Source organism: Arachis ipaensis, chromosome B10 (genome assembly GCF_059453495.1).
Source record: "Arachis ipaensis isolate K30076 ecotype BB chromosome B10, ASM5945349v1, whole genome shotgun sequence".
Lineage (NCBI taxonomy): Eukaryota > Viridiplantae > Streptophyta > Magnoliopsida > Fabales > Fabaceae > Arachis > Arachis ipaensis.
Genome location: NC_142435.1, coordinates 45,606,312 through 45,678,400, shown reverse-complemented (window position 1 = coordinate 45,678,400; position 72,089 = coordinate 45,606,312). Strand labels below are relative to the sequence as shown.

Here is a 72,089-nt window from a genome sequence, read left to right as displayed (position 1 = left end):
AGATGTGTCGGGTTGGCAGTTGAACCGACAATGTGATATCACAGCCAGTAGGGCAGGCATTCATCATATGCATTTTCTACTTGTTTGTTTGCTTTGTCGACTTGTAATTGTATGCCTAATTGAATAACATGTCTATTTGCTTACTTGATATACTTGCCTTGTATGCTTTTACTTGTGAATTACTTGCATTGTTATTAATTGTGCTTTCTACTGGGATTGAGGAGGTTCGGAAGGCGGAGGCGATGGAATCGCATGGAGGATAGGTTGGTGAAGGCTGTGGGACAGCAGTGTATGGTTAGAGTAGAAATCCCTTAAGATAGATTACTCGGTTTATTTTATGATGAGGTTACTATTATGCTTATCTGTTTTTAGAATGCTTTAAGCTTGAATCTTGTGATGGATATGGAGCTTAGGATTGTCTTTTGCGTCCTGAGGTCTTATATCCTACATCACTGGGCACTATTACCATACTAAGAACCTCCAGTTCTCATACCATATCTTTGTTGTGTTTTCAGATGCAGGTCGCAACCCACCTCGGTGAATTGTTTTGGGATGGTGACAGAAGCGGAGGATCCTAGATTATTTGGAGTCTTTTTGGTTTATTTTGTTTTTATGTCTCTCAATTTTGTATCTTGTTTAGCCTAGAGGCTTGTATTATGAGAGAAAAACTTGTATAAGCTATTTTTAAACTGTCAGGTTTCCATATGGTTCTGTATACTTGTATATGGCTAGCCGGCTTAAACTCCGTGAGTCGTGGCTAGTTTCCTTTGATATTATATACTTATCTGTTGATATATCTTATCTGTTTCTTGTGCCTCAAGATAGTAGCTTCGTTAGTACGTTTTGCGCTTTTCAAATTCGAGAATTGAGCTATATCTTTCATCGGGCTTCTAGATATTATATTATTCTTCTATATAGTATACGTATGAGCTTAGAACTGTGGTAACCTCTGATTAACCTTTGCTTTATGACGTGAGGTAAGGCTTAGGCTAATTAGGGTATTACATTTAGTGGTATCAGAGTGGTTCGTCCTTGTGAGCCTGAGAGATGGACTGATTGTGCTTCATTGCATACTCTGTGTGTCTTTTTTTATGCTATTAGGTTATCTGTTTGATATATGCATAGCATGCTTGTTTGTGAGTGCCTGTTTGGGATAATTGAAGCACGAGACTTTTGATATTGAGACTGATCACCTTGATATCGATTGTTTGGTGTAGACAGGAACCCTACATGGCTACTCGCGGGCGAGGTCGAACACGTACATGAGAAAGTAGGAATGAGCAACCAGCTGATAACCATGCCGAATTCATGGCGGCAATGGCGAACCTTGCTAACACCATGGAAGCTAATGCTGCTGCAACTCTGTAAGCTGTGCAGAGATTGGGCCAACCGGCCGGGAATGGGAATGTCGAAGGGAACGCCAATGATAATGCTGAGGGTAACGGCGATAACACGAGAGGAGTTCCGATGACCTTGGCAACGTTCCTCAAGGTTCATCCGCCAACTTTCCGAGGATCCACAAATCCTACTGAAGCGGACCACTGGTTCCAGGCTATGGAGCGTGCTTTACAGGCGCAGCATGTTCCTCTCAATCAATATGTAGAGTTTGCCACTTATCAGCTAGCGGGAGAGGCCCAGCCCTGGTGGCAAGCTGAGTGTCGTTTGCTACAGCTTCAAAATGCCGACATTCCATGGGAGGTGTTCTAAACGGCTTTCTACAAGAAGTATTTCCCTGAGTCTGCAAGGAAAGCGAAGGAGATAGAGCTAATGCAGCTAAAGCAAAGTTCCATGTCTGTGGCTGAGTACACCAACAAGTTCAAAGAGCTTTGTAGGTTTTTTCGGGTGTGTCAGGGTGACCCGGAGACTTTCGAGAGCTAGAGGTGCAATAAGTACCAAAGGAGTTTGAAGGATAACATTATGATTGCTGTGGCTCCTATGGAGATCCGTGTCTTCTCTGACTTGGTGAATAAGGCTAAAGTAGTGGAGGAGTATGCCAAGACCGTGGCGGTATCTAAGGATACTCATGGAGGGAGCTCTAGTCGTGGGCATGGCAAGTACCTTCATCCGAGAGGACAAAGCTTCAAGAGAGGAGGATATGTGCCTCAAGGTCAAGGAGGCTTCAGAAAGAACACGCATGACCAGATTCAGCGTGGCAAAGAGAGAGGAAATCAGAGTAAGGGTTCTTCGGATTTAGCTTGTGATCGTTATGGACGTTTTCGTCCATATGAATCTTGCAAGATTGGGATAGGTAGGTGTTTCAACTGTGGCCTGCCTGGTCATTTTGCGAGGGATTACACTCGTGGAAGGAATCAGAATGCGGACCAGAGTTAGCATCAAGGTCGAGTCTTTGCTGTGAATGCCAAGGATGCTTCTAAGGCGGATCCATTGATGAGAGGTATATGTCTAATTGGTGATAAGTCCTTAGTTGTATTATATGATACTGGAGCTTCACATTCGTTTATTTCATTTGATAAAGTTGAGGAATTAGGTTTGAAAGTGTCAGAGTTGCCTTTTGATCTGCATGTACATACTCCACATCAGACAGTTATGACTAGGTCAGGTTGTAGACAAGTAGGTTTCAAGCTTGAGAGTAGAGATTTTGTGGATGATTTGATCTATTTACCAATGGTGGGGCTTGAAATGATTTTGGGGTTTGATTGGTTGTCAAAAAATCGGTTTTTGTTGGATTGCTTTGAACGGACAATTCGGTTTATGCCGAAAGGAGAAAATGGAGCAGTGGTAGCTACGGGGTATTACTTGAACTCTGTAATGATGCATTGTAGTGGGGAGGAGTGTCAGGGTTATATTCTGTTTGCTGCTAATGCGTCGGGTGATGCCCAGAACTTAGATCAAATACCGGTGGTTAGAGATTTTTCAGAAGTATTCCCGGAAGATATTCCTGAGTTCCCACCTCAAAGGGAAATTGAATTTGCGATCGAATTGGTGCCGGGAGCCGGACCAGTGTCGATTGCGCCGTATAGAATGGCTCCGATAGAGCTGGCAGAGTTAAAGACTCAGTTAGAAGAGCATCTGAACAAAAGGTTCATTTGACCAAGTGTATCACCGTGGGAGCGCCAGTTTTATTGGTGAAGAAGAAAGATGGAGGAATGCGTTTGTGCGTGGATTACCGACAGTTGAACAAGGTGACCGTGAAGAACAAGTACCCGCTGCCAAGAATAGATGACTTGATGGATCAATTGCAAGGAGCTGGATTGTTTTCCAATATTGATTTGAGATCTGGTTACCATCAGATAAGGGTGAAGGAGGATGATATTCCTAAGACTGCGTTTAGGACACGCTATGGACACTACGAGTTTGCGGTAATGTCCTTTGGATTAACGAATGCACCTGCTGTTTCATGGATTACATGAACAGAGTCTTTCGTCCCCTTTTTGGACAAATTCGTGGTGGTTTTCATAGATGACATCTTGGTTTACTCTAAGACGGCAAGAGAGCATGAGGAACACTTGAGGATTGTGTTGCAAATCTTGAAGGAGTGGAAGTTGTACGCTAAGTTGTCAAAGTGCGAGTTTCTGAAAGGATGAAGTAAAGTTCTTAGGCCACGTGGTGAGTAAAGGAGGAATAGCTGTAGATCCTTCTAAGGTAGAAGCGGTGATGGAATGGGAAAGACCGACGACTGTGACGGAAGTCAGGAGCTTTTTGGGTTTAGCCGGATATTACCAGAGATTTATCGAAGGATTTTCCCGGATTGCGCTACCAATGACAAAGTTGACAAAGAAAGAAGTGCCATTCGTGTGGACGTCGGAGTGTGAAGAGGGTTTTCAAACGTTAAAGCAGAGATTAACTTCAGCACCTGTTTTGATCTTGTCAGAACCGCATGAACCGTTTGAAGTGTACTGTAACGATTCCTTGAAAGGTTTGGGTTGCGTGTTGATGCAACACCAGAGCGTAGTGGCTTACGCATCACGTCAGCTAAGACCGCATGAGGCGAATTACCCCACTCATGACTTGGAATTAGCGGCGATTGTGTTTGCATTGAAGATTTGAAGAAACCACTTATACGGAGTAAGGTTTAGCGTCTTTTCTGATAATAAGAGTCTCAAGTATATGTTTGATCAGAAAGAGCTAAATATGCGCCAGAGAAGGTGGATGGAATTGCTTAAAGATTATGATTTCGAGTTGAGTTATCACCCTGGAAAGGCGAACGTGGTAGCAGACGCTTTGAGTCAGAAATCTCTAACAGTAGCTTGGATGAGGATTAAGGAAGAGGAGCTAGTAGATAAGTTCGTGGATCTTAAGCTGGATATTGGCGAAGTTGCCGAAAGAGCTTGTTTGAACCAGCTAATAATCTCAAGCACGTTTAAAATAGAAATACAAAGGGCTTAGCAAGATGAGCAGAGGCTTCAGCAATTGTTTCAACCAGTTGGGAGTAAGAGGTGCGAAGAATTCACTAAGGATGATGAAGGGTTATGGAGGTACAAGGGAAGAATTTGCATATCGGATGTTGGGAGTTTGAGGCGAGACTTGTTGTCAGAAGCTCACAACAGTGAGTTTTCTATTCATCCCGGAAGCATGAAGATGTATTATGACTTGAAGAAGATGTTCTGGTGGCCGGGGATGAAAGGTGATGTAGCAACTGTGGTATCCAAGTGTTTTACTTGTCAAAAAGTGAAGATAGGGCATCAAAAACTGTTAAGAATGCTACAACCACTTGAGATTCCTCAGTGGAAGTGGGAAGGAGTTGCTATGGATTTTGTGACCGGTTTACCGAGGACTAGGTCGGGACTTGATGCGATTTGGGTGATCGTGGATCGCCTAACCAAATCCGCTCATTTTTTGCCTATCCGAATGAACTGTTCTATGGAGGAGTTAGCAGGATTGTATATCAAAGAGATAGTAAGGTTGCATGGTATACCGTCAAGCATAGTATCGGACCGTGATCCCCCAATTCACTTCAAGGTTTTGGGGAGCCTTCCAAAGGGCTTTCGGTACGAAGCTATGTCTCAGTACCGCATACCATCCACAAACTGATGGACAATCGAAAAGGACTATTCAGACATTGGAAGATATGCTAAGAGCATGTGTGTTGGATCAACCTGGAAGTTGGGATCGTTATATGCCGTTGGTGGAGTTTGCATATAATAACAGTTTTCATGCGAGCATTGGGATGGCTCCGTATAAGGCTTTGTATGGACGGAAGTGTCAATCTCCACTTTGTTGGTATGAATCTAGTGAAGCAAGTGTATTGAGTCCAGATGTGGTAGCAGAGACTACTGAGAAGATTAAGAGAATACGAGAGAGGATTTTGACTGCTCAGAGTCAACAAAAGAATTACGCAGATCAGAGAAGGAAACTGTTAGAGTTTGAAGTAGGAGAGCACATATTTCTTAGGGTTACACCGACAACTGGGATTGGAAGAGCAATCAAGACCAAGAAGTTGAACCCAAGATATATAGGACCGTTTGAGATTCTAAAGAGATTCGGGCCGGTGGCGTATCAAGTCGCTTTGTCACCTCATCTGTCTAACTTGTATGACGTATTCCACGTGTCACAACTCGGTAAGTACACGCCAGATGCGGCTCATGTGTTGGAGCCTGAATCGGTCTAGTTGGAAGAGAACTTGACTTTCCAAGTAACACCAGTAAGGATCGATGACACTAGTGTGAAGAAGCTGCGAGGAAAGGATGTTCCATTGGTTAAAGTTGCTTGGGAGCGAGCAGGAGTAGAAGAGCACCCTTGGGAATTGGAGTCTAAGATGCGAAAGGATTATCCCGAGTTTTTCTCAGGTAATTCAAATTTTGAGGGCAAAATTTCTTATTTGGTGGGGAGAATGTAAGAAACGCAACTAATCAACTGGTTAATTAAGTGATTAATTGCCCAAATTAAATTCCAAAAAGTTAGAGAGATAATTTAAAGATTTAAAGGTGATTTTCGAACTCAGTAGGTCTTTCTAAGTCAGAAATGTGCCTTCTGTGAAAAATCGTGAACCGACAGTTGAACCGGTTGAACCGGTTCAAGTCTGCCCGGTACCGCAAGAGAAAAGTGAAAACTGGCAAAAACCTTAGAAAAATGTTAGGAATGGAAACCGGGCGTTAATTTTAAAGGTTTGGCCCGAAGTTGGACCAAACGGGCTAAAATGGCTAACGGGTTGGATCGGGCCCAACTTGGGCCCAAGCCCAACATATATAAGCACTTAAGTGAACCCATTTTCAGCACAACACATAAACAAATACACTCATACATGCTGAAAATAGAAGAAGAGAGAAACCCTTGAACACTATTCATTGTCATCTTCTAAAGCTCATATCTTGAGCTAGAGAGCTCCGATCGCCACACCATTTGCGGCTACGTGTTCCTTGTGAAGAGCTTTATAAAACCCACCCAAGAAACACTCAAGGTAATCACGAAATCTTTTCAGTTTCTCTCTTGAATATTTCAGGTACTTAGGGTTTGTGCCTAAGTGAGTTTTTGTGATTCTTGGTGTATAGGTTTGCTCTAATCCTTACTTAGCCTTAGATTCTTGCTAGTAAATCTGTGGGAGAAGGTAAGAGCCACTAAACCTTTGTGAATTTATGTATAATTGGAATCTTAGGTTCATTTGAGGTGATTTATATGTATATGGTTTGATTATTGTGGCTTTGGGAGCTCTTGGAACTTATTTGTGCTTAGTGGAGTGGATGTGAAAGCTTAGAATTTGGTTGAAAGCTATTTGGTGATCAATTTGAGTTTTGGTGCATAAAGGAGAATCGGCCAAGGTATGGTTTCGGTTTCCTCTATGTAGTATATAATATTCATGGACACTTAGGCTAGTGACCTATAGGATAGGTTTGGAAATTGTATGTTGTTGATGATTGTTTGTGTTGATGAGGTATAATGTATTGATGTGTTGTTGTGATTACATGATGAATTTGAAATATGATGGATTAGATGCATGAGTATTGTTGATTATGAATATGAATCTTGATTGAGTTGGTGATGAGAATCGGTAATGAGATGATGATGATGATTGGTGGATATGTTATGTATATGTGATAAATGAAGTTGAGAATAATGAAAGGTGAAAAAATTGTGGTATGATTGGTGTGATATGATACAAAAGGTAAATTCTGATGAGAGAAGGGGTTTGGAATGGTATGGTATGGTAAGGTTTGGAATGTGTATGGTAAGAAATTGTGTAAATTGTGAAGTTTGGAAAAAAATCGGATTTTTGATGAATTTTGTACGATCATAACTTTTTCCTCAGTCTTCGAAATTGATTAAAATTTGTTTATAATTAAAGATCTTTGAAAACCCTTTAAATCGATATAAAGTTTGTGAAAATTGGAATTTCGTAGAGGAAGTTATGATCCTTCAAAGTTGGTGTTAAAAATCTGAAATTCTGCAAAGTTGAAGAATTTCATGATTTCTGATGTGTGCGGGCGCACACCCTCGTGCGGACGCACACCCTGCAAATATTTTGACCTTTGCGAGGACGCACACATCTGTGCGCACGCACAGGCAGGGAAGTGCGTTCTGTTCGCAGCGCCAGCACAGCTTGTGCGCACACACATCTAAGGAAATACTTCAACCTGCGCGGACGCACACGTCAGGAAGGTCAGTCTGTTAGGGGCGCTGGCACAGGTTGTGCGAGTGCACAGACCCTTGTAAAAATTGACACCTGTGCGTACGCATACCCCTGTGCATACGCACGCATTTTAAAACTCTCAGGAGTGTAAGCACGCACAGACCCTTGTGCGGCCGCACACGTCCTGTTTCTCAAAAATTTTTTTTTTCAACTATTCTACCTTCCCAACATGGTTGTAAGCTTCTAAAACACCATTTTAAAACTTATGGGCTTAATTTTGAGTATTGGAACATGGGATGTAACTTAAGATTTCTAGAACACGGTTTTATGATAAATTAGAAAACAGAGGCCTAGGTTTCTGGCGTGCTGAGAATGATTTGACGTTGGGTGGAGGATGAGTGATATACGAGATAATGAATGATGAACTTTTGACATTGAAAACTTAGTTATGAATGGACAGTGGTTGAGATGAGTCGAGGACTCAGATTGAGACGATGGATCTCTGTATACTGAAAATGTTTTCTGAAAACCACTAAAATATTGTTTTTACTGAGAATCTGAGATGCTATGTGCCCGGCAGGGACGGCGGTTGGATCCCGCCTGTCGAGGTAGCGGCGGCAGCGTAGGGGCGGTGGTTCATCCCACTTGTGTTGAGATGTGAGGTCTGTGGCAAGAGTATCCCGCTCGCATCCCTTCGGACCTATAGAGCATGCAGGCGCCGGTACCTAGACAATGATCTGGGCACTATATCTCGGGACTTCCCATATGAGAAATCCGAAGGGCGACGTCTCCATGGAGATGTGTCGAGTTGGCAGTTGAACCGACAATGTGATATCACGGCCAGTAGGGCAGGCATTCATCATATGCATTTTCTACTTGTTTGTTTGCTTTGCCGACTTGTAATTGTATGCCTAATTGAATAACATGTCTATTTGCTTACTTGATCTTCTTGCCTTGTATGCTTTTACTTGTGAATTACTTGCATTGTTATTAATTATGCTTTCTACTGGGATTAAGGAGGTTCGGAAGGCGGAGGCGATGGGATCGCATGGACGATAGGTTGGTGAAGACTGTGGGACAGCGGTGTATGGTTAGAGTAGAAATTTCTTAAGATAGATTACCCGGTTTATTTTATGATGAGGTTACTATTATGCTTATCTGTTTTTAGAATGCTTTAAGCTTGAATCTTGTGATGGATATGGAGCTTAGGATTGCCTTTGGCATCCCGGGGTCTTATATCCTACATCACTGGGCACTGTTACCATATTGAGAACCTCCAGTTCTCATACCATATCTTTGTTGTGTTTTTCAGATGCAGGTCGCAACCCACCTCGGTGAGTTGTTTTGGGATGGTGACAGAAGCGGAGGATCCTGGATTATTTTGGAGTCTTTTTGGTTTATTTTGTTTTTATGTCTCTCACTTTTGTATCTTGTTTAGCCTAGAGGCTTGTATTATGAGAGAAAATCTTGTATAAGCTGTTTTTAAACTGTCAGGTTTCCATATGGTTCTGTATACTTGTATATGGCCAGCCGGCTTAAACTCCGCGAGTCGTGGCTAGTTTCCTATGATATTATATACTTATCTTTTGATATATCTTATCTGTTTCTTGTGCCTGCTAGTAGCTTCATTAGTATGTTTTGCGCTTTTCAAATCCGAGAATTGAGCTATATCTTTCATCGGGCTTCTAGATATTATATTATTCTTCTATATAGTATACGTATGAGCTTAGAACTGTCGTAACCTCTAATTAACCTTTACTTTACGACGCGAGGTAAGGCTTAGGCTAATTAGGGTGTTACATTAGGTTTCTTCTACACTTCTTATCTGTAAATTTCTTGTGAGGTGATAACTTTAATAGCACTGTATGTCTCTTATGTAGCAGATAATTTCCAGTATTTTTAGGGTGGTCAAGTGCGATAATCCATCTCCATGTTTACAGGGAGTGTCACAAATCTTAATTTAGCATAAAAGTTGCATCATTCAATCACCTAGAATATTATTATTGAGATAACCCATCCACATGTTTACAGGAGGTGACAGATCTGAATTTAGAACACAAGTTGCATCGCTCAATCACCTGGAATATTATCAGTAAGCTGATGTGTCATTCTTTTTATGTTAAAATTATGTCCAATCTAAAAGCGAGTGTTTTATATTTTACCACATTGCTCTAACAGGTCAGAAAACTTTTATCCCAAACATAGAATCCTATTATAGATTGTAATTAGGCACCAGAGTCAGCAATTGAAAATTATGAGACTTGTTCAAAAATGTATAAAGGATTAGAATAGTAATGCTAATCAATAACATATCAACCATCATGAGCAACATAAAATTCATATAATAATATCCAACGCCTTAAAAATATGGGAATTAAGACAAACAAGTTGATCTGCTTATCTAGCAATGACATGTTATGAAACACTCCATTCTTGGCAATGGGATCACAATTTAACAAATATTTCTCATAAAACCCGAGGGATAAACATTAAAATTCAATAATGCATACCTTATTACAAGCTGATACGCATCCTCAGTATTGCCATGCATAAGACAGAATAAGATGAACTCCACATGAACTCTATATCTGCTCTGCAGCACAAGTGAAATTGTATAACACACTGAAGCCTTAATGTTATGATGACAACATGAATTCATAAACAATCTTCGAAATTGAAAAATATAGTTTATTTACAAACCAGAATGGAAGTGGACTCTTTATTTACTTAAGTGGAGCATTTTGATGAGGCAGTTTGCACTAGATAAAGTAGTTTTACCCACCAAAGAGTTGCAACATAACAAAAATGTGAATAAGAACACAATTAGAACCCTGGTTGCTTTCACCTAGCTTGCATGTGCAATAAATTAAAAAGGGAAAAAATCACTGCCACAATCAGAAAGAAACTTTAAGAGTGGTTGAAAATGCAGCATTAGCACTAAACTAAAAGAACTCTGCTTGAGAAAAATAAGTATTTCTGAGACTCAGATGGTTAGGCTAAAGGTGATAAAAGATTAGGTACTTGGTGATCTAAATCTCTATAACCTTTTACAGGACAGACACACCTCAGTTCAAATTATTCATACACTCTCACAAGTCATGGCAGTTTCAGTTATTCTTTGTCTGGGTGTGTGAGCATGCACATGCTTTAACATGTTATTGCCATGAGTAATAACTGTTATAAAGCCCGGGGGAAATTTCTAAAACTTACTCCTATTGGCCAATTCTTCATTGATCCAATATTCTTTGACCAAATATCAAAGAGGTTCTTCATCCTTGGATTGATATGAAGGTTTTCCACATGCTTAAGAAGCTCCAATAAAGCCTACATATTAACCAGAATACACTCTGGTGTTAACAAGGGCAGAGTTGGATAAAATATTAGAGGGGGGCCAAAAATATTTACACAATAAAATAAGACTAAAATAAAGTTTTAAGAGAGGCTAAATAGAAATTTACATATAAATTACATGTAAAAAATTAAACTTAGGGGGGTCATTGCCCTCCTTTCCTTCAATGTAGCTCCGCCCTTGGGTGTTAAGACACTGACTTAGGACGTTAGTGATAGAAGATATTAAAGCAGAAAAGTTTTGAAGTCTTAGAAAAGGGTACCTGATAAACCACTATTTTATGGTTTATCTTGTGCTCAATTGAGTGGATTTTATCAATCTTTCATACACTTATTCATTTGATTTGCATGAGTTTACATTTTTCTTCCTGATTTTGTACTATGATTGAAAACATGCTTCTTTGGTCTTAATTTTGATATGTTTGATCCTCTCTTATTACCATTCAATGCCTTGATATGTGTGTTAAGTGATTTCAGGATTTACAGGGCAGGAATGGCTTGGAGGATGGAAAGGAAGCATACAAAAGTGGAAGGAATACAAGAAGTTGAAGGAACTGCAAAGCTGTCAGCCTGACCCTCCCGCACTAAAACTGTCATAACTTGAGTTACATAGGTTAAAACGACACGGTTTCAGTTGCGATAAAAAGCTAACGTTTGGGGCTTTAATTTGATATATAATATGCCATAGTTTTCCTGAGGCTAGGCGACGCGAATGCGTGCTCCATGCAGACGCGTCGCAGTGACAAAAATCAGTGTGGCATATTTCTTCTCCAGCGATTTCTGGGCTGTTTTCGACCCAGTTTGCAGTCCAGAAAATACAGATTAGAGGCTATAAAGTGGGGGAATCCATTCATTCATGATCATGCTATCATACATTCAATTTTTATATTTTAGATATAGTTTTTAGAGGGAGAGGTTCTCTCCTCTCTCTTAGGTTTTATGATTAGGATTCCTCTTAAAGGATTTAGGATTTCAGCTCTTTCTCAGATTCAATATTCCTTTTACTTTATATTTCTCTTTTACTTTCAGATAATTTATCGCTTTTATTTGTTAATTACTTATGATTGCCAAATTGGCTTATGAACTATTCATGTTAGGATTTTCTTTATTTAATATAAATTGAGATATTTCAGATTTATGATTCTTATTTAGCTTTTTATATTCTTGGCTTTAATTGATTAACTGGAGATTCTTGAGTTATCAAACTTATCGTGGTTGTTAATTGTTATTTTTACTAATTGAATTGAATTCTACTATCTCTAGTCTTTCCTTAGGAGTTGGCTAGGGATTGGGGATCTAACTAATTAGTCCACTTGACTTTCCTTCGCTTTAGAAAAGGTTAACTAAGTGGGATTAAAACTCAATTCTCATCACCATCGATAAGGATAACTAGGATAGGACTTCCGAATTTTCATACCTTGCCAAGAGTTTATTTAGATATTAATTTATTAATTCCTGCAATTTATTTTCCTTGTTCAAACCTTTCAAAACCCAAAATTTTACCTTTTCCATAGCTAATAGTAAGTCATACCTCCCTGCAATTCCTTGAGAAGACGACCCGAGGTTTGAATACTTCGGTTTATAAATTTTATTGGGTTTGCTTAAGTGACAAACAAAACTTTTGTAAGAAAGGAATTCTTGTCGGTCTAGAAGCTATACTTACAACAAAAATTTATTTGCAAAAATTATAGATCGCGCGAGAGTTTCGTTTTTCAATACCATTTTGTCACTGAAAAGTTTTTAGTTTCAACAAATTAGCCCATAAATGAAAAAAGACATTCCTGGCACCCCAAAGACATTGGTGAAGTTTGTGAAATATTTGTGATCTTTTAGGTTACATGTTAGTTATGTTTGTCAACTTTTGTGATCTTTAAGGTCCAAGAGTGTCTTTTCTTTCGTTCAGGTACTATTTTGTTAAAATTAAAATCTTTCTAATACCAAAATGGTGTTATTCATCTTGACAAAATTTTTTTTTTTCTAAATTGTTAAATATTAATTAATATGTATAATTTAATAATTATTTCAATAAATTTATAATTTCTAAAGACATAAAAAAATTAGAATTTTTAAATTCACAAACATTAAGTCTTTATAATTATAAATATGTAATAAACATAATTATAAACCAAATTTTTTGAAACAAAATAATAAAACTAACATTGTCCAAAGCAAAACAAACATTGTCCAAAACATATAATTAAACATCTTCATATTTATAATCAATCAGATATAAAACATAATCCAAAATATAACTTAGAACATCTTCAATTATCATCTTCATCCTCTTGTAGATCAATAACATCATAGAAATTTGAATGGCCATGACAAAAAAAAAACACCTGACCCGGTGGGGAAGCCCGCCTTGTCCGCCAAAGCCCGCCAACGGTGCGAGTTAGACGGACTTTTTAAGTTTGACGTTTTCAAATTTTCAGCCCAGCTTGCCTTTTTTGGCGGGTTACGCAGGTCGGCTCAGCGGGTTTCGGCCCATTTGCCACTTCTAGTTATAGACCTTTTAGTACTTGTTTAAGTGCTATTAAGTTAATAAAAAAATATTTTTTCAATAAAGAGATTTTTTATTTTTTAACATGTTTGGTAATTTTTTACTAGTAAAAGTAAGTGTTAGTTTGGATTGGCTTATTTGAGTAAGAAAAGTACTTTTTATCATAAATAAAATATGTTTATTAAATTTAAAATAGGTTAAGTAAGATTTTGGTCATGTATAGGCCAAAAATATTTTTTGTCTCTAGCTATTTTTGCATACAAAATCGGTCCTAAGATTCAACTTATTTTTAAAATCGTCATTCAGACCAAAATACCCTTCTCTTATTCTTTTTCTTCTTCTTCATCACAACATCTCTTTTTCTTCTTCATCACAACATTTTTTTGAAATAAATAAAGAAAGAAATCTGAGAGATTGAGAAGAGAAGGGGAGAGAGAGAGAGAGAGTGTGCACGAGCTCACTAGAACTGCCGTGCTACTGCCATTGCCTTTGTACTCCGAAATCGCCGCCAAAGAAGGGAAGAAGAGGAGATCTAAAACCGTTCGCAGAGAAAAAACATGTCCATGAGCGAGCGTGATGGAGACGACTTCGTGGAGAAGACAGAGTCGCTGTCGCTGCTACTTCTTGTTGTTGCCACTGCTCCTCGTATGCTCGCCATCGTTTCACTTCGTCGTCGCTATTCTACGCTCGCCACTATTTCATTTCTGTTTCTTCTGTTTTTACTTCTGATTTCATTGTTGTTGTTGCTGATGCTGTGATGAAGAAGAAAAAAAAGAAGAAGAAGAGATGTTGTTCATGAATTTGAATACTTTGTTGTTACTGAATATTTTGTGATGTTGTTGGTGGTTGTGCTCTATTAATGGCTTATTTGTGGTTCCTTTTTCCTCCATTAATGGTTTTTCTATTTTTTTTTAAATTTTATATTTTTTTTGTTAGAGGTAATTTAGCCCAAAATTATAAGATTTAGATTAAAAGAACGATTTGAAAACTACGTTAAACTTTAGGGACGATTTTGTATGCAAAAAAGAAGTTGTGAACGAAAAAAATTTCAACCTATATCTTAGGGACCAAAATCGTACCTAACCCTTTTAAATACATTTGGATACATCTTTGAAGAAAATTATTTTTATTAAAAAAAAAAGCAAATTATTTGCATTTTTTTAAAACCAACCATACCTTGCTTTTGAAAAAAGCATAAGCAAAAAATGTTTTTAATACTTTAAAATTCTTTTAAAAAGTCTATTCAAATGTGAAATAACTTTTATCTATTAAAAAAAATATCTTTTTAAAAATTAATATATTTTATGAGAAATTATTGTTTACATCTTTTTTTTAAATATTTTTTACATAATAAATAAGAAAAATATTTTTATATTATTATACTCAAACATAATTGATAAATAAAAAAAATTTTTATATGAAATATCCAAACATAAAATTACTTTTGTTTTTTTTAATATCTTTTAAAAAAAGACAACTCTAAAAAATATATTTTTTTAAAAACTCACCCAAACAAATTCTTAATAAGGGATGAATGAATTTTTTTTTTTAGTCTTTCTACCTATTAGCCCTATCTATGATCCAATTTTTAAAGATATTTATTTCGAATTATGTTCAAAATATATTTTTGGCCACTTTCACTTTTTTACTGTTTTTTTTTTTCATAAACAGTACCAGACTGACACACTCCACTCCCATTTATGCTAAAAATTTTTATTATGGAAGATAAATATGTGCAATTCAATTCTGTTAGTGGTGCATGTGATTTTATTTTGATATGGGAATAAGTAATCGCAGGTCCGATTACTTTGTAAGTTAGATTTTCAAAATTTTTTTAATATCAAATCAGAGGGTCCGATTTGTTTGTTGTGATGTTTAAAAAAAAATTCATAAATTGGAGGGTCCAATTTTTGTTCTTAATAAATTGCATGGTCCGATTTTTATTCCCAAAAAAATCAGAGAATCCGATTTCCATATTTTAAATAAAAAAGTTCCACATTTGAGAATAACATATTTATCATCCATAATACTAAAAAATACCATTTCCACCCTAATATCAAAAATAATTTGTGTCCCATTTACATTTCGCAGATAACAAAAAAAATTTTTTTTTTGGTGTCTTGAAAAAAAAAAGATTAATATGCCATATTTTGAAGAGTTAATTTGACATAATAGACCTTTTAGGCCCACTTTTATAATAATAATAATGTATCTTCTTTTTTACCTGTACATACATACTACATACATTACCTGTTTATTTACACGATAATAAAAGAATAGCTCAGGATTGCAAAACATGATACAAATATTAAATAGTGTTAGCTAACACTACTTGCTATCGATCAAAACTGGAAAGGAAAGGAGCTTGGGATGATGTCCTTGGTGGAGTTGTTGCATGATTCTCATCAGGTCTTGAATTCAACGGAGAAACATGTGGCATTAGCTCAGATAATCGCACCTTTTCTTTTATGATTTTATTCTGGGCAAGAGTTACCGTGCATTTCTGTTAGCTATTTTGAAAGTTGATCAAAAAGCATCATTCTCTACTACTTTATCCTGCGCTTTACCTTAAACTTCAAATCTTCCTGTTGCATTTCCAGATTAGCTATCCTGTTCTTGAGCTCCTCTAGTGCCTCCTCAGCTAGAGAGGGGTTTATTTCTGACATTCGCTTTGTAAATCCTGCAGCCTGAAGTGAGCATAATAATTTGAGAGTTAAAAACCAACCAAAATCATTTTTTGAAGTTCAAATAAATGTGTCCTAAATCTTGTCCCTATATGAAGTGAGTCATGGATCAATCATCCATATTATCATATACCAATTACCAAGGTCACTGTCACATCATAAAATATGACATTCAGTTAAACTATTAAAAGGGGAGAGCAATAACCAAAAATCATTGTCACTAACCTTCAGAACATTGGTTGACAATCTCAGTAATTGTTGTGCTAATTGTACTTTCTCTTCTTCAATCTCCTGTAGTATTTAATACATTCGAAATTTTAGACATTAATCGTCATTAGAGACTTGTGTTTAGGTGACTGCCTAACCTTCAGTTTTGTCATCAGACGTTGCTCCTCATTGAAATCAAAACATGGTTTCGCACCAGCAGAAGCACGAAGACGTCCAAAATCTTCCTTGACCCGTGAAACAAAGATGTTTGCCTTTCGTAGATTTGCGCTGAGTTCTTCATTCTGTATTTTTAATCTGTTGTTTTCCTCCTGTTCCATTATTCCAATAACAGCCTCAAAATTGATTTCAAGGAAAATATGATTTCAAGAATACTTATCCATGTAGTTCATAATCCGTTTTTATATTATATGAAATCAGTTTGTTGAAATTTAGTGGTGCAAAATCTAGATAACTATCCTGCATGGTAATAATTACATGAAACCATCGTCAAATGATTCTCTAAAGATTTGAAACCTTAACAGTGCAAATAAAATCGAATCATCCACCATCCATTAATTTCAACTAAAATGGTTAAATACTACCTTAATTTTAGCATGATGATGAATACGCTGCTGAAGGTTTTGCTGACCAGACAGCTTCTTGATTTCTTCCTCCAGTTCCATTACTTTGTTTTTCTTACTTAAATTTTCCATCTGCACAGAAAAGTGAACAATTTTGATGTAAACCGGAGAAAATAGATGTAATAAAAAAGGATATAAAGCATAAAAGAAATTTACCTTCAACATTTCATTCTCAGTTTTTAGTAACTGGTCTCGTTGTCGAAGGTTTTCCAATGCAATCTGTGCAGCTACTATTTCAGCTTGTTTCTTTTCCATTTCTCGCAGCCATCTGGCAGATCGTGTTTGAAAATCATAAGGATTATGTGTGAAAGAGAAGCTAACAATGGTTCAAAATCTGAAACTTCAATATGAACCGCCCAAAATGAGTGAATGTTACTTACCCTTGTCTCTCTTCAATAAATTCATTCAGCTGCTTCTTTAATTTGGTAACCTCCTGTTCCTGAATTGAGCCAGAAGTTCAGATTAACTAAGTTTCAGCATAACGCATAACAAACATATATTATTATAAATTATAAATTTACCTTCTCTTGTGGCTCTAGAGTTTGAAATTGAGCTTTCTCTGCAATCTTCTGCACTTGCCCATTATCCAACAGTGACTACATTGACATGAAAATTAAAGATTAGCAGCAATGAGCAAATAGAACTATGTCCTGTTTATTAAGGAAGTACTTTTATTTGCACCATGTGTTCACCACCATAAAAATGCAGGTGCATTACGTCCTTTAAAAATTATTAATACATAATGATAGCTTAATAGCTATTTGGTTTTATACTAATAAAGTATAAATTTCATAAAGTCTAGCCAATGGCTTTGAAATATTTGAGCTTACCACATAAGAGGTCATATCTAACTTGACTCCAAGTAAATCACGTATTACATCATGGGTCATGCTCTCAGCAGCAGCAAGTCTAGCGTTCAGTGCAAATATCTGGACAAAGAAAATGATGAAATATATTTAACCAGTAACAAAGCCGAAGTCCAACAACTGTAGAATAGGAACTTCAGGTAAAAGCTACCTCTTTCTGTCGACATGCTGCCTGGGCCTCTAGTTCTTCAATGCGAAGTCTTGCAGCAGACAGCTCCTCAACTTTCTCATATTTAATCTGTTGTGCCAGGCCCAGACCAATGCACTTGAAAGGGGAACTGGAACCTCGAGACTTGGAAGCATTCTTCTCGGACTTGTTTGGCAAAGCACTGCTGGATTGTGTAGAAAGCTCCTCAGGTTTGACTTGCTCGACCATGGCTTCCAATGCTTTGAACTGGTTTAAGATAATGATACAATTATATTATATAGCTAAAAGAAATAACTAGGAATAACCTCAGAAAGAATGCAAGATTGAACTCATGAACTGTATGTGCTGAGCTGGTACTGCCAAGTCATAAATTAAACTAAGATGGCATCCAAGAATATTTTACTGAATATAATTACTATATTTACTTTCTGTTTGTACTCCTTTGCCTGCGCTTCAGCATGCAAATTTAGCTCTGAAATATGAGCCTTCATTTGTACAATCTGTTGAAGACAAGTCAAGAGGGGGGAATGGAATTTGTATGTTATATCATAAACTTCAATTAAAAAAAATATAAGAATAAAACATATATATAAAGCACCAGATGCAGTTAGTCATGGTCTAGAAACCTTGCCTCTTCATTCTTTCCTGCTAAATCCCTTTTGAGAACAAGTATCTGATTTAAAGCTTCTTCAAGGCTTTTCTCCCTTTCATCCAAGAATCTAAAGGAATGGAAAGAGAAATAAAATATTTTACTTCTAATTAGCATGTTGTATCCAGTTGTGTACAGTATAAAAGGTGTATATACATCCAAGGCAAACAATTGGAATAAATGCCCTCGACCTTTTCATGTCAGTATCAGCATTTCTAACATTTTGCATCTGGTCTTTCAATGCATGTAGCTCCAATTCTAGATCTTCTCTTTGCAGGCGTTGTCGTTGTGCTTCTCCTTTGATGATGTCAACCTGAATAATAATTCTTAATTTATGAGGTGAAATGGCTCTGAACTAAAAGAAGCTTCCTGTGACATTAACAAAATCATTGACAACATACTTTGTTTTCCAGTACATTTACAATACTTTCCAGCTCTTCAACAGATCTCTCTAGGAGTTTCACCTCTGCTTCCTTTTCTTCAGCATAAACTTTTCGTGTTTCAGCCACCTGCGATTGTTGTCACTAATATCAGATGGGAACATGGAAGAAAACCATAACCCAAGTAGTCAACCGTATGTCACATTCACTGATGAGTTTATAAATATACCTAGTAGCTAATACAGAAAAGAAAATCAATGTATAAAAGATTCAACCAGTTCTTGTAGGTTATCAGTATCACTATTGCACTATTGCTTTGTTCCGTTCCTGCATCAAACTATGGAAGTTTGAATCAAAATATTTCCTGATTATTAATCTAAACTGCACATAAAGTTATAACTTATGCAGGTGCTAGATTTAAAATTGTGCACCATACACACCTAAAGCTAATACGGCTCTGTATATCATTTTACATATCTAAATGATTAGCGCATTCAACTTGATCAATAAAAAGTTAAAAACATTACCTTCTGAGCTTCTTGAGCAACTGCTGCATTAGCTTCAACTTCAGCTTCTGCTTTTTCAAGACTTTGTTTGAGGCAAATTATCTGACCCTGAAGTTGATCCCTCTCGGCAGCAACTTCATCAAGATCATCACTCAGGTTTTTAATTGTATCATTCATTTCGCCAAGAACACTGCTCATTTCCAAGATTTCATCTTCTAAGCTCTCTGTGGTCTTCCTTTTTTCCTTAAGCTCATCATCAACCAATTTTCTCGCTGCCAAGCTATCCTCAATATGAGTTCTAAGATCTTGATTTTCTCTGGATTGCAACTTTAGAGCCTCACGCTCTTTAGAGAGATCCAACTCAAGAGCTGTAATGATGTCTGATTTTTCTTGCAACTTAGCTTCAAACAGTTGACAATTGGAAACAGCATCAGCAAGCTCACCTGATTTAAGAGCAAGCTCCGCTTCTAATGATTCCATTCTAGCCATCATGTCATCGATTTCATCTTTTTGGTCTTTACTGTTAGATGCTGACTCCTGCAGCAAGCTCAGGTCATAGAGCAACCCTTTAATTACATCATCCTTTCTGGACACCTCAACTTGCAGTAAGCTTTGCATTCTAGTTATCTCCAAATCTCTTAGGCTCAGCTCATTCTGAAAGTTGCAAGATGAATCTTCCAACGTGCTGTTTACTTTCATCAACTCTTTCTTCTGATGTTCAAGAACAGAAATGTGATGGAATGAACATGTTGATGCCACATCCTTCTCTATGAGATCTGCAATAACTTTATCATAATCAGCTTCAAGATCCAGAATCTTAACCTGGAGTCTTTGCTTTGCTTCCTTAACTTCAACAACTTCTCTCTTCAATGCATTATTTGAACGAGCAGCATCCTTTAGAAACTCTATGTTTTGTTCAAGGGCCTTGTTTATTTCACCCATCTCTGCAATCCTTGAGACATTCAGATTTAATTCCATTAAAAAGCCCTCCCTTTCCACTCGTGCATGCTGAACTTCCCCTTTTAGAAAGGAAACTTCAACTTCCTTCCCTACAAGATCCACAATAACTCTGTCATAATCAGCTTCAAGATCTTGAACCTTATCCCAAAGTCTTTTATTTTCTTCCTTAACTTCAGAAAGTTCACCCTTCAGTGCAATATTTGAACTAGTAGCATTCTTTAGACTCTCTATGTTTTGTGCAAGGGCTTTGTCAATTTCACCCAACTCTGCAATTTTTAATATATTCTGGTTCAATTCAACTAATAGGTCCTGCCTTTCTACTTTGCGCTGCTGAATTTCTCCTTCTAGAACAGTAAGCTTGACCTCCTTATCCATCAAAATTTGGTCTGCTAACTCAGTTCCTACCTGGGAAAATATTGTTTCTTTCTTCAAATGCTCAATCAGTGTAGAGTACTTGGTGAAGTTCTCCTCCACATGAGCCAAGTGATGGGATATATCTTTTAATTCAGAAGCATGGATGAGTGATTCGAAGTCTTTCGCATACCAGTCTTCCATAAAATATTCAGCTTCAGACTCAACAGCCTCTACTTTCTGCTTCAGTTCTTTCTCTTGATCTAAAAGGGATATCACTGCATCGTTATTGCTCATGTCCAAATCCCTCATCAATATAGCAAGTTGAGATCCCATTTCATTAGACCTCTGCAACATCATCTCCTCCTGCAGCTGCAAGTCTGATATGTTTTTGGCAAACGTGTTTAGCTTCAGGGTGATCTCACCGGCTTCCTCTTCCTTCCTTGAAATACGGTCAAAACTGTGTTTGATGTCAGCCAGCAGCTTCCCTTTTAAGACTCTGCACATATCAAGCTCTTGCTTTGTCCGAAAGTTGTGTTCCTTCAAATCACTTATAATAGAGTTTGATTCAGATAAGCCGTGTGATAGCAAACCATTTTCTGCGTGCATCCCAGTTACTGTTTCAAGTAGAATACCCATGTGACATAGATGTAAGACGGAAATAGCGGAGTCTTTCAAAACTATCTCAGACCAGATCTTCTCAAGCCATGGCTGCACAAATTTAGTAGAATACAAAAACTGGGACTTGATGCAGTGTAAGTCACTAGCTAAAGACATAAAAATTTCCTTGATGGTCAACTGTACCTCTTTGACAGCATCATCAAGCTCCACAATCAAGTTCTTTGTTTCAAGAAGATTTGACTCAACAAGGTTCTCAATCTCTTGATGCTTCGTATCAACAACAGCTTGCAGGCACTCAACCTTGATTATTAAGCTACCCTTCTCATCAAGTAATGTGACTTCTCTACCTTTAAGTCTTTCAATATCAAGCTTCATCGACTCATTAGTTATCATTAATTCATTAATTCTACCATTTGCTTCTCTCATTGCATCTTGAGCTTCTTCAAATTTAGCAAGAATACAGGACGCCTCTGAAGCTTTCTGCACTCTAATAGTGTTTGCCTCTCCAACCTCATGTTCAAGCCACTGCACCAAGAAGCAAGAAGGAAGGTTAGTGCTAACTGCTAAGAGACCAGCGCTACATGGAGCCATTGTGTCTGCATGTTGGACATGCTGCCCTGACAGAAACTCTTTGACACACGTGTGCTACATGTCTATTTGTCTATTGACCAAAATATTTTAAAAAACAAATAAATAAATAAAACAAAATCTCTTGACATGCCCAAACATGAATACATGTATTACGAAGTTACGATGTCTTAACCAAAAAAAGAAAAAAAAAAAAGGAAAAATAAGAATCCTCCCAAAATATCTAATACCACAACCTTGAAACAGTACAAACACAACTAAACTTCATTTTTAAAACAAAGTAAAATAAAATGTTTCAAACAAGAATTTCGATGGAAATTCAAAAGTCCCCTTCTTTTTTAAAGTATTTAAAATTGGCAGTCTGTAGTTTGACATCACTTACGATACCAAGATACTTTTAGAATCTTTTTAAAAGGTAATTTATATAGTATATGTCTAGCAAATAAATGAAGTCGGCATCTATGTTTCCCCAGGACAGTGCTGGTGCTTCATAGGATTCATTGTTAATAGAGAAACGTCCATGAGAAAAACAAGCACACAAGCAAATGAAATGAAATCAAGAAAAGCAAGTGCACATAATGCTAAGAAATCTCCTTACATAGAAGAGCAGCAGCGACAGAGGTGTCACACAGAACATTTTGTTAAATTTTCAAAACAAATACCTCTTTGGTCCGGTTCCAATGGGATCCAGCTTCTTTCATACTATTTTCTAAGTCTCTGAGTTTATGGTTGAGGATATCAAGCTTGGCTTTGGAGTGCTCTTCAAAGTTGATCATAGTTGCCTGCAGGGAAAGTATCTGAGTTTTGAGGCACTCAACACTTTGTCTACTCTGCTTTTCAGAGATTGACATCTCTTTTTTCTCTGCATGTAGTCTTGCCATCTCATCTTGCACTTGTTTTAAGCTTTCAAGAGCACATTCTATCTCTTTTCTCAAAAGTGTAATGGTAACATCTCTTTCACATGCATCCTTGCAGACTCTTCTGGATTTCTGGTTATCATGTCCACTTTTTGTTACCAATTCAGAGGGTAAGTCAGCCAAGTGACCTACACGTTCTTTAGCATATGATTGACCTGAATTATTGTATTGATGTGTTTCAGAACTTGCCTGCAAGAATGCAAAATAGCAAATACTAAATAAAAAAATTCACTAAGCACAGCCATGAGTGAAAAAAAAATGTGACAACCTAAAGGTAACAAACAAAAAAGCAGCATTAGCTTACCCCTATTTCATCATTATCGTCACAAGAAGATGTGCACACATCCATTGAATTTCTGTTATCAAGATTTCCTGAAGGCTTTGCTATTGAGGCCATACATGACCTCATTGAAGAGACTCCATCTCGTAATGTTGCTAGCTGCTCCCTTGTCTTTGAAATGGCACTTTTTTCAATATCTTCAAGCTTTTGTTCCAAAGCAAAAGAATGCTCTTGCTCCTCAGACAGCTTCTGCAATAATCGATTGCATCTTTCTTGCAAATGTGTTGCCTGTGTCTCGGCTTGAACAAGTGAAGCGGAGTGCTGAGCAAGTAGGGCATCCTTCCTACTGTTGGCCTCAGCTAATTCACTAAGCAGTGTATCCTTGTGCTTGAGATCTTTAAGGTAACCAAGATTCACGTCTGACATTCTATCCACAACAACAAAGGCTGCAGTTGCACAGTTAGCAGCATTTCTGAAGTGGTTTTCTGCCGTTATCAACTGCTCCTCCAGCTGTGTCACAATAAATGTTTTTTCACTCAGATCTGATGTTAACTGGATAACTTCTTTCTCTTTTTCCATGCTGTCCTTCTGGTGGGCTTCAGTAATCAGCATTGCTGCACTTCGTAGGGACTTCAACATGCACTCCATATCACTTCTTTTATTGCTTGCATCCTCCAAGCATCTTCTCAGTTCATCAATTAATAATTCCTTTTCAGAGATTTTTCTAACAATCATGCCAACTTGTTCAGAAATCCAGATCCTTTTATTAGGAAATGAATTGCTTATGTGGACAAGTTCATCAGAAGCATCAAGAAGTGACTCAAATCCATCAGAAAGAATCTCTTCAATCTCAGAGGTCAGTAGTTCCCACTCTTCAGCTAGTGACCTTAGGTCCATATCTTTCTGCACAAGCTCTTCACTTAAACTTCGATTATCATCAACAGTAGCAAGCAATTTCTCCTGCACTTCCTTCAATTCAGTTTCCAGATGCTGTATGCTCTCTCTCATTTTTGTTTCCTTCAAACGATTATCATGTACTTCATGTTGGAGCATTGCTAGTTCTTCCTGCATACAGACAATCACCTCAGCAGTTTCAGCCTCAGCCTGCCGACGGACTTCATCCATCTCTTCCTCATTAGATATTTGAAGTGCATGATCTCTTTGATAAAATATGTTCAGTTGCTTGGCTTTTTCGAGAGAGTCATGCATCCTTTTGAGTTTTACCTGTAAGGGAGACTCATTTTCAATCTCTGAACTATTTGAAAGCAAATTGTCCCTTAACTCTTTGCATGCAAATTGGTTCTTCAAGGCCCTGATTTCACACTCTTGCTTTCTCATAAGCTCCAAATAATCATTGTTCTTGTTTCTCATCTCTTCTATCTCTTGGATCGACAGAATTTGTTGAGATTCAAGAGCTTCAATAACAGATTTGGCCTCTTTCAGCTCATTATCTGAATCTTCTAATAGTTTGCTTTTCAGCAAAAGTTTGTCCTTTTCCATCTGAAGATCCTGTTTTAAGCTGCTTTTTTGCTCCTCCAATAGAGCACGGAAAGTCCTCTCTTCCTTCAGAATAATCTTCATTATGTCTAATTCCAGCTGCAAATTCAATATGTCTTCTGTGAATGTATGAGTTTCATGGTTCCCTTCAAGCTTAGGTGAAAGTGCTTGAGCTTCACGCAATGGTTCTTCAGTAGAAACCTAAAATATAGTCATTAAAAGAATGAACATTATTTTTCAAGAAAATGAAAAATCACGCATACAGTGGGTAACTAAAAAAATCTTAAATAAGAGGATGCTTTATCAGATTTAAGGACTACCTTTGTGGCATTTATGTTGGTCAATCTTGGATATAGAGATTCTAATTCCCTGAAAAAATATGCAATGCAAAAATAAATAAATAAATTAGGATTCTTCCGGTCAATATTAAGGGCTCCAATCTTCGTGCATATTATGAAATGAACTTCATCAGTATTCAGTAGAACAAACCGCATACCTACTGAGTTTCGTATTCTCCTCTAAGCAATAATTTAAGTTACGCTTGCATTCTTGTAACTCATCACGTGTTTTTTTCAACTGCAATCCATAAATGAAAGTGGTCACGTATACTGCAACTTTGCAGAAGAATAAGAATGTTCATTTAATTCTAAAGGCAGGATTAAAAACCTCTAGTTCAACAGAGTCTTTTTCTTTCCCGCAGCAGTGGTTTTTCTGCAGAAATAGTAATTGGAAAATGTTACAATGTCGTGTACATTAGTCTATAGGAGTGGCAAACTCCTAATTCGTGTTAAATTCATTTTTATTTACTTTCTGTCGAGTATCCAACATATTTCATGCTAAATAATAATTTATTATTAATAGCTATTAACTAATTTTTCTCGATTAAACTATTAAGAATTACTGAAAACAGATAGAGTGACTGGTAGATTGACAATAGCATCCTTCCTTCTTATGACTTCATGCAATACCATACTAGTAATATATTCGTTCATTGTTTTCAAATGAAATATTCAAATATTCTAACGACAGCCAAAAAGGGAAAGAATTCTTTAAAGACCGAAATGGAAATAATATATATCGCATCAGATAATTATCAACTGACCTGAGCTTCAATGCCATAATTTGAACTACTCAGTATGGAGTTTCTTCCATGAAATTGAAGCAGCTGCAAAAAAGGTTTTTCAATCACAGAAGCTTTGTAACAAGGAATCTAGAGTAGAAATTACTTATCTACCACATATCCTGGAGAAAAATGTACCTGATCCCTCAAAGTAGACACTTCAGCTAAAAGAATCTCTCTCTCCCTCTCTTCATAAAACTCTTGATATCTGTTAGTGTCACCATGAGGAACTGCTAAAATCAGAGAAAATTTATACTACTAAATCTTGGGGGAAAACAATATATCACCTTTTAAGTTGGTCTAGAAGCCTGATATTCTCCACTGCAAATCGAGTAACTTCAGGATTTCGTTCAAGTTTTCCCTTGAGTATCTGAATCTCATCAGACAGAGCTTTATTCTCTTCTAACAAAACTGCATCTGTAGGCATAGAACCAGAAATCTGGGATTCCAGTCTACGAATTTTGTCTTCACGAAACCTAAGCATCATTTTGCAGCTTCTAGCATCCTCCTCTCTTTGATGAACCTAAGCAACAAAGAATCTATACTTAAGGGCTGAACAAATATTTGAAATGTAAAACTCCAAGAGCAGGATGACCTCGTAAGAAAACTACCAAATAGTTTAATTGCTCAATCTCTGCCTCTAGTTGCTTAACAGAAGCTTCTGCCATTTGCTCCCTTCTCAAAGCTCCAGCAAGAGTTGATTCCAATGATTCTAACTGAACCACCAACAATTTTGAATATCATAAACAGAGTCATGGCATGAGACAATATTCCAATTTCATGGAGATACATAAACTAATGACTTGTATGTTGCAATTGACAAACAATAGATGCTAAATTAGCCACAAATAGTAACAAGTCAGTCTATTAAAATAGTTTTCACAATTACGGGAAAATGGCAAATTCAGAGCATGCAGCCTGATCCCTTTAAGCGAGGGGGTTTTGGCAGTTAGAACAGGCCAGCACCAAGATAGAATACATCACTAGTGTGGCTAAGGGACACCATTATGAAGAACCTATCAAAATAACCAAATTTTTCTATCTACTTCAGAAGCTTACCGATAACGCAGTACACAGAAAAATCCGAGAGTAAGAAGTACTTGAAGGACAGCAGAAAACTTGTACAAGAAGAGGCTTATAATTAAGCAAAAAACTGTCACATTCAAATGGATATTCGTTAACCAAAAAAACCAAGTGTACCTGTTTGAAGGACATTCTGATGCCATTGGATCCACAATCAATTATATTATCATCGTCATCTTGTTCATCCATATCTGATCCTGATGCATTTTCTACGCAACATTCTTCTAGAGATTGTTTTATATCTCTAGCAGATGCCAAAGAGAACGACAAAGACCTGGAGACATTCTGGCGTCGTTTGAGGGTAGAGAGCTCCTCCTGCCCGCGTCCCCCAAAAAAAATTAGACCGCGTAATTTTAATTTTCAAATTATTGACACACAGCTTACATTACAAGAAAAACAAATAACACCTTCAAAAGTCGTATTTGGTGCTGTAGAGCTATCACATCCCCAGAAGAATCTTCATTTACCACAGCCTACAAGGACGCAATTTACAACGTGTATTTGATTATTAGAATCATGCCATTCAACATTGGTCAAAGACTCAGAGTTATCATAGACTAGAACTAACATTATTCTGAATGAGTTTTGCTCTCTGAGCAAACTTAAGTGTATTCAATGTTTCAGCGGCACAACTGCAACAGTGAAATAGGTAAGGCTTCACTCTGTATCAGTTAAAATATGTAGAATTTCAAGGAAGGAAACTTAGTTCCAGGCAAATAAACTAACCATATAGAAGGGCTAACATTGGCAATTATCATTGTTTTTGAGTTTCCACCAAGAGAGTCCTGCATTTTGTGCCAAATATAGTAAAGAATAAGGATCAGTTTGAGAATGAAAATGTCGAAAGCAACCACTGAGTGGGATTAACCTGAAGAAGAAATGTTAGCCTAGAGTCTCTATATGGGATATGCCTCTGCTTCCCATTCGCCACATCCACTAGTATCATAATTACATGACTGTAAGATTGATTAGAAGATATCAGTTACATAAAAATAATGCACAGATAAGACAATTATATCTTTTGGAGTTCTAAATATATAAATATGCTTTAGAGAGGGAAAAAAAAAAGCTACCCCAAAGTAGATAGTGACTTATTTATGTTAGCTGCTTCCTTTAGTCGCTCACCCTCAGCACCAGAAGTTTTCTGTCTGTTATGAATGAGAACTTGGTGAGTACATGTTCATAGGTATCTCAAGCTACATTTGGTACAACCACATATCAGGAACCACATTATCATGTTACCTTTCTGAACCAGCTAGATCAACCAGGTTTAGCCTAGCAAAACGGTAATTGGTTGTGGAATCTTTCTCCCATGTGCTTTCAATTACACACGTAAAAACACTGTGGGACCTACTGCTCTCTCTATTCATGTTTGTTGCTGCAACCTTTCTATTTGCCGACCCCTACATTTCATAGATACAAAATAATGGGAGAAAGTCCACGGCAGAGACAATACATTCTAACGTAAAATTAAGTAAATGAGAGGAGAAATTTTGTTGGTGATGCCTCAAAAAAGAACACAGGAGTACCTGAATTAGAAGCCTAAGAATGTCACTCACACTTTGAACCTCAAACTCGGATAGGTTTTCTACATAAACCCCCCTCTTGACATCCTCACGCAGCTATGTAGATAATGCAGCAAAAGTAAATATACTAAAATAGTTAAAAACTTTACATATTTACACAACCATTAGATGATGGAAGAAACGAACTTACTAGCAAATTGGTGGATGATGGATCAAGTAGATCCGTAATCTGCTCATTGTAAATCTCCAAGAATGAACACTTGCAGTTGTATTTTAAATTCTCATCCCTTCGGCTTTCCTCTTCCTAAAATTTTAGTATAGAAGTGGCAAAAGTTCTTAAAAAATGGCGGGCCAAATATTTTAGTCATACTAAAAACTAGCTTTCTTATACAAATTATAAAAAAAAAAAAATATAAAACTAGTAGCAGTGAGAGATGAATTTACGGCTTGGATCCTGGCAAACAAAAACTCAAATATTCGTGGAGTCATTCCGCGATGGGGGCTGGGCTTCACATCTAAATCTTCAATGTCACCGAGCATTGTGTGTGTTTTTCCACTTCCTGTCTACATAATTGACAGACTTATTCATCATCTTATGCTTGAAAAAGAAACAAGCTGTGGTCACTTATTGTCCATTTCTAGTTATGTTATACAGCACCAAAGCATACAATTACTTTAAAAAATGCATATATTGCACACTTGAAAATTTTGGGGCAAATATTTCAATGCGTATACACTTATACAGCCCTACAGTAAGTTAGGCATAGAAACAAGGATGCATAAAACAACTGAAAATGCCTAAGCTATGCTTGCTGTTCTTATTAAGAAAATTTGCTCCCATTGCATCCCATTTCCTGTACAGCAGATACTCTTAACATATCCAAAGCAGGAATGACATGCTGAACCTCCTAAATTATGGGGCATGAAAGGATGAAACCTTTATGCTACTGTCAGTGCAACATTACCATTTGGTAATCGCAAATCTTTGCTAACAAGCAAGCAGCATACACTATCAAGGTTTATGCGGTCATGGATAACACAGATAATAAGCGGGATCACGATTTTCAACTAAATATGAAACCAATCACAATAATGGGGTTTTGCATAACCCAGGTAAAGTACACATAGCTAACAAATGAAATGCCTACAAGTTAAATTGCTTACAAGGATGAATAACAATAACAGAATAACAATTAGACTAATCCATTCAGCATAATACCTGTCCATATGCGAACATACAACTGTTATATCCTGAAAGGCAGTTTTCTACCATTGGAAGACCAGCCATTCGGAAAATCATTTCCTACATAAAAATAAATAAATAACTAAATAAATAATAAAAAGAGAGAGACAGAAGAAATTAACAACTTCATCCAGTGAATCCGTGCATCAACCTCTCTTTTCAATGCTAACACACCTGGTCTACTGTTTCACATGCAACATGGTCAAATGTGAATCGAGATTCCGGTTGCCCAACCCAAGTAATGCACTGCGCACTTTCTTGCTTCAAACATCTGTTATAACCATGCATACTCCTCTCCATGCTATTGAGGGGGCGAACACGAATAATAACCTAACCAAGTTTTCGCATTAGAATTCAAAACCCCCTTCCAAAAAAAAACCCAAAAATAAATAAAAAGAGAAGCTAATTAGCTCAATTGGGATACATATCTTAATCTTACCTGTACATTGTGATTAATCCAGAAGGAAGGATCTTCCTTGAGATCAAAGTGAGGCACTTCGATAGTGTTAATAACCGTTGGGGTAACAGCCGAGCTAGGAACCCCTTTATACAAGGAAATATAGCTTCCCAAGCGAGCACTGAAACTTCCATCAGCCTTACTCCGAACACTTGAGCTCGGAGGAGGCTTTGTCACACTCTTTGTCGGAGTGCTCTGCACCGAATTGCTCTCCGAACAAGCCGTGGTAGCAGCAGCAGCTCTTCCTCCAGTGCGTGTCACCCTAGGAGTGACATTACTCACAGCACCAGATCCCCTCCTCTCATCGCACATGGAAACTGCATCGTTCTTCTGATTCCATCCGAACCGGTTCTTGGACAGGACTGATCCTCCTGCTGCGTGCTTATCCGGCGTGCGAAACGGCACAGGTGGATCAGATCCTCTTGCTTTGTGGAGCTTAGAAGGAGTCCTCTCGATCTTGCTAAGAGAACTCCCTTCCTGAATTGTGTTTAGTGGAGGTCTAGAACCTTCGCCGCAGCTCGAAGCAGCAGATGCGGAATCCGAAGGATCCACATTCTCGATCTCTTCGTTTTTCACTGGATTTCGGCGCGTCAACTTGGAATCTCTCAGCATTCTACCACAGAAAAACAAAAAGATCAGAAATGACGCAGTAAGCACACAAAAAGAAACAATAATAAAAACTGCAGTGTTCATTTCATACCTGAATGAGGAGTTGAAGAACAGAATCCCGTATCTGCGAATTTGAGAAATTCTGAACCTTAATTGTTTCCTGCCTGTTCAAGATGGATTATTGGAGTTTTTGCTAGGGATTTGAGATAGAACTGGATCGCTCAACATAGATCGTGTTCTAACTCGAACTCGAACTCGAACTCATTCATGCACACGCACACAGACACTCTCTCTCTCTCTCTCTCTCTCTCTCACGCTAGATGTGAGGGTTTGGGGAGGGCTTTGCTTTGTTTTCCGTTTGATTTGAAAATTTTGAAGTGGAATAGTAGTAATGAAAAGGGACTTACATTAAACGGCTGAGATTCGATCTAGGATTCAAATTTGTGTACATAATCGCGGTTTCATGGTTCGAATTGCGAGGGTATTTTTGTCATTGGGATGTGGGTTCTTGACACCGTGTTGGTTGTAATTAAAGCAAGGATTCAAATTTTCAACGGCTAAGTTAAGTTGGGTTAAGTTGGGTCCATTGCTATATTAACTATGATTCACGTTTTTGCATTAATGGGCCACAGAGCTTAAACGAACTGTTCTCCTATGAAGTTATGAAACCTGACCCCAACAAAAAAATGTTTTGTAAAATCAACTTAGCTTGGTTTAATGATTAATTCACTATTTCGTTTAAATAAGTATTAAAGATTTAAATTTCGCCTTATATAATAATTTATTGATTAACAACAAATTTTTAATAGTACTTAGATCTTTGGTTTGTTGGATTGAGAGCAAAGACGAATTATAAAATTTTAATATAGATAAGCCGAACTTTATTATATTTTTATTATATTTTAATATGAATATTATTTTTTTTATCATATAATTATTGAGTTATTTCTTTAAAAAAGTTTATCAATATATATTAAAAAAATTATAAATTCTTTTTTATAATTTTATTTTTAGTGAAAGAGTCTAGCAGCGAAAACAATACAAATATTCAACACAAGAGTAATATGGAAGCACTCACAACATAATATAGCAGCAACAATAACAAGCAGATATAGCAAGTAAAACAATAACAAGAACACACTTGGATTTTAACGTGGAAAATCCCCTCAATGTGAGAGGTAAAAATCACGGGGTCGTCCAGACCAATGAAATAGCTCCACTATAATCAAATGAGGTATAAGAGAGTCTCAAACAAAGCACAAAAACGTGCATGTAACCAGCTAAAACATCAAATCACCAAAGCTTACAAATGAGAAGCAAGAAGATGAAATATACCCAAAAACAGAGCTTCTGTCGAAGCCAATTTCTCCCTCTGCAGACCTCCAATTAAAATCTCCACCCTTCAGAATGAAGAACAAGATATGAAGAATCTACAGTTTAAATTTCACGTCGATCCAACGGTGAAAGAATGAGAAATTGCCGTTCAAAGATTGCTGCTCTGTGTAAAAATAGGAAACCTAATTCCTCTCTTGCGAAGCCAATTTCTCCTACTGCAAACCTTCAATCAACCTCTCCACCGACCAGAATGAAGAACAAGATGAGAGGAATGCGCAGTTCAAATTTCAACTCGATCCAACGGTGAATAAATCAGAAACTGTCATTTGAAATTTTCTGCTTTACAAAAAACGGGAATTATGTTTTTCCTTCTTCTCTCTCTTTTGGTGGCTACTCTCTTTCTCTCAAATTGACCCCAAAAATCTGAATAGGGTTGTGGCACAATGGGTGCAAAGAAATACCCTCAAAATGTTGGGCTTGGGCCTCACAAAGGAGAGGAAAAAAACCCAACAAATCTCCCCCTTCTCGACTAGGTGGAGGCCCTCGCCATTCCGGCGATCAAACAACATGTTTCAAACTTATCTCTTGACATTGCTTTTGTCATCATATTAGCACCATTGTCATCAGTGTAAACTTTCTCAAGTTCCAACAACTTGGAATCTAACACATCCCATATCCAGTGATACCTAACATCAATATGTTTAGATCTTGCATGAAAAGTAGAATTCTTGGCAAGATGAATAGCACTTTGGCTATCACACGACAACACATAACGGTCTTACTTGAAATCAAGTGCTACAAAAAACTTCTTCATCCATAATAACTCTTTACATGCTTCAGTTGCTGCAATAAACTCTGCCTCTGTGGTAGAAAGTGCAACACACTTCTGTAGCCTTGACTGCCATGAAATAGCTCCCCTTGTAAACTTGACCAAATAACCCGAAGTAGACTTTCGAGAATCAATATCTCCTGCCATGTCTGCATCAGTAAAGCCAACTAGCAAAGGTTTCTCACCACCAAAACTCAAACTCAAGTTAGTTGTACCTTTGAGATATCTCATAATCCATTTAACAGCATTCCAATTTTCTTTACCTGGATTAGAGAGAAAACGACTCACAGTACCAACCGCATGAGTAATGTCTGGTCTAGTACACACCATAGCATACACCAAGCTTCCAACAGCTGAGGCATAAGGAATTTCATCCATTGCTTATTTCTCCTCATCAGTGGTTGGACACTGCTTGGTGCTCAACTTAAAACGAGGAGCAAAAGAACTAGTAACACATTTGGTATCATTCATACCAAACCTTTGAAGCACCTTCTTTATGTACTTCTCCTGTGACAAATAAAGCTTCTTGAAATCTCTATGACGAGTAATAGTCATGCCCAAAATCTGATTGGCAGGACCCAAGTCCTTCATAGCAAAGAACTTGCTCAACTGTTTCTTCAACTCATTAATCCTCAAAGCATTCTTGCCCACAATCAAAATATCATCCACATAAAGCAAAAGAATGATAAAATCATCATCAAAAAATTTTTGCACAAATACAGAATGATCTGAAGTTGTCTTACAATAACCATGCTCCCCCATAACAGATTCAAACTTCTTGTACCACTGTCTTGGAGCTTGCTTCAATCCATAAAGACTCTTGTTAAGCTTGCACACAAAATCTTCTTTTCCTTTAACAACAAAGCCCTCCAGTTGCTCCATGTAGATCTCCTTATCTAAATCACCATGAAGAAAAGCTGTCTTCATATCCATTTGCTCAATCTCCAAATCAAGAGACGCTGCTAATCCAAGCACAGCATGAATGGATGACATCCTCACAACAGGAGAAAAGATCTCCTCATAATCAACACCTTTTCTCTGGCTAAAACCTCTAACAACCAATCTAGCCTTATACCGAGGCTTAGAATTGTGTTCTTCATTCTTGATTCTGAATACCCATTTGTTCTTCAAAACTCGTATACCCTTCGGTAGCTTCACCAACTCATAGGTATCATTCTCAAGTAAGGACTTCATTTCTTCTTGCATAGCTTCAAGCCATTGACCTTTGCTTTCATCTTCAACAGCCTCTCCAAAGCATTCAGGTTCTCCCCCATCAGTCAACAAAACAAACTCATGTGGAGAATACCTTGACGAAGGCTTCCTCTCTCTTGTAGACCTTCTGAGTGCATTTGCAGAAATTTCCAAAGCTGGTTCTTTATCTTGATCATCATCACCAACTTCATCAAGTATTGGATCAACTATTCCATCTTCACCTGCACTTGTATCATGCTCATTATTTTGAGCTTCAACTCTACCATCTTCTACCATAGGCATAGAGGGATTAATATCCAAGTCAGAAAAATCATCACTAGGCTGAACCATTGGCTTCTCCGCATTATCAACATTCTTCAGTGTTTGGTCTTCAACAAAGACAACATCTCTACTCCGAATCACCTTCTTGCTAACAGGATCATAAAACCTGTAACCAAACTCATCCATGTCATAGCCAATAAAAATACACTGCCTAGTCTTTACATCAAGATTAGATCTCTCATCTTTGGGAATATGAACAAAAGCTTTACATCTAAAGACTCTTAAATGATCATAAGAAATATCTTTACCTGACCATACCTTTTCTGGCATTTCAAATTGCAAGGGAACACATGGTGTCTGGTTCAAGACATAAACAACAGTACTCAAAGCATCACCCCAAAAGTATTTTGACAATCCAAACTGTGACAATAAGCACCTAACTCTTCCAACCAATGTTCTGTTCATCCTTTCAGCCAAGCCATTCAATTGAGGAGTCTTTAGAGGAGTCTTGATAAACCACTATTTTATGATTTATCTTGTGCTAAATTGAGTGATTTTTATCAAGTCTTTGAACACTTATTCATATAATTTGCATGATTTTACAATTCCTTCCCAACTTTGTTCTATAATTGAAAACTTGCTTCCTAAGCCTTTAAATTGTATATTTTTAATTTCCCTTTTTAATATTCGATGCCGTGATCCATGCGTTAAGTGTTTTTAGGCTGTATAGGGCAGGAATGGCTTAAAGAATGAAGAAGAAGCTTGCAAAAATGGAAGGAACACAAGAAACAAAGGAGATGACCAGCGAGCATCGACGCGTACGCATACCTTATGCGTGCGCGTGATCTGGAGATTTTCATAGCGACGCGTGCGCGTACCTGACGCGTACGCGTGATAAGCGAGATTGCACAGCGACGCATGCGTGTACCTGACGCGTACGCGTGGCTGACGCGTACGCGTGACATGCGCCACGTGCAGAAAACGCAGAAGACACTGGGGGCAATTTTGGGCTGAGTTTGGACCCAGTTTTTGGCCCAGAAACACAGACTAGAGCTAGGGGACAAGCAGGGACTCAACACACATTGACACATTGACACATTCACATTCGCATAGTTTTTAGTTTTAGTTTGAATCCTAGAGAAAAATTACTACTTCCTCTAGGTTTTCTTCACATTCATAGATTTTTAGTTTTATGCTTTTGATTTGGAGATTGAGAAGAGTCACTACCTCCGTTGAAGTTTTCATTATTCTAGTTTGTTTCCTTATTCCCTTACTCTTTTAATCACCTATTAACCCTGTTCAGATATGGATGTTTATGGCTTTGGAATTTATTAATGCAAAGAACTATTTTTACCTTTAATTAATTTTTAGTTATTATTTTATTTAATTTATCATGTCTTCTTTTTATTCCCTTTTATGGTTTATGAAAATGGCATTCATATCAATGGAGTAGACTCCCAACTTGGCTTGGGAGTTGATTAATAGGAGACCCTTGAGTTGGAATACTCAAGTGTTAATTTTAATTGGAAATTGTTGGCCAATTCTCTAGTCATTAATGCTAGTCCTTCCATAGGAGAGGATTAGGACTTGTGAATAAGAGTTGGCTCAATTACTTGACTTTTCTTTATTCGGTAAGGGTTAACTAAGTAAAAACGACAACCTCTTGCTATTACACTTGAGAAAATCCAACAAGGATAGAACTTCCGATTAGTCTTCTCCCGGTCAAGACTTTTATTTTAATTATATAAATTCTCTCGTTAAATTTCATTGCTTTAATTCATAATTATTTTAATTTTCCGTTCTCCAACTCTAAAATTTTTCGGAAAAATTCCTGACTAATAAAATAGCACTCTTTTGTCAACCCGTTGGGAGACGACCTGCGAATTCTACTCCCAGTACTTTATTCTTAATTTGTGACAACCCTTCTAAATTGATAAGCAGAATTTTTGTTGGTTAAGAACTGTACTTGCAACGCTATTTTCTCTATAAATTCTTAATCGGCAATTTTACGCACGTCAATTTTTGGCGTCGTTGCCGGGGAGTTGCAATAGTGTGCTAAATTATTGGTTGGTGTAAATATTTTTAATTTTACATATTTGTATATTTTATTCTATTTTATTACCATGAGCTGTGTGTTTCTTTCATTGAATGACGCGTTCACTACCTGATTCGAGCTTAGCCAAGTTTGATCCTGAAATTGAAAGAACTATTTCACGTATTAGGCGAGCTCGGCATCGGTTAGCCTCTGAGGGTGGTGAAGTGGTTACTACCAATTCACCAGTCTTATCTGAGAGCAAATCTGAAGCGCCATTTGAGAAAGAAACAAGCTCCTCTTCTACTAATTCTGTTGATTTATGTGCAAGTAATATGGCAGATCCCAGAAGGATTACTCTCCATGAAGCAGGAGCTCCAAACTTTACACTGCAACCGTATCTAGTGCCAGACTTTAATCTGGCTGCAGAATTTGAACTGAAGACTGTGCTAATCAACCTAATACCTAAGTTTCATGACTTACCTGCTCAGGAGCCTATCAAGCACCTTAGAGATTTTTAGACAGCCTGCTCAACTACTAGGCGTCATGGTGCAGATGAGACTACTATTTTGCTATCTGCCTTCCTGTTTTCTCTTGAGGAAAAGGTAAGGGAGTGGTTCTACACTCAACCTGAAGAAGTTGTTACTAATTGGGATCTGCTCAGAAGGGAATTTCTGGACAAGTACTTTCCAGCTGAAGTTACAGACAGACTGAGGAAAGAAATTTCCTGCATTATTCAAGGCAATTCAGAGACTCTTTATGAGTATTGAGAACGCTTCAGGAATCTCCTAGACTCATGTTCCCACCACAAGATTGACCAGTTAGTGTTGATTAGCTACTTCACACAAGGCATGAAGCCTCAGGATAAGACTACATTAGATGCTGCAAGTAATGGCTCTCTGAAGAAGTACAAGATGGCGACAGAAGCATGGCAATTGATCACCGATCTAGCTGAGTCTACCCGGAATGTCAGGCACAGGAACAACCATCCCAAGGCTATCGCGGAGGTTTCCTCTAGTAGTGAGACTGCTGCTCTCACACAGACTCTGGGAGAGATGACCAACATACTGAAGCAGCTACAGCTGAATCAACAACAACCTCAGCCTCCCCCACAACAACAGTGTCAACAGTTGGTTCCTCAGAGAGTGTGCAGAATATGTGCCTGCTATACTCATTACACTTATGAGTGACCGCAGCTCCAACAAGAAGACAACACCTTGGCAGCTACTCATAATTTCTATGACTGCCCGAATCAAGGATACTATTAACAAGGTGACAATTATAACCAAGGTGGAAACTACAATCAAGGTTGGCAAGATAACTCCAACCAAGGCTGGAGAGACAATTCCAACCAGGGGTGGAGAGATAATTCCAACCAAGGATGGAGAGACAACTACAACCGAGGAGGCAGAGACAACAGTGGAAATCAGAGGTGGAATAACAACAACAACAACAATAGACAGTAGAACCAAAACTAGCCTTACAGAGCACCTCACCAAAGGCAGTCCCAAGCACCTCAGAACAACCAACAACAGGCCCCTCAAATCACTTACCTCTCTTCTTCCTCTAATGATGAGATACTTCGCTCAATTACGCAAGGACAACAAGACATTTAGAATACAATTAACTCTTCCATAAATGGTCTTAGCTCCATCATACAAGCTCTCATCTCCCGGATAGATTCACTAATTACCCCCAACAATCAACCTTCAAGCTCCAGTGTACTTTCTTCTCAATCTTTATCCAACCCCAAAGGTGGAATCAATGGCATTACTTTGAGGTCCGGAATCACACTGCAAGAGAAGAGTCATGAGGAGCCAAGCTCAAATGAAGATATCCAAGTTGAAGACATTGTTGAGGTAGATGATGTTGAAGAAGAGGAGGAAGCACAAGACATAGTTGAAGAAGAAGTAGCTCAACTAAAGAATGGAGTACCAAAAGAAGATGAAGTTATAAGAGAAGCCATTTTCATTCCATTTTCACACCTTGCTAGGAAATCCAGAAAGTAGATGGAGCTAGATCCCAAGATGGTAGAGATCTTCAAAAAGGTTGAGGTAACTATTCCCCTTTTTGATGCCATTCGCCAGGTACCTAAGTATGCTAAGTTTCTAAAATATTTATGCATGAATAAAGATAAAATACAGGATTTAGAAACTATTCCTCTAGGTAGCTCTATTTCTACTTTAATGGGTGATATACCAAAAAAATATAGTGATCCAGGTCCATGCATGGTTACTATTACTATAGAGGGTGTAAAATTTTCTGACTGCATGTGTGATTTAGGCGCGTGTGTGAGTATTATGCCATTATCTGTATATGATGCCTTAAGGCTCCCTCCCTTAAAAAGGTCAGCAGCACATTTTGTTTTGGCAGATAAAAGTATAATCTCGGTGGTAGGAATTGCTGAGGACGTGCTGGTGAGCATTAAGGGGCTCACATTCCCTATTGACTTCTACATATTGGAGATGCCCCCTAATGACTCAGGAAGACCATCATCCATCCTACTTAGAAGGCCATTTCTGAAGACTTCAAGGTTTAAATTGGATGCCTTCTCAGGAACTTACTCTTTTGAAATAGATGGCAGAGCAGTGAGTTTCAACCTGGATGAAGCTATGAAGCATCCTCCGGAAGATCATTCCGTCTTCCAGTGAGACATCATTGATGAAAATGTAGCTGCAGTTCACCAAGAAGAAGTAGAAGAGAGGCACATGGAGCAAGGTGCAAGTGTGGGAAAGCCCCCTGAATAAGATGAAGACACCTTGCCACCATCACTAGCTCCAAAGGATCAAGTGCCTAGCCATGAGCAGAAAATGGAGTTGAAGCCCCTTCCACCCCACCTCAAGTATGCTTACCTTGAGAATAATCAGAAGCTCCCAGTTATTATTGCAAGGAAACTCACTTTCCAATAGGAGGAGCAGCTGCTTAGTGTGCTGAGAAGACACAAGACAGCGATTGGGTGGAGCTTGGCGGATATAGTCGGCATCAGCCCTCAAGTTTGTGAGCATCGGATATTTTTAGAAGAGGGAGCAAGGCCTGTCCGTCAACCTCAAAGGCGGCTGAACCCCACAATTCTAGAAGTTTTCAAGAAGGAAGTAACCAAATTGCTTGAAGCTGATATCATCTATCCAATCTCAGATAGCGAATGGGTCAGCCCAGTACAAGTGGTGCCCAAGAAGTCTGGAGTCACAACAGTAAAGAATGAGCATGGAGAGCTCATAGCAACTAGAGTGCAGAATTCTTGGAGGGTATGCATTGATTATAGGTGACTCAACCAGGCTACTCGTAAGGATCACTATCCCCTACCATTCATTGATCAAATGCTTGATCGCCTGTCAGGTAAATCACACTACTGTTTTCTAGATGGTTACATTGGTTATTTTCAAATTCATATAGCTCCTGAAGATCAGGAGAAAACTACTTGTACATGTCCCTTTGGAACGTATGCATACAAGAGGATGCCTTTTGGCTTATGTAATGCACCGGCTACTTTCCAAAGATGCATGATGAGTATTTTCTCAGATCTTATTGAGAGCTGTATGGAAGTTTTCCTGGATGACTTTAGTGTGTATGGCGATTCATTTAACCTTTGCTTGGATAGTTTAGCTAGAGTATTAGACAGGTGTGTTAGTTCAAACCTTGTATTCAATTTTGAAAAATGTCATTTTATGGTAAAACAAGGTATTATTTTAGGACACGTTGTTTCTAATACTGGTATTTCTGTAGATCCAGCAAAGGTAAGTGTCATTTCTAGTTTATCTTACCCCTCCTCCGTGAGGGAAGTCCGTTGATTCCTTGGTCATGCAGGTTTCTACCGGAGATTTATCAAGGACTTCAGTAAGGTAGCATTGCCTTTATCCATGCTGCTGCAGAAGGATGTTGAGTTCGAGCTGAGTGAGGACTGCATAGAAGCATTTGATAAACTGAAGATCGCCTTGACTCAAGCTCCGATTGTGAGAGGACCAGATTGGAGCCAGCCATTTGAGATTATGTGTGATGCCTCCAACCACGTAGTAGGAGCGGCGCTGGCTCAGCGCGAAGGTAAGGAGCCTTTTATAATTGCTTATGCTTCTAAGACCTTAGACGCGGCTTAGTCTAATTATACTACCACTGAAAAAGAGCTTCTGACTATTGTTTTTGCTCTGGATAAATTTTGAGCCTATTTACTTGGTATTAAAGTGGTAGTATACTCAGACCATGCAGATCTAAAATATTTATTAGCTAAAAAAGAGTCCAAATCAAGGTGAATACGTTAGATATTGTTGCTGCAAGAATTTGATTTAGAAATCAAAGATAGGAGTGGTTCCCAGAATTTAGTGGCGGACCACTTGAGTCACCTAGAGCACATTAAGAATGACTCCACTCCTATCAATGATACTTTTCCATTTGATAGCTTGCATGCAATATCTGAGGTAGTTCCTTGGTATGCACCTATAGTTAATTATTTAGTTAGTCATACCTTGCCTCCCAATTTTACTAAGCATGAAAAGGACAAGCTGAAAAGCGAGTCCAAATATTATATATGGGATGACCCATATTTATAGAGGTATGGTGCTGACCAGATAATTAGAAGGTGTGTGCCTCAATCAGAATTCCAGTCAATTTTAGAAGCCTGCCACTCCTCTGAGAGTGGTGGACATTTTGGTCCTCAAAGAACAGCTAGAAAAATTTTAGACTGTGGGTTCTGGTGGCCCACTCTTTTTAAGGATGCTACTGTCTTCTGTAAATATTGTTCCCCATGCCAAAATTTGGGAATATATCCAAGAGGGATGAGATGCCCCAACAACTTATGATATTTTGTGAAATTTTTTATGTTTGGGGCATTGACTTCATGGGTCCATTTCCAAACTCTAGTGGTTTCTTATATATATTGTTAGCTGTGGATTATGTTTCTAAATGGGTGGAAGTAATTTCTACCTGTACTGATGATGCTAACATTGTTGTCTCCTTTGTTAGAAATCATATTATCTGTCGCTTTGGATCACCACGAGCAATCGTGAGTGATCAAGGCACTCACTTTTGTAACAGGAGATTAACAGGTCTACTGAAGAAATATGGCATTGTGTACAAGGTATCAACAGCTTACCATCCCCAGACCAATGGACAAGACGAGGTGTCTAACAGAGAGATAAAGCGCATACTGGAGAAGATTGTCAAGCCTCATAGGAAGGACTGGAGCACCAGGCTTGTAGATGCGCTTTGGGCTTATCGGACAGCGTACAAGACACCCATTGGGATGAGTCCCTTCCACCTAGTATACGGAAAGGCTTGTCACCTCCCAGTAGAGGTAGAACACAAGGCTTTCTGCGCTGTAAGGGAATGCAACATGGGATTTAAGATGGCTGGTGCTGAAAGGAAGCTGCAACTAGCAGAATTGGAGAACATTCGACTGGAAGCTTATGACAACTCCGGGCTATACAAAGAGAAGGTGAAGGCTGTGCATGACAAGCATATCAAGAGAAGAGAGTTCAGACCTGGGAGCTGGTTCTCCTTTACAACTCCAGATTGAGGCTCATGTCAGGCAAGCTGAGATCAAGATGGGAAGGTCCCTATAGAGTGGAAAAGGCAGAGCCATACAGAGTCTTCCACCTGAGTCATCCTTCAAGTTCCAAATTCATCAAGGTCAATAAACATCGCTTAAAGCTGTATCATGGTGAGAAGATGAAGGACAATAAAGAGATAGAGGTCTTCCTCTTGGAGGATCCACCAACAGAAGCAAACTGAGCTTATGGACCGTCCAACTTAAGGACGTAAAAGCAAAGTGATGGGTGGGAGACAACCCACCATGGTATGATCATCCCTTTTCATTCTTAGTTTTATTTTATTTTGTTTTTCACAGTATTCTTCATAATTTCTGCATAATCATCTGCATTCTATATTATGCATTCTGTATAAAAAAAAGGGTGTGTGACGCGCAAGCGTCCCTGACGCGTGCGCGTCATGTGTGAATTCGCACCACCAAGGAGTTGAACAGAGAGTTGCACGGGTGTGGCGCTGGAAGCGTGCTTTGCGCACAAACACAACCACGCGTACGCGTGACCCTGGAAATCGGCGAAAATGGAGGTTTGGCCAGAGAGTGGTGTTGGTGTGGGGCTGGAACTGTGCTAGAAGCACAAACTCCATCACGTGTACGCGTCCCTGACGCGTGCGCATCATTTTCGCTTCATGGCCATCCACGCGTGCGCGTGCCTAACGCGAACGCGTCGTATGTAATTATGGCCCCAACCCAGAATGCACCCGAGAGTTGTGTGTACGCGGAGATGCCTTCGCACGATTGGCACAATCCCATGTCACGCGTACGCATGCCAGACGCCTACGTGTCACTCTCAAATTTGCGCAACCCACGCGTACGCGTGTGATGAGCGGATAATTTATACGCTTTTTGACATTGTTTTTAGTATGTTTTTAGTAGGATCTAGTTACTTTTAGGGATGTTTTCATTAGTTTTTATGTTAAATTCACATTTCTGGACTTTACTATGAGTTTGTGTGTTTTTCTGTGATTTCAGGTATTTTCTGGCTGAAATTGAGGGACTTGAGCAAAAATCAGATTCAGAGGTTGAAAAAGGACTGCTGATGCTGTTGGATTCTGACCTCCCTGCACTCAAAGTGGATTTTCTGGAGCTACAGAACTCGAAATGGCGCGCTTTCAATTGCGTTGGAAAGTAGACATCCAGGGCTTTCCAGCAATATATAATAGTCCATACTTTGGCCAAGAATAGACGACGTAAACTGGCGTTCAACGCCAGCCTTCTGCCCAAATCTGACGTCCAGCGCCAGAAAAGGATCCAAAACCAGAGCTGAATGCCCAAATTGGCACAGAAACTGGCGTTCAACTCCACAAATGGCCTCTGCACGTGCAACACTCAGGCTCAGCCCAAACACACACCAAGTGGGCCCAGGAAGTGGATTTATGCATCAATTACTTACTCATGTAAACCCTAATGACTAGTTTATTATAAATAGGACCTTTTACTAATCTTTTTGACCATCTTTTGAACGCATTGTTCTTAGACCATGGGGGCTGGCCATCTCGGCCATGCCTGGACCTTTCACTTATGTATTTTCAATGGTAGAGTTTCTACACTCCATAGATTAAGGTGTGGAGCTCTGCTGTTCCTCAAAGATTAATGCAAAGTACTACTGTTTTCTATTCAATTCTTCTTATTTCGCTTCTAATATATCCATTCGCACCCAAGAACGTGATGAAGGTGATGATTATGTGTGACGCTCATCATCCTTCCCCCTTATGAACGCGTGCCTGACAAACACTTCTGTTCTACATGAATTAAGCTAGAATGAGTATCTCTTAGATCTCCTAACCAGAATCTTCGTGGCGTAAGCTAGAATGATGGCGGCATTCAAGAGAATCCGGAAGGTCTAAACCTTGTCTGTGGTATTCTGAGTAGGATTCAATGATTGAATGACTGTGACGAGCTTCAAACTCGCGAGTGCTGGGCGTTAGTGACAGACGCAAAAGGAGGGTGAATCCTATTCCAGCATGATCGGGAACCGACAGATGAATAGCCGTGCCGTGATAGGGTGCGTGAGCATATTATTCACTGAGAGGAGGGGATGTAGCCACTGACAACGGTGATGCCCTTGCATAAAGCCAGCCATGGAAAGGAGTAAGACTGATTGGATGAAGATAGTAGGAAAGCAGAGGTTCAGAGGAACGAAAAGCATCTCCATTCGCTTATCTGAAATTCCTACCAATGATTTACATAAGTATCTCTATCCCTATTTTATTATATAATATTCGAAAACACCATTATCACTTTATATCTGCCTGACTGAGATTTACAAGGTGACCATAGCTTGCTTCATACCAACAATCTCCGTGGGATTCGACCCTTACTCACGTAAGGTATTACTTGGACGACCCAGTGCACTTGTTGGTTAGTTGTATCGAAGTTGTGACAAATTATGAATTAAGATCAAAGCACCAAGCTTTGGAGCCATTACCAGGGATTGTTTGAGCCTGGACATCACAATTTCGTGCACCAAGTTTTTGGCGCCGTTGCCGGGGATTGTTCGTGTATGGACAACTGACGGCTCATCTTGTTGCTCAGATTAGGTAATTTTCTTTTCGTTTTGTTTTCAAAAAAATTTCAAAAATATTTTCAAAAATCTCTCATCTGTTTTCGAAAAAAAAATAAAAATAAAAATAAATAATAAAAATGTTTTCAAAAATTTTATTCAAAATTTTTAAGAATGAATTCTAGTGTTTCATGAAGCATGTGAAGCCTGGCTGGCTGTAAAGCCATGTCTAAATTCATTTGGACTGAGGCTTGCAATTTGTTATCAAAGAGCAATATACTCTCGTGTTAAAGGCTAAAGCTTGGCTGGCCATTGGCCATGTCTAGTGTTTTGGACTGGAGCTTTCATTGAAAGCTTGGCTGGCTAGTGAGCCATGTCTAATTCCTGGACTGAAGCTTTAGACTAACATGGCAAGATTCCTGGAATTCATGTTAAAAATTTTTGAATCCTTATTTTTTCTTTTTCATATAATTTTCGAAAAATCCAAAAAAATTAGAAAATCATAAAAAGCAAAAATATTTTTCTGTTTCTTGTTTGAGTCTTGAGTCACATTATAAGTTTGGTGTCACATTTTTCTGTTTTTTGTGTTTTTCTCTCTCATCATAAAAATTCAAAAAATCAAAAAAATATCTTTCCCTTTTTCTCTCATCAAATTCGAAAATTTGGATTGACTTTTTCAAAAATTTTTAAAAATCAAATTGTTTCTCATGAGTCAAATCAAATTTTCAATTTGAAAATCTTATCTTTTTCAAAATCTTTTTCAAAAATCAAATCTTTTTCAAAATTCTTAGTTATTTTCGAAAATTCCAAAAATATTTTTCAAAAATCTTTTTCTTAATTTTATACCAAATTTTCGAAAATAACATAATCAATTAATGTTTTGATTCAAAAATTTGAAGTTTGTTACTTGCTTGTTAAGAAAGATTCAAACTTTAAGTTCTAGAATCATATCTTGTGATTTCTTATGAATCAAGTCATTAATTGTGATTTTAAAAATCAAATCTTTTTCAAAAACTAATCTCTATCATATCTTTTCAAAAATATCTTCTTATCTTATCTTTTTCAAAAATATCTTTTCAAAATATCTTTTCTAACTTCCTAACTTCTTATCTTTTCAAAATTTGTTTCAACTAACTAACTAACTTTTTGGTTGTTTCTTAACTTTTTCAAAACTACCTAACTAACTCTCTCTCTCTCTAATTTTCGAAAATATCTTCCCTCTTTTTCAAAAATTTCTTTTTTATTAACTAATTATTTTTATTTTTAAATTTTAAAAATTTTTCGAAAATTTCTAACATTTTTCAAAAACCATTTTTCAAAAATCACTAACTCTTTTTCAAAATAATTTTCGAAAATTATCCCTCCCCCATCCTATTCTATTTATTCATTCATATCCTAACATCTCATCTCACATCTCTTCCATCCGTACAGTTGTGTTTCTTCCTTTACATCAGATTCTTTGTCTCCCCCTCTTTTCTTCCACTCACAAAGGGATCCCTATACTGTGGTATAAAGGATCTCTATTATTATTATTATTTTTCTGTGCCTTCTTCTTTGTCATATGAGCAGGAGCAAGGATAAGAACATTCCTGTGGAAGCAGATCCAGAACCTGAAAGGACTCTGAAGAGAAAATTAAGAGAAGCTAAAATACAACAATCCAGAGATAACCTTTCAGAAATTTTCGAACAGGAAAAGGAGATGGCAGCCGAAAATAATAATAATGTAAGGAAGATGCTTGGTGACTTTACTGCACCTAATTCCAATTTACATGGAAGAAGCATCTCCATTCCTACCATTAGAGCAAACAACTTTGAGCTGAAACCTCAATTAGTTTCTCTAATGCAGCAGAACTGCAAGTTTCATGGACTTTCATCTGAAGATCCTTTTCAGTTCTTGACTGAATTCTTGCAGATATGTGATACTGTTAAGACTAATGGAGTAGATCCTGAAGTCTACAGGCTCATGCTTTTCCCTTTTGCTGTAAGAGACAGAGCTAGATTATGGTTGGATTCTCAACCCAAAGACAGCCTGAACTCCTGGGATAAGCTGGTCACGGCTTTCTTAGCCAAGTACTTTCCTCCTCAAAAGCTGAGCAAGCTTAGAGCTGATGTTCAAACCTTCAGACAGAAAGAAGGTGAATCCCTCTATGAAGCTTGGGAAAGATACAAACAGTTGACCAAAAAGTGTCCTTCTGACATGCTTTCAGAATGGACCATCCTGGATATATTCTATGATGGTTTATCTGAGCTATCAAAGATGTCACTGGACACTTCTGCAGGTGGATCCATTCACCTAAAGAAAACGCCTGCAGAAGCTCAAGAACTCATTGACATGGTTGCTAATAACCAGTTCATGTACACTTCTGAAAGGAATCCTGTGAGTAATGGGACGCCTATGAAGAAGGGAGTTCTTGAAGTTGATACTCTGAATGCCATATTGGCTCAGAACAAAATATTGACTCAGCAAGTCAATATGATTTCTCAGAGTCTGCATGGAATGCAAGCTGCATCCAACAGTACTCAAGAGGCATCTTCTGAAGAAGAAGCCTATGATCCTGAGAACCCTGCAATAGCAGAGGTGAACTACTTAGGTGAACCTTATGGAAACACCTATAACTCAACATGGAGAAATCATCCAAATTTCTCATGGAAGGATCAAAAGCCTCAACAAGGCTTTAATAATGGTGGAAGAAACAGGTTCAGCAATAGCAAGCCCTTTCCATCATCAACTCAGCAACAGACAGAGAACTCTGAACAAAATGCTTCTAATTTAGCAAATCTAGTCTCTGATCTATCCAAGGCCACTGTAAGTTTCATGAATGAAACAAGATCTTCCATTAGAAATCTGGAAGCACAAGTGGGCCAGCTGAGTAAAAGGATCACTGAAATCCCTCCTAGTACTCTCCCAAGCAATACAGAAGAGAACCCAAAAGGAAAGTGCAAGGCCATTGACATAAGTGCCATGGTCGAACCTGTGAGGAGAGGAGAGGACGTGAATCCCAAGGAGGAAGACCTCCTGGGACGTCCAGTGGTCAATAAGGAGCTTCCCTCTGAGGAACCAAAGGACTCTGAGGCTCATCTAGCGACCATAGAGATTCCATTGAACCTCCTTATGCCCTCCATGAGCTCTGATGAGTATTCCTCTTCTGAAGAGAATGAGGATGTCACTGAAGAGCAAACTGCCAAGTTTCTTGGTGCAATCATGAAGCTGAATGCCAAATTATTTGGCATTGATGCTTGGGAAGTTGAAACTCCCTTGTTCATCAATGAACTAAGTGATCTGGATCAACTGACATTGCCTCAGAAGAGACAGGATCCTGGAAAGTTCATAATACCATGTACCATAGGCACCATGATCTTTAAGGCTCTGTGTGACCTTGGTTCAGGAATAAACCTCATGCCCCTCTCTGTAATAGAGAAACTGGGAATCTATGGGGTGCAAGCTGCTAAAATCTCACTAGAGATGGCAGACAGCTCAAGAAAACAGGCTTATGGACAAGTAGAAGATGTATTAGTAAAGGTTGAGGGCCTTTACATTCCTGCTGATTTCATAGTCCTGGATACTGGAAAGGAAGAGGATGAATCCATCATCCTAGGAAGACCTTTCCTGGCCACAGCAAGAGCTGTGATTGATGTTGACAGAGGTGAAATAGTCCTTCAATGGAATGAGAACTCCCTTGTATTCAAAACTCAAGGATCTCCCTCTGCAACCATGGAGAGGAAGCAGAAAAAGCTTCTCTCCAAGCAGAGTCAACCAGAGCCCCCACAGTCAAACTCTAAGTTTGGTGTTGGGAGGCCACAACCAAACTCTAAGTTTGGTGTTGAACTCCCATATCCAAACTCTAAGTTTGGTGTTGGAGAGTCTCAATAAAGCTCTGCACATCTGTGAGGCTCCATGAGAGCCCACTGTCAAGCTATTGACATTAAAGAAGCGCTTGTTGGGAGGCAACCCAATGTTTATCTAATTCTTATTTTTATTGTTGTTTTTCATGTTTTCTTAGGTTCATGATCATGTGGAGTCACAAAATAAATATAAAAATTGAAAACGGAATCAAAGACAGCAGAAGAAAAATCACACCCTGGAGGAGCATCTGTCTGGCGTTCAGCGCCAGAACAGAGCATGGTTCTGGCGCTGAACGCCCAAAATGGGCAGCTTCTGGGCGCTGAACGCCAGAACAGGCATGGTTCTGGCGTTCAACGCCAGAAATGGCACACAAATGGGCGTTGAACGCCCAAAATGGCCACCAACCTGGCGCTGAATGCCCAGAGTTGGGTACAAAGGCATTTTTACATGCCTAATGGGTGCAGGGATGTAATTCCTTGAACACCTCAGGATCTGTGGACCACACAGGATCCACTCAGGATCTGTAGACCCCACAGGATCCCCACCTACCTCCACTCACTTCTTCTCACCACTCTCTTTCACACAACCCCATAAACACTCTTACCCAAAAACCCTTCACCAATCACCTCAAACTCTCTTCCCCATCACCTCTTCACCACTCACATCCACCCACTCTTCCCAATAAACCTACCTCATAAACTCCACCTACCTTCAAAATTCAAAACCAATTTCCCACCCAAACCCACCCATATGGCCGAAACCTTTCCCCCTTCCCTTCCCTATATAAAGCCCTCCATTCTTCTTCAAATTCACACAACACATACCTCTACACTCCTCTTGGCCGAAACCACAATTCCCTCTCCCTCTCCATATTTCTTCTTCTTCTTCTTCTATTCTTTTGTTTATTGCTCGAGGGCGAGCAATATTCTAAGTTTGGTGTGGTAAAAGCATAGCTTTTTTGTTTTTCCATTACCATTGATGGCATCTAAGACCGGAGAATCCTCTAGAAGAGGGAAAGGGAAGACAAAAGCTTCCACATCCGAGTCATGGGAGATGGAAAGATTCATCTCTAAAGCCCATCAAGACCACTTCTATGATGTTGTGGCCAAGAAGAAGGTGATCCCTGAGGTCCCTTTTAAACTCAAAAGAAATGAGTATCCAGAGATCCGACATGAAATTCAAAGAAGAGGTTGGGAAGTTCTAACAAATCCCATCCAACAAGTCGGCATCCTAATGGTTCAAGAGTTCTATGCTAATGCATGGATCACCAAGAACCATGATCAAAGTAAGAACCCGGATCCAAAGAACTATGTTACAATGGTTCGGGGGAAATACTTAGATTTTAGTCCGGAAAATGTGAGGTTGGCGTTCAACTTGCCATACATGGAAGAGAACGCACGCCCCTACACAAGGAGAGTCAACTTTGATCAAAGGTTGGACCAAGTCCTTATGGACATATGTGTAGAAGGAGTTCAATGGAAGGTTGACTCCAAAGGCAAGCCGGTTCAACTAAGAAGATTGGACCTCAAGCCTATAGCTAGAGGATGGTTGGAGTTTATTCAATGCTCAATCATTCCCACTAGCAACCGGTCTGAAGTTACTATAGACCGGGCCATCATGATCCATAGCATCATGATTGGAGAAGAGGTGGAAGTTCATGAGATTATACCTCAAGAACTCTACAAGGTGGCTGACAAGTCCTCCACTATGGCAAGGTTAGCCTTTCCTCACCTCATTTGCCACCTATGCAATTCGGCTGGGATTGACATAGAGGAAGATAACCTCATCAAAGAGGACAAGCCCATCACTAAGAAAAAGATGGAGCAAGCAAGAGAGCCCAGTCATGGAGCTCAAGAGGCGCAAGAAGCTCACTTCCATGAGATCCCTGAGATGCCTCAAATGCACTTTCCTCCACAAAATTATTGGGAGCAAATCAACACCTCCCTAGGAGAATTGAGTTCCAATATGGGACAACTAAGGGTGGAACATCAAGAGCACTCCATCATGCTCCATGAAATAAGAGAAGATCAAAAAGCAATGAGGGAGGAGCAACAAAGACAAGGAAGAGACATAGAAGAGCTCAAGGACATCATTGGTTCCTCAAGAAGGAAACGCCACCATCACTAAGGTGGATTCATTCCTTGTTCTTGCCTTCTCTGTTTTTTGTTTTCTATATTATGTGCTTATCTATGTTTGTGCCTTCATTACATGATCATTAGTAGTTAGTAGTAGCTATGTCTTAAAGATATGAATGTCCTATGAATCCATCACCTCTCTTAAAAGAAAAATATTTTAATTCAAAAGAACAAGAAGTACATGAGTTTCGAATTTATCCTTGAACTTAGCTTAATTATATTGATGTGGTGACAATGCTTCTTGTTTTCTGAATGTATGCTTGAACAGTGCATATGTCTTTTGAAGTTGCTGTTTAAGAATGTTAAATATGTTGGCTCTTGAAAGAATGATGACTAGGAGACATGTTATTTGATAATCTGAAAAATCATAAAAATGATTCTTGAAGCAAGAAAAAGCAGCAAAGAACAAAGCTTGCAGAAAAAAAAAAAAAGAAGAAAAAAGAAAAAAATAGGCGAAAAAAAAAAGAAAAAGAAAAAGCAAGCAGAAAAAGCCAATAACCCTTAAAACCAAAAGGCAAGGGCAATTAAAAAGGATCCCAAGGCTTTGAGCATCAGTGGATAGGAGGGCCTAAAGGAATAAAATCCTGGTCTAAGCGGCTAAACCAAGCTGTCCCTAACCATGTGCTTGTGGCGTGTAAGTGTCAAGTGAAAACTTGAGACTGAGCGGTTAAAGTCAAGGTCCAAAGCAAAAAAAAAAAAAAAAGAGTGTGCTTAAGAACCCTGGACACCTCTAATTGGGGACTCTAGCAAAGCTGAGTCACAATCTGAAAAGGTTCACCCAATTATGTGTCTGTGGCATTGATGTATCCGGTGGTAATACTGGAAAACAAAGTGCTTAGGGCCACGGCCAAGACTCATAAAGAAGCTGTGTTCAAGAATCATCATACTGAACTAGGAGAGTCAATAACACTATTCGAAATCTGAAGTTCCTATAGATGCCAATCATTCTGAACCTCAATGGATAAAGTGAGATGCCAAAACTATTCAAGAGGCAAAAAGCTATAAGTCCCGCTCATATGATTGAAGCTCTGTTTCATTGATAGTTTGGAATTTGTAGTATATTCTCTTCTTTTTATCCTATTTGATTTTCAGTTGCTTGGGGACAAGCAAAAATTTAAGTTTGGTGTTGTGATGAGCGGATAATTTATACGCTTTTTGACATTGTTTTTAGTATGTTTTTAGTAGGATCTAGTTACTTTTAGGGATGTTTTCATTAGTTTTTATGTTAAATTCACATTTCTGGACTTTACTATGAGTTTGTGTGTTTTTCTGTGATTTCAGGTATTTTCTGGCTGAAATTGAGGGACTTGAGCAAAAATCAGATTCAGAGATTGAAAAAGGACTGCTGATGCTGTTGGATTCTGACCTCCCTGCACTCAAAGTGGATTTTCTGGAGCTACAGAACTCGAAATGGCGCGCTTCCAATTGCGTTGGAAAGTAGACATCCAGGGCTTTCCAGCAATATATAATAGTCCATACTTTGGCTAAGAATAGACGACGTAAACTGGCGTTCAACGCCAGCCTTCTGCCCAAATCTGGCGTCCAGCGCCAGAAAAGGATCCAAAACCAGAGCTGAACGCCCAAACTGGCACAGAAACTGGCGTTCAACTCCACAAATGGCCTCTGAACGTGCAACACTCAAGCTCAGCCCAAACACACACCAAGTGGGCCCAGGAAGTGGATTTATGCATCAATTACTTACTCATGTAAACCCTAGTGACTAGTTTATTATAAATAGGACCTTTTACTAGTCTTTTTGACCATCTTTTGAACGCATTGTTCTTAGACCATGGGGGTTGGCCATCTCAGCCATGCCTGGACCTTTCACTTATATATTTTCAACGGTAGAGTTTCTACACTCCATAGATTAAGGTGTGGAGCTCTGCTGTTCCTCAAAGATTAATGCAAAGTACTACTGTTTTCTATTCAATTCTTCTTATTTCGCTTCTAAGATATCCATTCGCACCCAAGAACGTGATGAAGGTGATGATTATGTGTGACGCTCATCATCCTTCCCCCTTATGAACGCGTGCCTGACAAACACTTCTGTTCTACATGAATTAAGCTAGAATGAGTATCTCTTAGATCTCCTAACCAGAATCTTCGTGGCGTAAGCTAGAATGATGGCGGCATTCAAGAGAATCCGGAAGGTCTAAACCTTGTCTGTGGTATTCTGAGTAGGATTCAATGATTGAATGACTGTGACGAGCTTCAAACTCGCGAGTGCTGGGCGTTAGTGACAGACGCAAAAGGAGGGTGAATCCTATTCCAGCATGATCGGGAACCGACAGATGAATAGCCGTGCCGTGATAGGGTGCGTGAGCATATTATTCACTGAGAGGAGGGGATGTAGCCACTGACAACGGTGATGCCCTTGCATAAAGCCAGCCATGAAAAGGAGTAAGACTGATTGGATGAAGATAGCAGGAAAGCAGAGGTTCAGAGGAACGAAAAGCATCTCCATTCGCTTATCTGAAATTCCTACCAATGATTTACATAAGTATCTCTATCCCTATTTTATTATATAATATTCGAAAACACCATTATCACTTTATATCTGCCTGACTGAGATTTACAAGGTGACCATAGCTTGCTTCATACCAACAATCTCCGTGGGATTCGACCCTTACTCACGTAAGGTATTACTTGGACGACCCAGTGCACTTGCTGGTTAGTTGTATCGAAGTTGTGACAAATTATGAATTAAGATCAAAGCACCAAGCTTTGGAGCCATTACCAGGGATTGTTTGAGCCTGGACATCACAATTTCGTGCACCAAGTTTTTGGCGCCGTTGCCGGGGATTGTTCGTGTATGGACAACTGACGGCTCATCTTGTTGCTCAGATTAGGTAATTTTCTTTTCGTTTTGTTTTCAAAAAAATTTCAAAAATATTTTCAAAAATCTCTCATCTGTTTTCGAAAAAAAAATAAAAATAAAAATAAATAATAAAAATGTTTTCAAAAATTTTATTCAAAATTTTTAAGAATGAATTCTAGTGTTTCATGAAGCATGTGAAGCCTGGCTGGCTGTAAAGCCATGTCTAAATTCATTTGGACTGAGGCTTGCAATTTGTTATCAAAGAGCAATATACTCTCGTGTTAAAGGCTAAAGCTTGGCTGGCCATTGGCCATGTCTAGTGTTTTGGACTGGAGCTTTCATTGAAAGCTTGGCTGGCTAGTGAGCCATGTCTAATTCCTGGACTGAAGCTTTAGACTAACATGGCAAGATTCCTGGAATTCATGTTAAAAATTTTTGAATCCTTATTTTTTCTTTTTCATATAATTTTCGAAAAATCCAAAAAAATTAGAAAATCATAAAAAGCAAAAATATTTTTCTGTTTCTTGTTTGAATCTTGAGTCACATTATAAGTTTGGTGTCACTTGCATATGTATCTTGCATTTTTTCGAAAATATCATGCATTCATAGTGTTCTTCATGATCTTCAAGTTGTTCTTGGTAAGTCTTCTTGTTTGATCTTGATGATTTTTTGTTTTGTGTCTTTTCATGTTTATCATATGCATTCTTGAATTCTTAGTGTCTAAGCATTAAAGAATTCTAAGTTTGGTGTCTTGCATGTTTTCTTTGCATTAAAAATTTTTCAAAAATATGTTCTTAATGTTCATCATGACATTCAAAGTGTTCTTGGTGTTCATCTTGACATTCATAGCATTCTTGCATGCATCACATGTTTTGATCTAAAAATTTCATGCATTGCATTTTTTTTGTGTTTTTCTCTCTCATCATAAAAATTCAAAAAATCAAAAAAATATCTTTCCCTTTTTCTCTCATCAAATTCGAAAATTTGGATTGACTTTTTCAAAAATTTTTAAAAATCAAATTGTTTCTCATGAGTCAAATCAAATTTTCAATTTGAAAATCTTATCTTTTTCAAAATCTTTTTCAAAAATCAAATCTTTTTCAAAATTCTTAGTTATTTTCGAAAATTCCAAAAATATTTTTCAAAAATCTTTTTCTTAATTTTATACCAAATTTTCGAAAATAACATAATCAATTAATGTTTTCCTACCAATGATTTACATAAGTATCTCTATCCCTATTTTATTATATAATATTCGAAAACACCATTATCACTTTATATCTGCCTGACTGAGATTTACAAGGTGACCATAGCTTGCTTCATACCAACAATCTCCGTGGGATTCGACCCTTACTCACGTAAGGTATTACTTGGACGACCCAGTGCACTTGCTGGTTAGTTGTATCGAAGTTGTGACAAATTATGAATTAAGATCAAAGCACCAAGCTTTGGAGCCATTACCAGGGATTGTTTGAGCCTGGACATCACAATTTCGTGCACCAAGTTTTTGGCGCCGTTGCCGGGGATTGTTCGTGTATGGACAACTGACGGCTCATCTTGTTGCTCAGATTAGGTAATTTTCTTTTCGTTTTGTTTTCAAAAAAATTTCAAAAATATTTTCAAAAATCTCTCATCTGTTTTCGAAAAAAAAATAAAAATAAAAATAAATAATAAAAATGTTTTCAAAAATTTTATTCAAAATTTTTAAGAATGAATTCTAGTGTTTCATGAAGCATGTGAAGCCTGGCTGGCTGTAAAGCCATGTCTAAATTCATTTGGACTGAGGCTTGCAATTTGTTATCAAAGAGCAATATACTCTCGTGTTAAAGGCTAAAGCTTGGCTGGCCATTGGCCATGTCTAGTGTTTTGGACTGGAGCTTTCATTGAAAGCTTGGCTGGCTAGTGAGCCATGTCTAATTCCTGGACTGAAGCTTTAGACTAACATGGCAAGATTCCTGGAATTCATGTTAAAAATTTTTGAATCCTTATTTTTTCTTTTTCATATAATTTTCGAAAAATCCAAAAAAATTAGAAAATCATAAAAAGCAAAAATATTTTTCTGTTTCTTGTTTGAATCTTGAGTCACATTATAAGTTTGGTGTCACTTGCATATGTATCTTGCATTTTTTCGAAAATATCATGCATTCATAGTGTTCTTCATGATCTTCAAGTTGTTCTTGGTAAGTCTTCTTGTTTGATCTTGATGATTTTTTGTTTTGTGTCTTTTCATGTTTATCATATGCATTCTTGAATTCTTAGTGTCTAAGCATTAAAGAATTCTAAGTTTGGTGTCTTGCATGTTTTCTTTGCATTAAAAATTTTTCAAAAATATGTTCTTAATGTTCATCATGACATTCAAAGTGTTCTTGGTGTTCATCTTGACATTCATAGCATTCTTGCATGCATCACATGTTTTGATCTAAAAATTTCATGCATTGCATTTTTTTTGTGTTTTTCTCTCTCATCATAAAAATTCAAAAAATCAAAAAAATATCTTTCCCTTTTTCTCTCATCAAATTCGAAAATTTGGATTGACTTTTTCAAAAATTTTTAAAAATCAAATTGTTTCTCATGAGTCAAATCAAATTTTCAATTTGAAAATCTTATCTTTTTCAAAATCTTTTTCAAAAATCAAATCTTTTTCAAAATTCTTAGTTATTTTCGAAAATTCCAAAAATATTTTTCAAAAATCTTTTTCTTAATTTTATACCAAATTTTCGAAAATAACATAATCAATTAATGTTTTCCTACCAATGATTTACATAAGTATCTCTATCCCTATTTTATTATATAATATTCGAAAACACCATTATCACTTTATATCTGCCTGACTGAGATTTACAAGGTGACCATAGCTTGCTTCATACCAACAATCTCCGTGGGATTCGACCCTTACTCACGTAAGGTATTACTTGGACGACCCAGTGCACTTGCTGGTTAGTTGTATCGAAGTTGTGACAAATTATGAATTAAGATCAAAGCACCAAGCTTTGGAGCCATTACCAGGGATTGTTTGAGCCTGGACATCACAATTTCGTGCACCAGCGTGCCGTACACGTACGCGTCTCATGCGACGCACAATTAAACCAGTATGCTGCCTGATTTCAATTATTCCCTCCCCCAATCCTAATTCTTTTTCAATCCTAATTCTTTCTTCCATCTTCTTCCTTCTTTCTTCCTTATTCCTTCTTACTATCTACTACTTTCTTCTTCTCGTTTCCATCTTCTACATCAGGTTCTTTTCTTCCTCCCCTTTACTCTTTCATTCTTCTTTCAATTATTGCATATAATTACTTTTCTTTCTTCTAAATTTTTCTTTCATGCTTAGTTATTTATGGTTTCTTTTTCATTCTTTTCTTTTTCCATGCATTTTTATGTTGGTATCGGAGTTTTGTTTGGGTAGTACCTTATTATACTTGAGCTTGTGGATATTATGCGGAGTGATTTGACAATTGACATTTAATTTTGGCTCTCATATACATTTGGATTCATTATTTTCATTCCCATTTTCACATTGCACACCAAGTGTTTGTGAAAAAGCTCTTATGGCATTTTGAATCCTATTTTCTTTTACTCTTTTACTTGAATGCCTCTTTTTCACAACCTTGGTAATCCACGTGTATTTGGGATTATCATTCACAATTGTCATTATACAAGTGCTCTTTAATTTGACACATTTAATATTTGATGCTTGAGTTATACCTCTCATGCCTAGTACTTGCATGCATTTACCCTCTTGCATCTAATTCATATGAATTGCCTTTTTGCTCTTAATTGAGGTCTTACCTACATGTTGTAGCTACCATGTATTTAAGCTATTATCTTTTCTTTGGCATTCATTATTACTTGGAATTTCTTCCTTCCGGTTCTTTAGTAATATATATTTACCAATCTTCCTCTTTCCTTCTTCCTTAGGCATGGGTACCAAGAAAGAAAAAGAGAAGGCCACTGATAAGACACCAGCAAGGAGAGGAACCAAGAGAGCTCCGGCTAAGGCGCCACCATCTACCAGCGTCAAGCCGCCAACAAAGCGGGTGAAGAGGATCACTAAAGTTGATGAATCAGAGAAAGCCTTTCTCTCCTGGGGCTCCACACGGTTCACTAACCGTTACTGCGAACAGATGTTCTCCATCCCAGCCGAGAGAAACTACAATAATGAGCATCTACTCATTATTCCAACACACTTTGTTGATTTTGTGGAGCCCCGCATAAAGAGGAGACAGTGGAGATTTTTGAGGAGGCAGCCGTGGGAGGCCAACTTATCATGGGTAGTTGAATTCTACTCCAACTTCTACTCGCCTACCTTGCAGACTGTCTATGTTCGTCAGCACCAAGTCCCTGTCTCCGAGAGTGCCATACAGCGAGCACTGGATCTTCCACCTAACCCAGAGGGATTGGATGCATATCAAGAAGCCTCTCTTTAGCGCCAGATGTATCAGTTCAACTGGGATAGAGTCCTTGGAGTTATAGCCCAACTTGGCAGCACCTGGATCTATGGGCCGCATCGGTCAAAATCCAAGAGCATCTCAGTCCAGTCACTTACCTTGGAGGCTTGCGTGTGGGCAGAGATTATGTCCCACTATATCTTTCCGAGCACTCACGAGTCCACCTTCACAGCGGACATGGCTGTCCTCATCTGGTGCATCCTGACAGAGCAACCCCTCAACCTGCCCCGACACATCCGGCAAGCCATGGGATACGTACAGATAGCAAGTAACCTGCCTTTCCTTGCATTGGTTTTAGATTTAGTCTCTCCAGCAGATGTGTCCTATCGGGTAAGAGACACGAAGGTCATGATCCCTAGGGCCGACCAGTATGTCCCACATGGGAAGTACATCAGGCCACCAGTCCTTCTACGAGCCGGCCTGTAGGCCCATCTTTGGATACTCCTCCTTCTTCTACTCCACCATCACCCGCACCACAAGTACCATCTACCCATCAGATGTTCCTTTAGATCCTTGAAAGGTTCGACTGGCAAGACCGGCGGATGGACCAATTGGAGCGCCGCAACAAGCGCCGATACAACTATCTGAAGGAGCTCATTGTTGGTACTCACCCACCTCCAGAATAGAAGGACATCCCGGACTCTCCTTCATCCAGTAGCATAGGAAGCCAGGGCAAACCAGACAGTGGAGGCGATGCTTCCAACCCTACGTTGCTCCTTACTGATGGCACGGAGGACCGTGCCAAGCCTTAAGTGTGGGGAGGTCAGTCCTTGACTTTCGGAGGTAATCTCTCTCTCTTTTAACACCAACATTTGAGTTTTTCTTTTGTTAGATAGGATAGATTGCATGATAATAATTGTTTGCATGTATGTTTTGCTTGGTTGAAGTAATAAATTTCTTTTTCAAGACGCTTTTTATAGCATTTCACTAATTTAAATTAAAACTTTTTTGTTAAACTTGTTTGAAGATTGTAATTTGGAACATGAATTATAGCTAAGAACACACAACCTATGAGACTTTGAGCTTAATTATATGGTTACATTATTTAACCATGATTTTTATTCTTGTGTGTTTTCTTCTTTATGATTTCAATCTTTGCCTTGTTCCATTCTATATGTCCATTGTTTAGTGTATTTGCATGCATACATATGATTGAGGCCATCATTTGTTATTAGCTCACTTATCCCAAATAGCCTACCATTTCAATTATCCTTGTTTGCCACTTTGAGCCTTTTAATCCCTATTTGTTCTTTATATTACCACATCACTAGCCTTAAGCAGAAAAATAATTAATTACCCTAATTGAATCTTTGGTTAGCTTAAAATAGAGATTGTGTATCGATTAAGTGTGGGAAATTGTGAGAACTTGGGTTGATGAAATTGTATTGTGTTTTATTGACAAAAGTATTGGGAATTTGGGTGCATACTCATGTGAGATCAGAAAAACCATATGCATTGATATGTTATGTTTGCTTTCATGTTCATCAAAAAATAAAAAAATAAAAAAATTATAATATAAATAAATAAATAAATAAATAAATAAATAAATAAATAAATAAATAAATAAATAAATAAATAAATAAATAAATAAATAGGGGACAAAATTACCCCAACGTTAAGTTTAATAAAAGATCAATGCATATGTGGTGAAATTTAAGAAAATTTGATACATGAGTATGTGAAATATACAAAAGTGAAATTATGGGTAGCTAGGCATGATTTTAGAATTACATAGAGTGTGTGTGTATGTTAGGTGAGAGCTTAGGTTAGTCAAAGATTCATATTATAGCTCACTTCGCCATACATATATCCTCACCCTTACCTTAGCCCCATTACAACCTTGAAAAGACCTCATGATGTTTGTATTTGTACACTAAATATTTGTTGATTGGTTAAATGAAGAATAAAGTTTTAGAAAGCATGACTAGAGAAGAGTAGAGTGATTGACCGTAGACACTTGAGACATTAGAGTGCATATACACTACCAGTGAGGGTTCAATGCTTGATTCTATGTTCCCTGCTTTCATGAGCTATCTTCTTACAAGTTTACCTGTCTTTTATTGTGTGATTTAAATTAATGGAATTTGATTTATTTTTGTCTTGAAGAACTTGTTTACTTTTAACCAAGTAGATAGAAACATCTTAGCATATAGTTGCATTCATATATAGGTTGCATTTCATGAGTCTTACTTTTCCCCATTTATTCTTTTGATCTCCTTGAGCTTAGCATGAGGACATGCTAATGTTTAAGTGCAGAGAGATTGATAAACCATTATTTTATGGTTTATCTTGTGCTAAATTGAGTGGTTTTTATCAAGTCTTTGCACACTTATTCATATAATTTGCATGATTTTACAATTCATTCCCAACTTTGTTCTATAATTGAAAAATTGCTTCCTAAGCCTTTAAATTGTATATTTTTAATTTTTCTTTTTACCATTTGATGTCGTGATCCGTGCATTAAGTGTTTTTAGGCTGTATAGGGCAGGAATGGCTTAAAGGATGAAGAGGAAGCTTGCAAAAATGGAAGGAAAACAAGAAACAAAGGAGATGACCAGCGAGCATCGACACGTACGCATACCTCACGCGTGTGCGTGATCTGGAGATTTTCACAGCGATGCGTGCACGTACCTGACGCGTACGCGTGATAAGCGAGATTACACAGCGACGCGTGCGCGTACCTGACGCGTACGCGTGACACGCGAAGATGACCATCGACGTGTACGCGTGGCTGACGCGTACACGTGACATGCGCCACGTGCAGAAAACGTAAAAGATGCTGGGGGCAATTTTGGGCTGAGTTTAGACCCAGTTTTCGGCCCAGAAACATAGATTAGAGCTAGGGGACAAGCAGGGACTCAACACACATTGACACATTGACACATTCACATTCGCATAGTTTTTAGTTTTAGTTTGAATCTTAGAGAAAAATTACTACTTCCTCTAGGTTTTCTTCACATTCATAGATTTCTAGTTTTATGCTTTCGATTTGGAGATTGAGAAGAGTCACTACCTCCGTTGAAGTTTCCATTATTCTAGTTTGTTTCCTTATTCCCTTACTCTTTTAATCACCTATTAACCCTGTTCAGATATGGATGTTTATAGCTTTGGAATTTATTAATGCAAAGAACTATTTTTACCTTTAATTAATTTTAGTTATTATTTTATTTAATTTATCATGTCTTCTTTTATGGTTTATGAAAATGCCATTCATATCAATGGAGTAGACTCCCAACTTGACTTGGGAGTTGATTAATAGGAGACCCTTGAGTTGGAGTACTCAAGTGTTAATTTTAATTGGAAATTATTGGCCAATTCTCTAGTCACTAATGCTAGTCCTTCCATAGGAGAGGATTAGGACTTGTGAATAAGAGTTGCTCAATTACTTGACTTTCCTTTATTCGGTAAGGGTTAACTAAGTAAAAACGACAACCTCTTACTATTACACTTGAGAAAATCTAACAAGGATAGAACTTTCGATTAATCTTCTCCCGGTCAAGGCTTTTATTTTAATTATATAAATTCTCTCGTTAAATTTCATTGCTTTAATTCATAATTATTTTAATTTCCCGTTCTCCAACTCTAAAATTTCTCGGAAAAATTCCTGACTAATGAAATAGCACTCTTTTGTCAACTCGTTGGGAGACGACCTGGGAATTCTACTCCCAGTACTTTATTCTTAATTTGTGACAACCCTTCTAAATTGATAAGCGGAATTTTTGTCGGTTAAGAACTGTACTTACAACGCTATTTTCTCTATAAATTCTTAATCGGCAATTTTACGCACGTCAAGTTTTCTGATGTCTTATACCATGCTCTTTACAATAAGCATCAAATGGACCTGAGTACTCAACACCATTTTCAATACGAATGTATTTCAACTTCTTCCCAGTTTCTCTTTCAACAGAAGCTTGGAATTGCTTGAACACATTCAAAACTTGATCTTTGGTCTTCAAAGTGTAAACCCATAATTTTCTAGAATGATCATCAATAAAGGTTACAAAATAAATAGACCCTCCAAGTGTTCTTGTCTTCATCGGCCCACATACGTCAGAATGCACCAAGTCAAGTATCTCCGGCTTCCTTGAAGGTGGATGACTCTTGAAAGAAACACTGTTCTGTTTTCCAGGAAAGCAATGGTTGCACTTTTGCAAAGCAACCTTGCAACCAGATAAAAGATTCCTCTTGGATAACATATTCATGCCTTTCTCACTCATATGACATAATCTCTTATGCCATAAATCAATTTTATCAACAAACTCAGCAGCATTAACAACATCTTTCACAATCTTTGCTTGAGTTAAATAAAGAGTAGAGTGTCAAGTACCTCTAGCAACAACCATGGAACCCTTGGTGAGCTTCCAACTATCACGAGAGAATGAGCTATCCAAGTCTTCATCACACAACTTACCAACAAAAAGTAAGTTCAACCGAATATCTGGAACATGCTTCACACGCTTCAAAGTCAACTTGGTACCGTTGGAGGTTTCTAAGCAAACCTGTCCAACACTGGCACATTTTGCAACACCTTGATGAGCCATTTTTACATCACCAAAATCACCAGGAGTATAAGATGTAAACAAATCCCTCCTAGATGTAACATGAATAGAAGCACCACTATCAATCACCCAACTAGTGCTATTATCAACAAGGTTAACAGATTCAAACTCCTCAACAAGAAGAAAATCATCATGAGTTACATTAACCTTGTCTTCATTGCTACCATCATCTTTATTTGTGCTCTTGCCTTTACTTGCCTTGACTTTCTCCTTCTTTAGCTGCCAACAAAATTTCTTCACAGGTCCCTTTTGACCACAATGATGACACTCAATATTCTTATACTTTCCTCAAGACTTGCTTTTGCTTTGATATCTACCTTTAGGACCTCGACTTTTGTTTCTCCCTCTAGTCTCAAAAACAAGAACATCTGAATGTGTAGTCGATGTACTTTCTTCTCATCTCTTCATTTAAAATACTGCTCTTGGCAAGATCCATAGAGATTACACCATCAGGAGCAGAATTGGACAATGACATTCTGAGAATTTCCCACGAGTCTGGTAAGGAGCCAAGAAGTAACAATCCTTGAACCTCTTCATCAAACTTGATACCCATGGAAGATAACTGATTTATAATTCCTTGGAAGTTATTCAAGTGATCTGTCATTGATGTCCCATCTGTATATTTCAAAGCCAACAACTGCTTGATCAAAAACATCTTGTTATTCCAAGTTTTCCGAGCATACAACTGTTCAAGCTTAATCCAAAGGGTCCAAGCATGTGTCTCTTCAATAATATGGTTCAACACATTATCGTCAACCCACTGCCTAATATATCCACAAACTTGTCTATGCAACAAAGTCCAATCATCATCAGATTTATCATTAGGCTTCTCTGTACCAAAAACTGGTTGATGAAAATTCTTGACATAAAGCAAATCTTCCATCTTTGACTTCCACAAATCATAATTAGGACCATTAAGAGTGATCATCCTACTAGTATTAGTATTAGCTTCCATTGTTTACAGAATCACAAGCCCAGAAAAATACCAACAAGCTCTAATGCCAGAATGAAAGAGCCTAGCAGCGAAAACAACACAAATATACAACACAAGAGCAATATGGAAGCACTCACAACACAATATAGTAGCAACTATAACAAGCAGATATAGTAAGTAAAACAATAACAAGAACACACCGGGATTTTAACGTGAAAAACTCCCTCAATGCGAGAGGTAAAAACCACGGGTCGTCCGGACCAATGAAATAGCTCCACTATAATCAAATGAGGTACAAGAGAGTCTCAAACAAAGCACAAAAATGTGCATATAACCAGCTAAAACATCAAATCACCAAAGCTTACAAATGAGAAGCAAGAAGATAAAATATACCCAAAAATAGAGCTGCTGTCGAAGCCAATTTCTCCCACTGCAGACCTCCAATTAAAATCTTCACCATTCAGAATGAAGAACAAGATGTGAAGAATCTACAGTTTAAATTTCACGTCGATCCAACGGTGAAAGAATGAGAAACTACCGTTCAAAGATTGCTGCTCTGTGTAAAAATGGGAAACCATGTTTCTCGTTCTTTCATTGTTGGATCGACGTGAAATTTAAACTGTAGATTTTTCACATCTTGTTCTTCATTCTGAACGGTGAAGATTTTAATTGGAGGTCTGCAGAGAGAGAAATTGGCTTCGACAGCAGCTCTATTTTTGGGTATATTTCATCTTCTTGCTTCTCTTTTGTAAGCTTTGGTGATTTGATGTTTTGGCCATTTGAGACTCTCTTGTACCTCATTTGATTATAGTGGAGCTATTTCATTGGTCTGGACGACCCCGTGGTTTTTACCTCTCACATTGAGGGGATTTTCCACGTTAAAATCCAGGTGTGTTCTTGTTATTGTTTTACTTGCTATATCTGCTTGTTATAGTTGCTGCTATATTTTATTGTGAGTGCTTCCATATTACTCTTGTGTTGGATATTTGTGTTGTTTTCGCTGTTAGGCTCTTTCATACAATTTGAAATTTTCTGCTTTACAAAAAAACAGAAATTATGTTTTTCCCTCTTCTCTCTCTTTTGGTGGCTTCTCTCTTTCTCTCAAATTGACCCCAAAAATCTGAATAGGGTTGTGGCACAATGGGTGCAAAGAAACACCCTCAAAATGTTGGGCTTGGGCCTCACAAAGGAGAGAAAAAAATCCAATATTTAGCATGAGAGCTATATAAAAGAAACATAACAATATTAATAGTACATTATGAAATTATAAAATAATAGTGTGTTTAGTTAAAAAATTATCACATATCTTATTAATTAAAATGAATTCTTTCAAAAATTTTAAAAAATTTATAAAAAAAATTACAAACTATTAATTATGTGAAAGACACAGTACTTTTATAGAATATCTTTATAAAAATTTTTCTTTTAACATAAATTTAGAAGAAAAATGAACATTTTAAAAAAGAACATCTAAAGTATACAATATGATTATCAAAATATAACTAATTAACTATATAAGTCATTATTAATATTTTATATTTTAATATAAATATTAAATATGTTACTATTAAAAAGCAAATGAATTTTTTTAAAAATAGATACGGAGATGACTATACAAAAAATAATTTAAAAAGTACAAAGACTTGAGAGTATGATATTAAATTGATTAAGTAAAAAATATTAGTGAGTTAAATAATTGAGACATAAATCTATTACATAGTAAAAAATAATATATATATATATATATATATATATATATATATATATATATTATACAATATTTTTTATTTCTTTAAACACATATCTCATATATAAGTATAGTTTTTTAAAATTTGAGAGGCTGAAACTACTACTCACCCCTCTAAATCCATCTGTGATTGGACGATACTGTAAAAAATAAAAAAAAATATAAGAAAGAAAAATATAAATTCGTTGAAATTGAAATTTTTGTTGTATGTGTTTTATTTTTTTTTTCACCATCAAAATTTGTTAGAGAGAAGATGTGAAAGATTAAGAAATAAAAGATAGAGAATTATTTTTTGTTATATTTTTTACTTTTATTTTTTTTAAGTTCTAAAAATAAAAAAATAAAAAAGTATTTTTAGAAAATAATATATATATATATATATATATAAGAACAGTATTATAGCCCAACTTGTATAGTGAACACAAGGAAATGGTTAGTTCAAGAACGCCCACGCTAACAATAAGAAGCATGATCTGAATTTTATTCACATAAAATCATGTTTACATCCAATATGAATCATTGGATCTAGCTGTATTTGTTAATGGATTTTTTTTCTTAATATAATAAATAAAAGACATTATTTTCATCTAAGATATTGCATAATTGTGACCTAATTTTTATTTTTTAAATTTTTATTGATTTGACTGTTAAGGTAGATTAAAATTTTAATAATATTTAAAAAAATATTTTTATTAATTTTTTAAATTTTAAATCTACTCTCTATTTTTATATTAAATTAAATATGATATTAAAATACAATTTATATTTTACATCTAATATAATATAAAAATTTAATTTAATTTTTATGTCTCTGTCTTTATCTTTAAAACTATTTATCAATTTCGATCTCTCTTTTAAATGCAATTTTATACCATCGTTTATTAAACTATTGCCACCTAGTCTAATTTATCTTCCTTCATCGTAGGAGCTAACCCCGTTAAAATTTCAGGTAAGCACCACACTAACAAAAAGATTAGTCCAAAAAAACTTTTGAATGGCGAGTAATATAATGTAAGCTGTATATGTTAATTTATAGTTTTATACCTAAAATAACATCCAAATTTGAATTTAGAGGTTAGTCACTATATATAGTTAATACTTTTGACAACCAAAAAGAAAAGATACATAGAGAGACTAAGAGTGGATATTATCACTTTTCAATTAATAATACTGTTCTTTTTCCCTATAATATTATTAAATTTCATCATAAAAACTTTTTCATCATTATGAAAAAAATTAATATGAATAAAAAATAATTTAGAAAAGTCATATAAAAATAAATTGATAATATCAAATTTGGTAGTTGCAATATCACTTTTCAGTTAATAACGGATTCAACTTTTCCATTTCATTATAATTATAAATAGGTTTAACTACCAAAAAAGGTCTTCCAATTATTCAAATGCCGATAAAAATATATCCGAATTTTACTATTAACAAAAATATTTTTAAATAATTTAAAAATGCGACAAAAATGTCCAATAATAAATATATATTTTCAAAAAAGATCTTAGATTGAATTTTGATACCATTTTTGCAAGCATGATTATAAAAATGAGATATTATTATCCGAGATAAGCCTCAATGTAGTCTCTGAAGTTGCACTCGAGTCTCAAAGTAGTCCCTGAACTTAAAAGTTCCCCAGAGTCATCCCCGAACTTGCACTCCGAGACTCAAAGTTGTCCTTCTGGCAATTTCTGGACAGCTGGCGCAACCGGAAAGCTTAGCTGGCAGCGTCGTTGACACGTGGGACTCACAGAAACGACGTCGTTTCACGCTGATTACATCCCTCCCTCAACGTTTCAATAACGTATTGTCTCCCTCCACTCTAAACACAAAACAAACACAACACAGAGTGAGGTTTCTTCTTCTCCCTCCCTCAATCTCCAATGGCGCATGTGCTCCTCCATTAACAGCACCGATTTCAGTGGAAGACGTTGGCTCTGGAGCATCGCTGTTTTCCACTCCTTCATACACAAAGTTGGGAAGCCTGGTTTCTCTGAAAGAGGTAAGCCAAAAATGAAAAAAAATGTGGTTCCTCTGTTTTTTGATGTTGTTGTTAACCTAATATTCATAAAAGTTCAGGCCGTTTTTTTCAATTGTAATTGGTGGGTATGAACGCCTCTGTTCTGTTCTCTGTGCTAGGGTTTGATCACTACTGGCTTTCGTAGTGGTTTGGCCAAGAAAATTATAAAGGTGAAATAAAGGTGAAAAGGAGAGAGTGAGAGTGATGATGAAAATGGTTTTTCTTGTTTCATCTCCACCTTCAGTGTTGTATATTATTTTATTATTTTTTAACCTCTCTAGTTAGTGATTACTTTAGCTCCAAATTTGGCGGATTTTCTTTATTTCTGTGCGCCTTTTTTTGTTGGTAGTAAGTTGTAGTTGTATATATATATATTTCCCTCAGTTGCAAAAGAAAAAAAAAGGGTCTTGGTCTTGGGTTTTGTAGAAAACTACACGGAGAGTGAAGTTTGGTGCCTGTCCTTGTGATTTATTTGCCAGTTTGATTTAAGACACATATTTCTTTCATGTGGGGTGGAGGGTACACCACACACACCATAAAGTTATGATCATGCTTTCATTATTTTACTTGATTTGTGTGATCCACATTCTGGTGAATTCCAATGGGTTTTTCCAGCTAGAATTTGTTTATGATTATATTCTTGCAAGTAGGAGTAGCTGCTAATGCTTGATTGTTACATTAATTAACACCATATTCTGTGATCTAGTTCATTTATTCCATGCTTAAGAATAAGATGCTTTCTGTCTACAGTTTTGGTGGTTTATTTCTTCTGAATGTGTGATCATAATGGATCTAATTTCTTGATAACAAAGCCAGAAAAGGCTTTTAATTTCCAAAGAACCGTTATTGATAATATTGTTTATACTGATGATTGTTTAAAGCAATATGCTGAATGGGTTTCATCACTTGATTGTAGAGACATGAGAACATTGCGAATCATATTGGTGGTTGTCCATTGAATAACAGTAGGGTATATAGATAGAGGTTAGAAGTATTTGTCGGAAGGCTTGTGTACGTTTGAGGATTTCATTATTCTTTTTACTTTCTAATACACATCTTGTAATATGTCTTTTATTGTAAAAGCATGAGCAGATCCATTTGTATATATTAGTTATGCTTCTGAGTTTTGATAGTTCAATATTCAATTATTCATAGTGGAATTTATTAATTCTGAAATTGGTACTTTTTTCCATTGGGTGAAGAGTACCATGAATTTTTTCGCTGCTTTCATATTTGCTACTTTTTCCCTGTATGCTACCATGATGATAGAATTAGCTCAATCCATTTTGAATTGGAAAGGCATTCTCATTTACGTTGTTTTTTCATGTGCACTAATTACTTTACTTAGCGATGGTGAATCATGGAGAAATGAGAAGAATTTTCTCATTCATTACCGAAATGAGAAAAATAATGTTTATTCATTTCTTATTAGTGGAAAATAATTGATTATTCTATACTTTCACATTTCAAATCTATTATTAATAGTGATGTCTGATTTCAAACAATGGGTGTGATGAATGAATTTTTTTTAAATTGGCAGATGGGTGATCCGTTAATTACCATTATATTTCACCATGGAGGGTCGTTTATCACAGAGGCTGATGGAAGTATGTCTTACAATGGTGGAGGGATTTATGAGTTGCCGGACATTGATACAGACACACTGGATGTATTCTTCGTCCGAGACTATCACAAGAAAATTGGGTATGACAAGGTTAGCCAAACTTGGTGGCTGGTGCCTAATCGGCCTCTGCAAACTGGTTTAAGAGCAATAGCAGATGATAAGGAGCTGATGGAGATATGTTACCTGGCTCAGCAGAACAAGGGGGTTATTCATGTGTACTACGAACATGGAGTATCCGAACCTGTGTATATTGAGGAAGCAGAACCAGTGGTTTCTGGCAAGGAGCTGATGCTGATACCAACTATTTTTCCCACCCCAAAACCCACCACCAATGTCACAACTGAACCAATTCCCAGCACAACACCATGCACTCCAACTTCTGAACCAAAGAATGCTACTGAATCCACAAAACCAAAGGAGCCACCAACTTCATTTTCTGCTAGTAACCGAAACATACCAGAAAAAATTTTCCCCCAACCCACTGCAAGTCTTGGACCTAAACCCAATCCACCACCAAAAACAATGGCCCAACCCAGTAAAAGCAAGTCCAAAATCCCATAAAAAATGTCCCAACCCACTGTAATTCCGAAACCTTGGTCCAAAGGAAAAGAAACCAAGAAGGCTAAGGGTATGTAAGCTCAGTGAAACAAAGGCCTCAATCATGTAAGTGTATGCATACATCAAATAATGGAAATATAGAATTAAGCAAGACAAAGATCACAATTTTAGAGAGAAAAATACACACTAAAATAGAATTTTGGTTGATAAAATGTAACCAATCAAATAGGCTCAACAATCTCATTGGTTTTTGTATGTTCGAGCTCTAAACCATGTTCCAGTATAATATTTCTTCAAACAAGTTTAACATTAAATTTTATTCAAATTAGTGAAATACTTTAAAAAAGTTTCTTGAAAGAGAAAATATTACTTTAACCAAGTGGAAAAATATGCACAAAATCAAATAATCATGCAATCAAACATGCAAATGCAACAACTAACAAGGAAAATAAACCATTGGTATTGAGATAGAAGAGTAACTAACCCATGGAGATCGGTATCGACCTCCCCACACTTAAAGATTGCACGGTCCTCGGTGCATGCTGAGATGTGCAGGTGGACGGGTTGTTCCAACTGATGCTTTTCTTCAAGGATTGTGCAGATGGACCTGTTTGTCTCCCCTTATAGAAGTTTCTCCCTTTTTCCGTCTTCGGTGGCCAGCCTGAAAGAAGAGAAAAAGAAGAACAGTAACCCAGAAATAAAGATAAAATAAAATATGGTTGGGTTAATGCCAGATAATGAGGGTCTCAATTACATGGTAGCTACAACATGCAAATGAGAAAACAGTAGAAGTACATGGCAAAACAAGAGTGCAAAAATTTGCAAAAAAAAAGGGAAGAGAGTGTGGGTAAGGAGAGATAATATAAATTCATGTCAATGTAAAAGTAATACAGGTATAAAAGATTGGCATTGATATAAATAATATTACCTAACCAGAATAAAACAAGTCACTAAGCACCTAAAATAATTCAAGAGAAGATGCAACAGTTAAATAAGAAAATCAGCACCAAAGGAAAAATAATGAATTTAGAAAAGAAAAGAAAAATATGTACTAAATTAAAATGCAATGAATGAAATATGCAGATAAATTAAGTAAAATAGAATGAAGGTGAAAAGGAATGAGAAGTGAAAGAAATAAAGTAAGAAAGAAAGAAGAAAAGAAAGAAGAATTTAGGATTAGAAAAGAAAAGAAAAGAGAAGATAATTGGCGCTGATTTGGATGAGTTGTGCGGCGCAGGCGACGCGGACGCGTGAGTGACGCGGTCGCGTGGTGCGCGAGAAGGTCAGGTGACGCGGACGCGTGGGTCACGCGATCGCGTGGCCTGATTTGTGCGATTGGCGCGAGTGCAGCCTCGCGTTCGCGCAACTCTCTGTTCGAAACTCTTTTTGCCAAATTTTTGGGTGACGCGGTCGCGTGGTGGATGCGATCGCGTGGATGGCCATTTTTGGAAAACGATGCGGACGCGTGGTAAGGCTTGTGCTTCCAGCACCGTTCCAGCCCCGTTCCAGCCTAACTTGCTGTCAAACACCCTTTTTACGTCGATTTTCAGGGCCACGCGTTCGCGTGGGTGACGCGGACGCGTGGGAGGCATTTTTCCCACATGACGCGGACGCGTCAGCGACGCGGTCGCGTGGATCAATTTGTGCCAAAGGCACGCCTCCAGCCACGCTTTCGCGTGACTCTCTCTTTGATTCTCTTTTCTTCAAAACGCACTGGTGACGCGGACGCGTCGGCGATGCTGTCGTGTCACGTGCAAATTTTTTTTAATGCAAAATGCAGAATGCAGTATGCAGATGCTGATGCAGATGTTATGAATAATTCCAGGTTCAATAAAATAAAATAAAACTCAAAATCAAACAAAACAGACTAGAATTAAAACTGAAAAAGAGACGATCATACCATGGTGGGTTGTCTCCCACCTAGCACTTTTAGTTAAAGTCCTTAAGTTGGACATTTGGTGAGCTCCTTGTCATGGTGGCTTGTGCTTGAACTCATTCTGAAACTTCCACCAATGCTTGGACTTCCAATAAGCTCTATCAATACTAAGTAAATTCCTCAAGCTTTGATGGGGTTCTTCACAAGCTTTGAGCTCCCAAAGTTGATCCTCATATATTCCTGGATCCCAAATCTTGTTTCTACACCCGTCTTCAAGTTGATTATGATTCCATCCAGATGGTTCAGCCTTAGAATTCTCACTGAAGCGTCCAAACAACTTCTCAGACCCATTCAATTGAGCTATACACCAACCTTTGCATTTAAACTTAAAGCTTCCAACCATAATGAACCTTACGGGACAATTCTTACCACTGACCATCTTTCTCTTACTCTTAATGCCACAAAGAGCTCTAAGCTGACCATCCGTCTCTAGTAGCCCATATTCAAATGGGAAAGTAAAGGTCAAGGATGAGAATTTTACCCACTTGAATGTTGTGTTGGACGGGAATGGCTTTGGGAGAGGTGTTTCTAATGAACTTGCAAGCTCCACTCCCTTGTGCTCTTCTCTAACAGCTTCCACCTCCTTGTAAGCTTCTTCAATTTCAACTTCTTCCTCTTGGTAGCTTTCTTCCAATTCAATATCCTCTTCACTACTTTCCAAGGGCATGGGAGGTTGTGCTTCTTCTTCTTTAATCTCCATGTCAAGTCCAATGGGAGAGGATTCAAATGTAGATAAGAATTCATCAATGATTGAATCCATCTCTTGATCATTCCCTTCAAAGTCTTCAACCATGATATGCCTTGGAGGTTGTACACCCTCCTCAACATCAATTTCAAGCTTCTTGGAGGGAGGTTCTATGACTTCAGGTTCCCATGGAGGTTCAGTATCTCCTAAGTCTTCAACCAATTCTTCTTCTTCGACGATCACGGCTTCCTCCAATTGTTTCAATACAAAGTCATGCTGCTCACTGTTCATTGGAGTTTCTAGCTTCTCCTTCATGCTGCGTTCTTCAGTATATTCTCCACATGAAGCCATGGGGATTCCTTGAGTG

The 72,089-nt window shown here is 37.6% G+C and overlaps 1 protein-coding gene and 1 non-coding gene across 2 annotated transcripts; both read right to left on the bottom strand.

Moving 5' to 3' along the window:
- Positions 1-15,535: 15,535 nt before the first annotated feature.
- POK2 (phragmoplast orienting kinesin 2) lies at positions 15,536-31,111 on the bottom strand. The gene is made up of 38 exons (XM_016325017.3): positions 30,798-31,111; positions 30,080-30,710; positions 29,815-29,970; positions 29,617-29,700; positions 28,842-28,961; positions 28,588-28,701; positions 28,401-28,493; positions 28,114-28,274; positions 27,945-28,019; positions 27,740-27,827; positions 27,598-27,656; positions 27,440-27,503; positions 27,279-27,344; positions 26,989-27,186; positions 26,400-26,504; positions 26,076-26,311; positions 25,927-25,996; positions 25,771-25,833; positions 25,335-25,379; positions 25,165-25,244; positions 24,989-25,037; positions 23,196-24,869; positions 22,637-23,080; positions 19,476-21,911; positions 18,970-19,077; positions 18,760-18,881; positions 18,551-18,638; positions 18,345-18,419; positions 17,923-18,165; positions 17,736-17,834; positions 17,427-17,501; positions 17,286-17,344; positions 17,062-17,173; positions 16,867-16,977; positions 16,423-16,593; positions 16,283-16,348; positions 15,941-16,060; positions 15,536-15,852 (listed from the first exon to the last, which is right to left on the bottom strand). Exons 2-38 carry the CDS (start codon positions 30,707-30,709, stop codon positions 15,709-15,711), a joined length of 8,703 nt encoding a protein of 2,900 aa, XP_016180503.1. The 5' UTR covers position 30,710; positions 30,798-31,111; the 3' UTR covers positions 15,536-15,708.
- Positions 31,112-46,506: 15,395 nt separating this feature from the next.
- LOC148579891 (small nucleolar RNA R71) lies at positions 46,507-46,614 on the bottom strand. Its single transcript, XR_015895796.1, has one exon. It is a non-coding gene; the product is annotated as a small nucleolar RNA R71 (small nucleolar RNA).
- Positions 46,615-72,089: the final 25,475 nt, after the last annotated feature.

Coding starts and splice junctions, on each gene's coding strand:
- POK2 (XM_016325017.3), bottom strand. CDS start 30,709: ATGCTGAGAGATTCCAAGTTGACGCGCCGAAATCCAGTGAAAAACGAA. Junction 27,657..27,739: donor GGCTAACATTTCTTCTTCAG/GTTAATCCCACT, acceptor CACAAAATGCAG/GACTCTCTTGGTGGAAACTC. Junction 25,245..25,334: donor AAGACTCTGTTGAACTAGAG/GTTTTTAATCCT, acceptor TATGGATTGCAG/TTGAAAAAAACACGTGATGA.